General features: G+C 42.4%; 2 protein-coding genes across 4 annotated transcripts; both read left to right on the top strand.

Moving 5' to 3' along the window:
* The first annotated feature begins 2261 nt into the window (after window positions 1-2261).
* Window positions 2262-29960, top strand: FOXJ2 (forkhead box J2). 3 transcript variants are annotated; one of them, XM_010717328.3, is made up of 12 exons: window positions 2263-2595; window positions 3298-3413; window positions 19562-19914; window positions 20422-20496; window positions 21161-21229; window positions 21549-21689; window positions 22143-22341; window positions 24201-24521; window positions 24900-25001; window positions 25473-25673; window positions 26814-26912; window positions 27472-29960. In XM_010717328.3, the coding sequence occupies exons 3-12, from the start codon at window positions 19582-19584 to the stop codon at window positions 27558-27560; spliced, it is 1629 nt and encodes a 542-aa protein (XP_010715630.1). In that variant the 5' UTR covers window positions 2263-2595; window positions 3298-3413; window positions 19562-19581; the 3' UTR covers window positions 27561-29960. The 3 variants fall into 3 exon arrangements, with proteins under 3 accessions (XP_019473290.1, XP_010715630.1, XP_010715613.1); XM_010717311.3 differs by having other exon boundaries at window positions 2263-3071; XM_019617745.2 differs by having other exon boundaries at window positions 2262-3413; window positions 22146-22341.
* Window positions 29961-39244: 9284 nt separating this feature from the next.
* On the top strand, window positions 39245-46963 carry NECAP1 (NECAP endocytosis associated 1). Its single transcript, XM_003202607.4, has 8 exons — window positions 39245-39510; window positions 41716-41816; window positions 41968-42072; window positions 42455-42536; window positions 43230-43338; window positions 43422-43608; window positions 44640-44733; window positions 44851-46963. The coding sequence occupies exons 1-8, from the start codon at window positions 39413-39415 to the stop codon at window positions 44897-44899; spliced, it is 825 nt and encodes a 274-aa protein (XP_003202655.1). The 5' UTR covers window positions 39245-39412; the 3' UTR covers window positions 44900-46963.
* The last annotated feature ends 14389 nt before the right edge of the window (window positions 46964-61352 follow it).

The raw sequence follows: 61352 nt of genomic DNA, 5'->3' as shown, positions 1-61352 counted from the left end.
TTTTTTTCAATCTTGAAATCTATTTCCAAATTCCTGTATCAAAACAGAAAGCATGGCTGCATATTTTTCTCTGTTCACAGGTCTGTGTTTAGCCAGTGTATCAAAATGCAGAATATTATTTGCCATAATTTGAGATGGCACTGTACTATGCTCTCTTGGTGCCCTGGTTTCAGCTCAGACAGCATCAATACCACACTGATGATTGGTTTGTTGCTGAACAATAGGTGCATGCCTGGGGCGGGGTAGGGCTGCTGCCGTGATTGTGAGGAGCTGGGGGTGGCTCCAGGACGGGCTGTGCCTGGCTGCAGGTTGGACATGCCTGTCCTAAGGGCAGGCAGAAAGCAAAAGGTGTAGGAGCTCAGGTGCCAGAGCTGACGTGGGACTGGGGAAAACAAAACAAAACAAAACAAAATAAAACAAAACAAAAGAATGGGACAGGGCTCTGCTGTGGCCTGTGGAGGTGAGAGGGAAGACAAGGGTATTGGCCATGGTAATGAATGGGAAGACTATAAAGTGATCTGTAATGAGAGGGTAATATGGGTAAAGGGACAAGAAATCCTCCTTGATGGAGATAGATAATACCATTGGGAAATGAGCTACTGCCTGCTCATGCACTGCTGGCATAAAAGTAAAACAAAGAGAATGAGAGGTTGTGTGTTAATTCCCGTGAGTGTTAATTCATTCTGAAATAAAGGCATGGGAGTTTGGCATAGATTTTGGCCTGTTGATAGAATGCAAGGAGTTTCTAGCAGATACAAGAATAAACTAAGCCCTGCAAAAGCATTAAATCTCAAAACAGTCCCTCTATCATTGTAGACATCATTCTCATATTACATTCATGAAAGATAAAATTTACTCAGAAAATGCAGTTTTTCCCCTACTCTTGTTTAATGTCTCCATGCCTTATAGCAGTGTCAGTGTTCAGAAAAATGCAAGTAAAAAACTAGCTATGGAAAGAAGAGATTATAAAATACGGTGAATCTTACATGTACAGTAGGGAACCTGAGGCTGCTACATGTTTCTACATTTCAGATGTCTGTGTGGTAGTGGTCTACCTACATCACTGGCCTTAGATTAAGGGGGATCCCACACAATGGCTGTTCTTTCTCCCACATGCATTTTGAAATATTTGCTCTACTATATAATTTACTTCACTGGAAAGTCTCCTTTAATTTTCTAAAATAATGGATAGTTGTCTTAGTCTGTGTCTCCAAAATGAGCTTTGCAACGTACCAACACAAAACTCACAATTTTAGCCAGGTAGGTGAAAATGAGACAACATTGTATGTTATTCACAGGGTTTTATGTATGTTTTTAACATGTTGGAGGGGCAGCAACAAGACTTTTAAAAGGGTTTTGGATGCCTCTTAAAATTCAAGGATATTAATGTGGTAGATTATTGATAAATACATAGTGTGAGGGAAGATTATTAAAAATGAAGAATGGAATTTTCAGGGGAGTAGGAGCAGACTTGGTGTCTGGGCGGGAGCATGACAGTTATTACATGACTGGGGGGTATAATGACATTTCTGCCAAAAAGATCATGGGGAGCAGCCCACCCAAGACAGCAGGTCATCTGCCAGAGGTGTGGGGGCTGTGAAGGCAAGTGACTGGAAGCAGCATCAGGTGGGTGGGATGAGTCCGTGTCCTAAAGCTGGAGCAGATGAATACTGTCTGGGTGAGTGACAGTTACGAAGGGGCCTCAACAGCTGTCCCAGTAGGCTGGGAGATGCAACAAGAAGCTTCCTGTCAGTCCCCTAAGGGCCAAGGATCAACGACCTGCAGGTAGCTCTGGGGCAAAGCAAGGCCCCGGGGTGGAACGGCAACGGTGGAGTAGGCCGAGGCTTGGGTTGCCAGCGGGGGTCTCCGTCCTCTGGACCACCAGGCTCCTCGAGATAAACTACGCACCCAGTTCGCTCCGGATACCGAGTGTGAGCTCGCACACAGCCCCAGCCCGGCGCCTCCTTAACCCGGGTAGGCGGGGGTGGCAGCGGCCGAGGGGAGCTCAGGGAGGCGGAGCGGAGGCCGGGGAGGAGTCGGGGCCTGCAGTGGAGCCGCAGCCCGGAGCAGCAGCTGCGGGAGCGCTGGGGCCTGGAGAGACTCAGCACCATTCGGCTGGGGCCCCCCAGAGCCCGGGGAGCCCTCTGGAGAAGAAGCTGAGGCGCAGCAGAAGGCGGCGGAGGCGACTTCTCTGTTTCGCGAGCTGCTGTGGCGTCCCGTGGTAGTCGGGCCCAGGCAAGAGGAGCTGGGGCCTGGGGGGAAGCCAGGGACGGCCTCCGGGCAGCCGGGGTGGGGGAACACCCCCGTAGCCTGCTGGGGTGGGGGAGACACTGCCTGCCTGCTCCATCCGCAGCCGGGAGGGAAGCACTTGGTTGGGCAGCCCTGCTCGCAGCCGGAGCACCCGGCGGGCCCTTGTCGAGGGCGGACCCGCCGGCCTCATCCACGTTAACTAGCTAAGGGGAACTCAGCACTGGCCCCCAACCCCGCTAACTAGCTGAGAGTGGGCAAAGGGCACAGCACCAAATCCTGATAGAGAAGAAAATCTACTCTTCCACGAGGTGGAAGAAAACCTCCTGGAGATCCTTTGATACCTATGTAAGTGAGAGGGATCCTCATTTCCCCAGTTTCTGAGGGTTGTGAGGATAACCCTGACTACCTACTCCCCTTGCTACGTAGCTGCTAGGTGAGGGAATTCTTTCCTCAAGCGAGGAGCCAGCCCTTAACAAACTCTTCCCTAGACCAGATGGTAAACAGGGAGCCTTGACAGAAGAAATCTCATATGCTCAAGAGAAGCAGTTTCCAAAATAGAAATAAGTAGGAGCTCCAGATAATTACCTAGTAATTTTAATTATTTACATCTGGTCAGTAGACAGCAGAGAAAGTAAAACAAGGGAGAGAAAGCACAGCCAGGTTAGGATACTTTTCTTCCCTTTTCCAGTTGCTGTCTGCCACTGTTTTTATACAGTTTTTACTGTTACTATCCACAGAACTGACAGTTCTTTCAGAGAAGGAGATCTGCCCACCCTTAAGGACAAGGTGTGTCTACAGGAAAAAAAAAGAGAGACTTCCAGGTATGGAGATTGTTTAAGATCAATATCCCCAACTTGGCAGTCAGTGAGGAAAAGACAAGGCTTTCTCCTAAGGGAGACAGTAGTTAGCTGCCAGAAGTGAGAGAGGATTTCCATCCAGGGATAAAAACAGCAGTTTCAGGGGAGTGAAGATTCCAAGCAGATTGTTTTAATACTCAAGATTCTGATTTCGTTCACAATCCCCTTGCTCTCAAAATATTTCTTGAAGAAGCTCTTGGAAGACTCTCTGAGGATGGCTCTCAGAGAAGAAGTGTGAAAAGCAGCACCCCCAGAAACCAGCACTGAAGATAATCTGCCTCCCTCCTGAAAAATCTTCCAGACAGAGTGAGTGACTGCACTGTATCTCCTCCTATTCCTATAGGTTCTTCTCTTTTGTCTGTTATCCTTATTTCCAACATCTCTTTTCTCACTGTATCTGCTTTTCTTTTAATCTTTTTTTCTTTCTCTCCTTTTGTTTCTGAACCTCTCTCAAGCTTTTTTGTGTGCATCTTTCTCTCATTTGGCAATCTTTTACACCATATGGAATTGACCTGATTCTTTCATTGTTTAGTTTTCTTTGATACCTTAACTCTAATCAATTGTAAGAAAGCTTTGTCCTCTCCCTTATACTTTTTGCAATGCTGTATTCATTCATCCTAAGCTTAGCCTTTAATCATCACTGGCATGGAATTATTTTCTGCCATTTAGGCATCTTTGAGAAGGATAATATTGTCCAAAAAAAAAAAAAGCATTCTGGAGACACAAATAGTGAGTTGAGTGAGTTGTAGTGCTAGTGTTCAAGGAGGCACCCATGGGGTTGGAGTGTCAGTTCTTCATTTGTGCACTACTGTGTGAATAACTGTGGGAATGAAGTGATTATGGGCTGCATACTGTACTGTGCTTGGAAGCTGAACATACAGATATCAGAGCTAGTGCTTTGGGATGCATGTCCTATTGTACCTAGAGATTGTAGGATGAATTCTAGTAGAGCACCCTTGAGAGTGCTGTTGTGTTTGGGGTACTGTACTGTTGTGTTAGGGATCTAGGAATAAAGGTAGTGGAACCTTTTCTGAAAGCAAAAATAAGCCATTCTGTAGTCTTCCTATGTGTTTTATGCTGTGTTCAGGAGCTTGGAATGTGAATGGTAATGCTGATGCTGTGATGAGCCAACCTAGTTGCTTTCTGTAGATGAGACATCCAGTCTCAAATGAGTATTCTGATACTAAAGTGATTTCCTAAGAAAAAAACAAGTTTAAAATAGAATTTATCTCAAATGAAATCATAGCAGATTCCTGTGGGAGAAGAATCAAGTCTAAGGGTATCTCACCTGAGATATTTATGTTTGTGTTCTGCAGTGAGGAAATCCAAGATCAAAGGGCACTTGACCAGGACAGGAACCTTTTCAGAATCTATTTGGGATCACCGTGGTTAACAGGGAGTCCATGAAGAAAGAACTTGGTGTAATTTATCAGTAAGATCAAACTGAAAATGCCTCCAGGTTCATCCAAAGTGATTCCCAATTTATGCTAAAAATTTTGACAGTTATCCTTAGCTTGAGAAGATGCCCCTTTCTAAAGGAAGACTGAATCAAGAAGCGTATGTATGTTTTGTGGATTTTGTTAGATGCTCTCCTACCTGTTGTCTTGTAGTTATGCAATCAACCTGTTTTGAGTACAGTGTTATCTAGTGCAAGGAAAGAGATAATTAAGGCATTTTGGCCTTTGTACGTTGGAGGGGGTAACAGACTTTTCATACTGTGGAGGTTAATTTACCTTGCTCTACACCCATGATCACAGTAATGACTTGACGTTTTTCAATTGCTTTTGGCTCTGATGGGTGCCAGAGCACTTTACAGAATGTATATATGCCAACCTTATGAAAATTTGCTCTCTCAGTGATTTATTTTTTTTCTTGTATATAAAATGCTTTTTTTTCCCCTCTTGATTATGATGTTAAAGATTTAAGATTTTTTACATTTTCTGTCAGAGCTTTAAGTATTCATGACAGACATCCAGGGTTGAAAGTCATGTGCATTAGTGTAATTGTTTGATATTTGTTTATTAATTGCTGACAGGGCATTCAGTGCTGACTTAGATAGATAAACTTAAGACAATCTCCACTCTGAAAATTTCATAGTCTAAAACACAACTGTACTAAAGTCAAGATATACTGATACATTCAAAGAAGGGCATGATTTTTAGAGAGCATAGATTTTCAGTGACAATATTGGTACATGTATCAAATGTTTATCATTGCCTAAATGTAGCTTCTTCTAAGATGGAATACTGCAGCCTTTCTGCATCATTTATTTTTTTACAAAAGTATATAAAAATGATGAATATTGTGTACTGAAGTAAAAGTGTAAAGTGCTGTACAGATGCATTTGATTGAAAGTGCTTTGTCTTTGAGAGTTTACATTAAGAATATTAAACTCAAACATCTAAAATTAGACTTCTAAAGCCAATGTTTAGATACCTAAGTTAATAGCAAATTCTCACGAGTAAGTGATTCAGCAGAAGCAATGAAGATATCAGTATTTAGGTACAGAGACTCATAGATGTGTGTATGGATTTGTACATATAAATTTGGTCATTCATGTTTCCAGAAGTTGACTTTATAGATGAAGCAGTATAGTTCTGCCCTGTGTGCGCTCTATTTTTGAGAACTGACTGCATGTCAGGCCCTAAGGTAAAAATTAAATAAGAAAATCTGGAGATTATGGGGAAAGGATTACATTACTGAAGGATTAGAAACTTGTATTAATATTCAAATATGTATTTTGTAAGTTCCTTGGATTTTATCTTGAAATATATAGGCAAATGCATAGGGTCAGATGAGGAGTCAGAGAACTTCAAATGAAGCAGAATAAACAGCTCAAGGGGTTTTGATATTGCTTTCCCATCCAGTATGTGATTTTGACAAATGCAGTACATATATTTTTTTTCCAATAAAAATAGAGCTGAATGCTGCTTGTGTCTCTGGAGAAGTTTTTTCTGAATCTAGAGGTACTGGTATCTTTGCATCCTCCCCTGAATGTCAGCTGACCTTTATGTAGTGGGAGATTCAGTCTGCGTCACAGTTGGATCTTTGGCCCTTCAAGTGTCAGAAGGGAAATATGATTAACTGCAACTGTGATATGGACAGTTGTCCCTCAAGAGCAAGGCTGAGGTGATTAACTCATTTTACACATTTGTCAGACAGGAACTGCATCTCTGTCATTAGCAACCAAAAGATGAAATGCTTTTGGACTCATTTTTCCATTTGCTTTTCCCAGTCTCGGAAATGTAACCAATGATGTTCAGAATTCTGTGTTTTGTAGTACTCAATTTGCAGAAACCATTGCTGTATGATGCATCAGAATTGAAGCTTAAAAAAAAGTGTTTCTAGCACTTCTAATCTGGAAGACAACTTTAAAAATGAGAGTAGTGTCCAGCTTAATGGACAGCCTAAAATGTCTGAACTCCAGCTGTGTTAACTCTGAAACCTAAAGAAAAGCACTTAAACCACTATGTTGCTGGCTTCTCTTGTTATTTCAGCAGCAATATCCAGTTGATGTGTCCTACAAGGATGATAAGTGCTTGGTAGTTGGAGTCAATATTGCAAATTCTGCTGTTGATATGTCCCCCTTCCTTCTAAAGGATATATGATGAACATAAAAATCTTTTGTGTGCTTCTTCTCTGTCCTTAGTTTTTCATATTTCAGCACAGCCTGTGTTATTGAGAGAAGGCAAAGAATGCTGCCATGTGTCTTCACAGTTAATGAATTGGAAAATGTTCAGTTTACATTTGAAAAGAAACATGGAACATTGAAACATTCTTAGTATTCCTGAAGACCTTGCAACAGACTTCAGGACCCATTTACTGTGGTGGCCTGTAGTGTTTTACCAAGATTTGTTTTATCCTTCTGTCTTTGACCTGTCTTGTCCCCTACCCCATCCCAAAATGAATGCTAGAGTTAGTATCTTAAAGTTAGAAGGTGTATGGATTCTGCAAGCTGCTGACCATTGTGAGCCCTTTCCCAAATCCTATCGCTGGCTTCTTTTCATCATACCATAGTCAGATTCTTCTTCACCTTTAAGGTTCATCCTTCCTACTTCTTTAATCTCATTTCCTCCTACACCCTACTTTTCCTCCCAGTTCTCTCTGTACTGCTCTTTGCATCTTATTTTCCTTACTGTCCCTTTGTCATTCCCTCCTGTGGTTCCGTAAACCTAAAATGCAATTACCTCTTTATAAAGCAAGCATTTCTAAAATGCTTTATTGTCAGCAGTTCTTTCTTTACCTATTTCATAGGCCTTATTTCCACACCTGCATTTTGACCTGGTTGGCTTTCATTAGATAAAATACTTGTGGACACAAAACACTGTGGGTGGTTGGTTGGTTTTTGTTTATTTATTTGTTTGTCATCAGTTAAGTCAAGAAGCCTGCTTTTATACAAATATAAAAGGAGTTTTCTTCTTCTGAAGATATACAGGACATCTATGCAGAAGAATGACTCTTTGTAAACAGACTTCTTCATTCTTCCACTTTACCTTCTCCACTCCGCTTCCTCAAGAATAACTAGATTTTAGCTGATTAGAATGGAAAAACCCTTGCATTTACAATCTCTGGTTGCTCATAGCATATCAGGATCTTGATTTTGAACTAAGGTATAATGGAAACTGAGTAATGAAGGAGAGATGAGGAGTGAGAGCTTTTATACCTGGAGGAAGAAGTATTTGCTTTTTTTTTTTTTTTAATATTACCAATTCATTATTTTTTATGCTCCTTACTGTGTAAAGGCTGTGAGTGATAATAGTGGAAATATGTAATAACTGTTTAAAGTTCAGATTTGAACAACTGGGAAAGATTCTGAACTTTTTGTGGTGACAAAGGAGTGAAGTTTCAGAATTCTCATTCCCTCTTCCTAGTAGGGAAAAAAACAACCCTTCTCTCTATCAGTAACTTGCAGAGAAAATGAACAAGACTGTTAAAAGCAATTTCAGAACTACTTATTTTATCTTCACTTGAAAATGGGACAGATTTGAATGTAGAGAACTGGTCTGGAAGACCTGCATTCTTTGCATGGTTCTGCTGCTCCTGGGCTGACCTTGGGCTGTGCTCTTCTCCTTGCAAGACTTATTTATATAAGAATTGGGTATTGATCCTTTTTAAGGGTTCCGAAGTATTAGAAACACTTCATAAATCTGGGTGTTATTATCAGTGGTGTTCTTTCTTAATTACAGTGTGAAATCGAACTCAAAGATTCTGTATGCTGCTTCTCTTGGCATTAAGCAGTGAAAGCATGATGCCTCAACTCATTTTTGTTTCATGGACGGACCCAAAACGCCAAAACTAAAGGGTTGACAAATCCTGTATGTAGCCCAGATCTGTTTTTAAAGTTGACTTCAGTATAGGTATCCTGACTCTCTTAAAGTGTCTCCTAAGATCTCTAATTACCTTTTCTTGGCCAGGTCTCAGGGTCTCTATTTCATCTTCATCCTTCTTGGCTTCCCTGCTGTTTTTGACACTTGATCATGCCCAGTCTTGAAATCTTGTCCTCCCTTGACTTTTGTGTCTGTATTCTACTAGTTTCCCTGTAACTATTCTAGTCATTCATTCAGTTATTTCTGCGCTAGGCCATTTACCTTACTCCATTTTTTTTCCTGTAATTTAGACATAGAAACCTACCTCTGGTATGCTCTCCTTGCTTTTCTTCCTGCCAGTGATATTAAATTATATATCTCAGTATACCACCTTAATGTTGGTGTTATTAAGCTGCAGGGCTAACAGTCATTCTTTATTGATGTGCTTTTTTTAAATGGGAATATGAACAAAGTTTTCATTTATAAATGCATGTTGCATTCATCTGAGCTGGGTTTTTGTGGCTGAAGGTTTACTGCTGCATGTGATTCTTATAGGCAGCTAAAATTGAAGTCCTTGCGTTCAAACAAGGTGCTTCCATGAGGCTGGGGGAAATACCTTCTCTTAAGTATTGTTTATCTACAATTTACTTCTGTTTTTCCAAGGGGAAATTACATTCTAGGTATGTGCTCTTAAATTTGAGTTATTCCAGAAACAATAACCAATACCTTCCTCAGTGTAGGGCTATTTGTTCTATCAATATTCTTAAATGCCAAATATTTATCTTGCCTATCTAAAATATTGTATAGTGGTTCTGAAGATGGAGGGATTCAGTAGAGATTCTGCTGTGGTGATGTATTTTCTTTATGCTTCAATGTACTTGGTTTGATTTTTGCTTCAAATGTGTTATTTTGGGGATGTTATAATGGGATATTGGGTTTAAAATTAGAATTTGTGGTGGTCTTATTATAAATAATGTAGCTTTCGGCTCAGAAGTGTTTCAGACATGCCAGCATTCTTAGTATCATCTGCTGTTTCTTTTGACAGGCATTACATATCCCCTACTCTCACTTGCACAGCAGCATAAATAAGGACTCTAATCTTAACTTTGAACTCATTTTCACATTGAGGTTTCTCTGAATTTCTACTGAATGTTTATATAACAAATGACAAAAATCTTTTTATTAGTTCATCTTAGTGCCCTGGGAGATTTTAATTCTAGCTATACTTGATCCTAGCCTTGCATGCATGTAAAGACTGTCTTCCTTGACATTAGAATACTTTGAATGTTGGCCATAATGCCATCTATTAATAAGTTTAAACATGTAGATCGACTTTTGTAAACCAGATTTATGCAGAACTAGTACACAGAGCTTTTGGAATTGGATCTTGATGCACTTCTGGCATGGGAGTTTTGGAGACTTTATAGTCCCCGCAAATCTTGCTTCAATTCCACCAAGACTACATAAACAGTCAGAGCTCTTCACTCACTAAATTCAAAATTCAAAATTATTTCTTACTCATGCACCTTTCATAAGGTGAAGGGAAATGTGCTGTTATGATATTTATGTCATTAGAATCTGTTACGTAAATAAACTTGTTTTTATTTTTCTTCTCTCCTCCTGAACTTAGCATGAACCTCATTTTGTTGAGATTTGTTTGTTAAAGGAAAACCATATCTGTAAAACAATATGATTATAACAGAACAATTAGTTCAATGATATGTAATAAGCAATAAAGGAACAGAAAAATTTTGTCTCTCTTTAACTCTGAGATTTTAGTACCATCTTAGTGTAATATTATATTTTTTAGCAAATTTCCTGCTCAGAATACCGTTACTCTATTATGTTCTTCTACGTGAAATAGCATTAAATATTCAAAGCATTTGATCTTGCACGCTAAATATTTTTGCGTAAGAGTGTAGAGTCAGATGACTAAAATTATGACAATGGTATGCTCTGCTGTGTATTTAGATGACATCTTCCTTTGGTTGAAGTATTTAAGTATATTTTTTTCATTTGATTCATGACCACTGTGAACTGTGTATGCTGTATTAGCATCTCTCCAATCCATTAATTTATTGAGAATAAATTATTAGTATATTAGTTTAACTCTTCTGTTAGTGTGGGGTTTTGTTTGTTTGTTTGTTCCTGCTAGTTGTTCTGCTTCCAAAGAGGGGAAACGTAGTTTTAGGGTATGATGTTACCTCTTTGCCCTAGGATACACTTTTCCTCCTTTCATATGACACTGCAGACAGAAATGTACTTTGAAACTGCAATATTTCTCCTTTTTTGTGTGTGTGCATGCTCATACAACAAGCCCTATTAGTCCTTTCATGTTAAGTAGCCTCTCTCTCCCTTTTTGGATTTGATTCTAGAAACATTCCTGAAAACTTTTCACAAAATAGCAATAGCAATTTCAGACTATACAGATAATCAGATAAGCTTTATCTTTTTGTTTCACGTAAGGGGAAAACAATCCCTTAGTGAAGAGGCTTACTTAGAAAAGGTGGGATTTTTTAGTGTTTTGTTCCTGCCTGCTTAGTCTATATCTCCTTATTTTTGAGGAGAAGCTCGTCTTGAGATAGAAGGTTTTTCTTCATGCAGGAATTTGCAGCATTGGTGGTTCTTGCCTTTTTGTGTTAGAGTACAGGTTTCTTGCATTTGTAATTTGCATGAGTACTTCAAAATTATCTTTTCCCATCAAAGTAGAAAAACTGTCTATTTTCCCATGCATTTTTGTGTGTTGTGTGTTTTCTTAATTTCTGAGGCAGTTTACTTTAATGGACATCCTTCTCACTGTTCTGTTTCATAAAAGTTGAACTCAGCTGCTTCTTTTTTGCCTGTTTGTTTATTTGTTCAGTACACCAGAAGCTCTCATTATATTATCTCTGATTATACTAGAGGGATATTTTCATTTAGATCACTGGATCTGTCCTTTAGACACCTAAATAGAAGAGACCTTATTTTTACAGGTGTTCTGCAGCAATATGTCTCACTACTTAGTAGTCTGTTCTGCTATCTTCATTCTCAAGATTTACGTTCAGAAATTTAAGTCGTCTTTGAATGTTTTGACAGTAGTGTTTCATTGGGTTAGAATAGCAGGAAGAAGAAAAAAACATCGAAAATAAATATAGGGAAATAAATTTACAAGTCTGCTATAGAAAGTGAATGTTCTGTAGCTTGTGTACAATGCAGTTTCACTTGTTTTACTCTCCTACTTCAGTTGTAATTGATTCTGAATGGACAGCCTTTAAGTCCTGTCTTAGTGAATATTTTTGGTTGTAAATGTTTATGGACTGCATTTAGTATGAACCTTAGAGTGCTGTTCCTTGCTTTCTTAGATCTTTTTCAGTCCTGATATATAAGTAATGGTAATACTGGCTAAGAGCTGACTGTTCAAGCACTCATGAAACAGCAAAGTAGACAAAGTACAGATTTTTTTTCAGTCCAGCAGCAGGTGTAGCACAATATGATAGACAAAAAGGTGGCTTACATTCTCAGTGGGAGGTTTAATTTAGTGCTAGCAAATATTCAAAATAAGGCAGTAGTAAAGTATTACTAATCCCAAGGAAATTAGTAGTTATGAACAGGTAGTCAGTGCTAGGATTTTCTTTAATATACTTTTGTTATAAATCAGACAGATTCTTGTGTATTTAACTGTAGATTTGAATTTGGTACTTGGATGACATTTTTGCATCTCTGATCTGTCTTAAATTGGGACTGTACTGGAATCAGTACTTGAGAAATGAAGACTCTGTAGTCAATTCCCAGCTGTTGATGATGGTTATAACTGCCAACCTTATTGAAGATTTTTAAAATCAGCCAATGCATAAACAGATACCATTTACTTCTATACATGTAAAGTGGGAGATGATGAATTCTGGTCTTTAACTTCCTTTTTACTTGAAGTTAATTCTGGCTTGCTAATTGGATAGGTTTGCTTGTTTGTTTAAACACCCTTGGTTCCAGTTCAGTGTGTTTGTTGTTAGTCATAAGTTTGTTTTCTTTAAGTACCATCATAAAAAAAAAAAGAGAGAGTTTGAAAGAAGAATTGCTATGCAATAAATTGTGAATTTGGTGGAATCATCAGATGCTGTAGTTTGGCTGCGACATTGTTATATTGATCCATTAAGTATTGTCCAGCTGGTATACTGCCTGGTTAGGTGAATGAGATACGTTGCAGAAATTATAGTAGGTATTACTGTAAGTGTTCTTTTAAAAAATTGTGTGGCAAATTACACCAAATTATTTTTGTAATTATTATGTTCTGGAATTGCCTTCCATGAAGATTTGGCTTTTGAATATTACATGTCCTGTACTCTAGGGACATATATTTATTAATCCAGTAACACAATCAAGTTTAAACTTGGAAAAACAGTCTTACTCTAGTTTGAAAATTTTCATGGATTGCTGTTGGATCCAAGTCTTTGCTTTCTGTTCTGAAAAACTGTCTAGCACAGACATGTCCAAACTGTGGCCTGTGTGTTGCATGCAGCCTGGCACAGCTTGCAGTGCAGCCTGCTCTGTGGTATCATGGCTGCTGCTCTGTCCTGCTGAGTGGCCCTGCTCATCTCTGGGCATGCACCTATTGCTCAGCAACAGCCAATCTGTCAGTGTGCTATTGATGCTGTCGAGCTGAAACCAGGGCACCAAGAGAGCATAGTACAGTGCCATCTCAAATTATGGCAAATGATATTCTGCATTTTGATACATTGGCTAAACACAGACCTGTGAACAGAGAAAAATATGTAGCCATGCCTTCTGTTTTGATACAGGAATTTGGAAATAGATTTCAAGATTGCAAAAAAAAAAATCGGGTTTTTTTTTGTATACTTGCAACACTACTTTCATTCAACATAAATACATTTTTCAAATGGAATGTATAGAGTTGCCATCAGATATTCAACTCAGAAATCTGATTGTGTCTTTTTACCAGAATCTTATAAGAGCTTCACAGTCATACTTTATCCATGTCATCGCATTTGGCAGTATGCACATTTGTGAGCAACTGCTGTCAAGGATGAAGCATAAGAAAAGTAAAACTTGGTTTAAAAAATCTCTAATGAGCACTTTGAGAACTCACAGAGTTCCAAAGACCACTGCCATAAAACGGGGCTGATGCTTTGGTTTCACAAAAACAAGGTCAAATATCCCACTAGCTTTGTTTTTGTTCCTTTTTTTTTATTTTTTACCATTTTAATAAAAATATTAAACGTTGAAATGTTTTGTTGCATATAACATTAACTATAGTATACATCTTATTATATATTTTATGAGAACTGCTCCAAAAGTGATGCCTTCTGTTTTCTTATGTACGTCTATGATGTCAGAAGAACTTTTAAATTGTTATTTAAGCTTTGAAGATTTTATTTTCTTGTCAAAGACTTTTATAAACCAGGGAATTAAAAAATTCAGATTCTTAGTATGGATATAATAGGACCCAGTTTTTAACCTGACTGCCTCCTTGACAGAGGTGTTCTACACTAATACAGAAATGCATGTATATTTGTCAGTTAATGTGCTGCCTATCAACCATAAGTTTTACTGCATATCCAGTCATTCCAAATGTTCTACTGACTTAGTCTGGGCAAATCTGAAGCTTTATGGAAACTCATTGTTTCATTTGTTTCTTAAAATTCTGTTGTTTTTTTAAATTCTCTTCTTTCAAATTAGTATTTCAGTCTGTTGAAGACTTTTATAACTTCATCTTTTTAATATCTGTGCTTGTCTTAAAAGTAACATAAATGTTGGGGAGGTTGACCATTAAACTTGTGCTAGTAATACAAATCAGTAGTAAAATGGCTTCAACTGGTGTTTCATAATAGTTCAATATGCATGTGATAAGATGATTTGTTCTGTAATTCCCCTGTGGAAATTTAATTTTATGAGGCATGCTTAAAAATTTAGCATTCGGCTGATATTAGTTTATTTTAATTTTCTTCAGAGTTCATCAGAATAATACTTCTTGGTGAAGACTGTACAAGTAAAATTATCATGCAAGTTTAGCTGTGTTTCAGTTAGATTTATAGATCAGTGATATTTTTCCGTGGCCCCAGAATCTGTATAAAAATATATTGTTGCTTTACCCTTGTATAGTTTGGGAAGGAGTAATTACACTGCATTTATTTATTTATTAATATTTGAGAGTAGCATTTTTTGGTTGAGGTGATCTTTATTCAGGAGAGATTCAGATTGGATATTAAGAAAAGGCTCCTCACCGAGAGGAGTCAGACACTGGAACAGGCTCCCCAGCAAAGTGATCACAGCACTGAGTCTGTCAGAGTCTGTCAGAGACACAGAATACAGAATGTCTTTTGTTGGAAGGGACCTGAAGGACGAACCAATTCTACCACCGGCTCTCCATTGTCACCGTCAGGATTGTCATCCACTGGATCAGGCTGTCCAGGGCTCCATCCAACCTGACCTTGAATGTGTCCAGGAACAAGAGTATCTACTTCTCTGAGCTGTCTGTTCCAGAGCCTTACTACCCTCTGAGTAAATACTTTTTCCTAACATCTAACCTAAAACTTTCCTCTTTTAGTTTAAAGCCATTCCTATTTGTCCTCTCACTAGCAAACCATATGAAAAATAGGTCTTCCTTCTGCTTATCAGCCCCTTTAAGTACTGGAAGGCCATAGTAAGGTCTATGTGGAGCTTTCTCCAAGCTAAGCTAGCCGAACTCTAACGTTTTTTCATGGGAGAGGTACTTCAGCCCTGTCCTATTTATCGTCCTCTTCTGGGCCTCCTCCACAGCTCCCCACCTTTCTTGTGCTGACGGCCCCAGGCCTTAAGAGGGCAGATTAGAGGGAAACAATCTCCTTTGCCCTGATGGCTACCCTACTTTTGGTGCAACCCAGATAGATACAGTTGGCCTTCCAAGCTGCAAGTGCATGCTGCTGGTTCATGTACAGCTTTTTGCCCACCAGGACCCTCAAGTCCTTTTCCACAGGGCTGCTTTCAGTGAGTTCTCCAGGTCTGTGTACATATTTGTGATTGTTGTGACCAAAGTGTAACACTTTGCACTTGCCCTTGGTGAGCTTCATTTGATTCTTATATGTTCCCTTTTAAGTCTGTTCAGGTCCTTCTGAATAGCATCCTTTCCTTCTGTTGGATCAACTGTACCATTATTATCATCAGCAAATTTATAGAGGGTACACTCAATCTCACTGTCCAGGTGATTGATAAAGATGTTGAAGAGCACTGGTCCTAAGACTTAGTCCTGGGGGACACCACTTGTGACCAGCTTCCATGTGGACATAGATCTGTTGACTGCAGCACTCTGGCTGTGACATTCCAACCAGTTCTTTATCCACTTAATAGTCCTGCCATTAAATGCATCTCTCTCCAATTAAGAGATAAAGATGTGGTGTGGGACCATGTCAGAGGCCTTGTGCAGGTCCTGATAGACAACATAAGTTGCCCTTCCTTTGTGCACTGGAGCTGTCACTCCACCATAGAAGACCACCAGACTAATCAGACTCAATCTACCTTTTGTGAAGCTGTGCAGTCCATCTTGGATCATCCCTCATCTCATATGTGCTTTAGTATAGCTCATTAGATCTGCTCACTGATCTTCCCAGGCACATAACAGAAATCCTTTTGCAGGCCTGATTTTCTAGTTAGGTACAGAGTTAGTAGTCATTGCTATCGACTGTGGTACTGTGGCAGATGAGTATATAGATACAGTAGTAGCAGTTGGGTTTTTCCTTTCCTTCACAGAAAGAAAAAATTTTTCCACCCGTTAAGGATACTGTAGTGTTGCAGTTTAACTTTTCAGTCCCTGCATGCACTGGAGTGTGAATTATAACATTAGCTGTGCAATTAGGATTTGTTTTCTGAGCCCAGTGCAGTGGTACAACTGCTCTTGGTGGCTGAGGGATGGATTTTGTTGATGTCATGTGATGGATTTTTAATCTCCGAAAAGTGTGATGAGCACATGCATGAAAATGAAAAGTTTAGTGCCCATGAATTTGTTGGAGTAAAATAATCCTGATCACCAGGATATGTTGGAAGCACCCATCTGGAAAGTAGTTCTGCAGAAAACAACCTGGGAATCCTGATGGATGCCAAGTTGCCCTGCCTGCTGAGAAAGCTAAAGGTATTCTTGGCTGTATTAGGCAAAGTATTGCCAGCAGGTCGTGAGAGGTGAACCTTCCTTGATTTGGGACTAGAGGTGTTCCCCAAGGGTCAGTGCTGGGTCGTCTTGTTCAATATCTTCATCGATGACTTGATGACGGGATGGTGTACTTGCCGAGGTGGACACTAATTAAACAAAGCTGGGAGGAGTGGCTCAGATGCCTGAAGGTTGTGCTGCCATTCAGCAAGACCTGGACAGACTGGAAAGTTGGGCAGCAAGAAACAAGATGAGGTTTAACAAAAGCAAGTGTAGAGTCCTACACCTAGGAAGAAATAATCGTGGGTATCAGTACAGGTTGTGGCACAATCTGCTGGAGAGGAGCTCTGTGGGGAAGGACCTGGGGGATCCTGGTGGATGACAGGCTGGCGATGAGCCAGCAGTATGCCCTGATGGTCAAGAAAGCCAATGGGATCTTGGCATGCATTAAAAGGAGTGTAGTCAGCAGGTCAAGGGAGGTGATCCTCCTCCTCTACTCTGCCCTGGTCAGGCCTCACTTGGATTATTGTGTCCAGTTCTGGGCTCCCCTATAGAAAAAAGACAGGGATCTCCTGGAGAGAGTCCAGGAGAAGGCCACAAAGATGATTACAGACCCTCCCCTGGCATCTCCCCTATGAGGAAAGGCTGAGCGAACTGGGGAGATGGCTGTAAACTGGAGCATAGGAAGTTCCGCACCAGTATGCAAAAGAACTTCTTCACAGTGAGAGTGACAGAACACTGGAACAGGCTGCCCAGGGAGGTTGTGGATTCCCCTCCTCTGGGGAAATTCAAGACCTGCCTGGATGCCTACCTGTGCAGCCTGCTGTAGGGGGCCTGCTTTGGCAGTGGTGGACTCAATGTTCTCTACAGGTCCCTTCCAGCCCCTGCAATTCTGTGATTCTGTGATTCCTTTCTTCTCAGCACTTGCGAGGCTGCACCCAGTGCTGATCCAGTTCTGCGATCCCCAGTATAAGAGGGACATGGGCATAGTGGAGAGAGTCTAAAAAAGAGGCACCCAAGATTACAAAGGGTGCCTCTTTTATGACGAGAGGCTGAGAGAGCTGGGACTGTTCAGCCTGGAGAAGAGAAGATTTGGGGAGGGTCTCTAAATGCCTGAAAGGAGAGTTCAAAGACGATAGAGCCAGGCTCTTGTCAGTGGATACTAGTGCCAGAACAAGAGGCAGTGGACACAAACTGGAGTACCTCTGAACATCAGGAAGCAATTCTGTGCTGTGTGGATAATGGAGCATTGGCACAGGTTGCCTGGAGAGGATGAGAGGTCTCCTTCTTGGAGATCTTCAGAAGCTTTCTGGGCATGATTTTGGGCACCCTGCAGTAGTTTTGGAGCAGATGGACTCAGAGCCCTGCTAACCTCAGCCATTCTATAATTCTATATGATGCATATGGTTGTATGGGAAGAATGAGGAGCTCCTGTGTCAAAATGCTGGGTCCATCCACACTGTGTTATTGACACATATCTATTTTTAGAAATAATGTCTATTTGTTACTTGCACAGATGAGTGTCTCCCTGTCTCATCTGATTTGCTCAGATGAGTGATGGGCTTGGGTGGGAGGTGTTGTGTAAAAAATCTTTCAGAAGTGGAATATGTTGATGTTAGTCTTTTCTCTCCTAGATGTATGTGTGTGGGTAATTTGTTACATGATGATGTACATAAGTGTATGCATGTGTTTAAGAATTTAACTTTTGTATGTACTAGCATGCAATGGTATAGTATAGTCTAATTTTTAAAATGATTAATTTCCAAAGTGGCAGATGTAAAACTTGCAGCCTTTTAAGACTTTGTTCTTCTATGTATGAAAAAACTAAGTGCAGAACAGTGCAGTTTTTGGCTGTGGAAACTAGCTCGGTCCAAACTTAAAGAAATAGCTCCTCGCATAATGATGCAGCCAATTGCAAATAAGAATAATGATATTTATGATACTGTGACTACTACAAAAGACAGCATACAAGCTTGTGTACTGAGTGTGCAAATGTACACATGTTTGTACTATTAAATATTTTCTCTTATAATTAAATAGAATATCCTGGGTACAAGTGCTAGTCATGTTGGACAGATGTATCTTACTTTATGAGGGAAATATGTAATATTTATGAGAGGAAAGATCATGAGACTATTTCTGTCCTGTGTGTGAGCTTGATAAGATTGTTTTTCTTGTTTCTCAGATTTGGTGAAAACAGTTTCTTGTTATATTGTGAATTAAGCAAGACTTAATAATAATGATATGTATGTTTAGGTCGAATTGGTTATAGTAGGCAAAAGTTTAATTATTACAAGCTTAATATGGTCTGCATCTACCTCAACATGGTAGTTGTAATTAGCTGTATATAGTATTATGCGTAATCTTGGTGTTTTAAATGATATACATAATCCTGGCTCTAATGAATAGTATTAATTATAATGTCGCCTGATGCAAAAAAAAAAAAAAAAAAGCAAACAAATATAACAGTTTTGGCCTTAGAGAGAAATTAATTTCTCCCAAGTTAAGATGGTCACAGTCCTGGGTTCTCCAGAAGACCTTAATTAGATCATTAGATCCATTGTTGTTTGGATATGGTGTGAAGGAATATTCCCTTTTAGCTATGAATTCCTCTTATCTGATGCAAAAAAAACTGCTGGATTATAATGCAATCTTGCTGAAGGTCTCAAGGTTATATTGCTTAGACAGTAAAGGAGGGAATGCGATACAGCCGCGGAAGATAGTTTACTTCCTTTAAATAAATCTTGGTTGTTCACCTGAGAACAGTTGAGGTGCTCTGGATAAGACTGTACAAGCAGTTATCATCAGCACTTTCCTAGCTATTATCAGCAAGTGTAGCCCTCCAGAGGATGCGGAGGTAGGTCTTTGATGATTATATTTGGCTGTTAATAGGGTATATCAAGTAGGATGATCTTCACTCAGGTGTTTTTTAATAGGAGAGGAAGTAGAAGAGGAATGCAAATGTATATTTCTGTTCTTATGGTTTATCTTGGTTGTATCTCTGGAGATCCATTTCTCCTTCTGTCTCCTCACAGATATAGCTGCTTCCAGTATCATGGCCTCTGACTTGGAAAGCAGCCTCACTTCCATAGATTGGCTCCCACAGCTTACTTTAAGAGCTACTATTGAAAAATTAGGAGGCTCGTCACAAGCAGGACCTCCAGGGGCTGCCCGAAAGTGTCCTCCAGGCTCACCGACAGATCCCAATGCTACTCTTAGTAAGGATGAGGCTGCAGTGCATCAAGATGGCAAGCCACGTTACAGCTATGCCACTCTAATCACATATGCAATCAACTCATCCCCTGCCAAGAAGATGACACTTAGTGAGATTTACCGTTGGATCTGTGACAACTTTCCCTACTACAAAAATGCTGGTATTGGTTGGAAGGTAAGGACTTCAATAGCTAAAGTGCTCTTTCTGTCTAATAAGTTGACTTTATTTTCTTATTTTTGTGCCAAATATGCTCACTGAGCAAAATAAAAAGAAACACATGTGAAAATAAGATGTCCAGAGAAGAAATGAACTGAGATGGAAGTCCCATTTTCTTTGAGATTTTTGTTGTATGTAAGAGGAAGCCCTGTAAGTAAGACCCTGGGGAAAAAAAAACAGCAAGACAAAAATCATCACCCACAAAACCCACCTCACTATCAACCTCTGCATGACACTGGTAGTATTTTTGTAGTACCTTTCTATATATGTAGATGGTTTGGCTGCTGTTACTCAGCCTGATAAATTCCTCTGATTTCCTCAGCTTCTGTTCTGCCCTACTGTGAGTATATATAGTGCCTTTGAGTATGCACTACCCTTCTGTTTTCTTTACCCATTCCTGAACGTACATAGAAAGCTGTACATTTTTGTTATAGCACTTACCTTTATCTCTCAATCTCTCTTCAGAACTCAATTCGTCATAACCTCTCTCTGAATAAGTGCTTTCGGAAAGTGCCTCGACCAAGGGATGATCCGGGGAAGGTAAGAAATCTAGGTGCTTCTGGCCAAACCATTTAAAACTGCGTGAAATGAGCAAGAATTGCCCTTTCTAACTGATTGTAGGAATTTGAAACCTGAAGTGTAGGCAGAAAGGGAAGCAGTAGTAAACACAGTGAAGATTCCTTTAGCTCTCCCTTCTCTGACTGAAACAAATCTCTCTGTGTGAAATGTGTTTACATCGTGTGTACATCATGTGATGTCTCCTATCATGGTGGACCTCCTTTGGTTCCATTCTTATATGTTAATGTCTTTCTTCCACAAGAAAGACCCAAGTGGGCACAGTACTCAAAGTGGAGTCTCACAAGTATGCAAAAGGGGGTCCTTGTAGTTCTTTTTGCCCAGTCTGAATACTGGGTTGGTCCAATAAAAATTACATACTGTGAGGAGACAATGAAGGGGAATTTACAGGCCCCAAAGTGTTGATCCACCTTGGATCAAGTCATCTTTTGCTCTTGGAGTGATGGAAATGGATAGCATCATAGTTCAATACAACACAATGCAATCTCTTCCAATTCTTGGTTATCTGATATTCAGTGTGGTTCTGTTATTTAGTTGGTGCTGCTCAGTAAATCAGTAACCCGCTGCTGTAGAAAGCTCTCTGATTTAATAATACAGTCGTTCATTCACCAGTGGGTCTTTTTTCCAGGGCTCTTACTGGACAATAGATACGTGTCCAGATATATCTCGCAAGAGGCGGCATCCTCCTGATGATGACGTGAGTGTTACTGTTTCCTGACAGCATGGAGCAGTAGTGCGAGTTCCATTCTTGTTCAAAGGAGTTCTTCCAGCACTCCTGGGGCAGCAGCATATATAGATGAGGAGGATTAATGTGTATGTTGTGCTTATTGGCCATTGTTACTGCTGTTCATTAGCAAAATTAATTAAAATTCATTGTCTTGTCTCTTCAGTGACTAAGGCCTAGTCCTCCTGTTTTCTAAGCCATGAACTACAGTAGGGGAACTGACTTCTCATCTGCAGTTTCACTTCTCCATCTGTTATTTCATTTGGGCTCTTACTCTCTTCCCCATCCACAGATACCACAAGACTCCCCAGAGCAAGAGGCAAGTAAGAGCCCCCGAGGGGCTGTTCCAGTCAGCACAGAAGCCTCTTTGCCACCTGAGGCTACCCCTCAGCTGTCACTCCAGAGCACTGCCCCCATTGCCAACTACAGTCAGGTGAGCAGTGGAGAACAGAAGCCTTAAGAAGTGTGAAAGAAGGAGAAGGAAAGAGCGAGGGGTGCTTGAATGGAAAAGTGGAGTGGTGAGAAAAGAGGGAATAGTGAAAAATGGTGAGGCAGAGGAGAAAAAATTAAAAAGGGAAGAAGTTAAAATTGATCAGACAGAAGATAGTGGAGGAAGTGATATTTAAGAAAGGGCTGGATGGGGATAAGGGTAAAAACATAATGGTATCAGAGAGCTGAAGAATATGCTGAAACCAATATGCTGCAGGGTGAGGGTGATGGTTCAAGGGAAATAGCTTTTGTGGAAGGCCTGCTTACTGCAAGATGAGCTAAGTGATATGAGATAGCAGTATATGTTCTACCTGTATGTAGTTTCTGGGCCCTGTCAGAAGTTTAAAAATCTAGTATAAAATAAAGGCCTAATTTCTATCATCTGTGGTCCCTTTAGCAGTCTGCAGGGCCTGTGGATGTTGCCTCTACTGTAGCAGGAGGACAGGGCCGTGAAGGGGCCGATGTACCCCCCCCACTGTACAGTGCCAACCACGACTTCAAGTTCTCCTACTCTGAGATCAACTTTCAGGATCTTAGCTGGTCCTTCCGAAATCTCTACAAATCCATGCTGGAGAAATCATCTTCCTCTCAGCACGGTGAGTAACCATAAGGACCATGTGAAATGGGCAGATATCTGTTTACACAGTCGTGTCCACTCATCTATCCTTAGTGTGTCTCAGATCTTTCTTCTTTTAGGAGCAAAGCTTCTTTAGTGTGCTGTAATTGGTTCTGCCAGAGGCAAATAAGAAATCTGTATGTCCTTTCTTTATTGCGCCTCACTAATTCGCTCAGAATGAAAAGAATAATGATTTAAAAATACTGTATCCTAATACAAAAGCAAATATTTAAATGGTGGAAGCATAGAAAAATGAAGACCTTGAAGAATAGCTTGTCTGAAAAGTATTGACAATCTGTCAGGCTAGAAACTGTAAGAGGAGGAGGATTTTTTCATGTAGGCAGTGGAATTTCCCCAAAAGGAAAATGAGAAGTCATCATTGCGAAGATCCCTTAAAAGCAGAATTGTACAAAGTGTTGGAGAATTGAACTTTGAGGGGGAGAGGAAGCCTATAACTTCATTCATAGCTGACATTTCTGTTACTTAGGAAGCAGCTACCAGGAGGCATAACTGCTGTAGGGATGAGATCTGTGTTTCCACAGAAAGGACTTCTGGAGAGTTTCCAATTTTTGTCTTCATCTTTAAATATTCTCCTAAATACTAGTCTGGTGTAGAAAGGAATATGTGATTAGATGAGACTTTTACCTATGCTCTCAGCCAGCGTATAATGCAGGCAGAGTTTGTTACTCTAGGAGGAGCCTCCTGATTTTGTAACTTCAGTGAAATTATAACAAGCTTTCATCAAGTGGCGCTTGATATTAGTAGTAGGAATCTGTTGTGTGAGGTGCTGTAGAATAAGAAGGCTACACAAATGCAGAGAAGAACCTTGACTCACTCTGTGCCTCTGTCTCTAAAAATTAAGCAACGATCTGCTTTTCTACAGCTTTAAGAACATCTAGGAAAACTTGCAATTTTTGATGAAATTGTGTTGGTAACTTTGAGTCTGGATATTGGCCTTTTGGAGTCAGAATAATATTGACCCTTTTGCTCCATTGCAGTTAGTAGGTCTAAGGGTTGATTTTGGCTCTAGTGAAAAACTCAGGCTTGCTTTTACAGAAGGTCAGCTGATGATGGTTAGCTGAGGTTACTAGCAAGTAATGCCTTTCACTGCAATTTTTCTTAGAATTTCCATAACATAAGGAGAAAATAAACCAGGGAAGCAGATGTAAGAGGTATGCAGAGCTCCTGATATGGGGAAGAATGGAGAACATATGATGTTCTTGCATTTGGGGAATACCTGTAATGGAAGAGAATAGAAATAATAACACCTAAAAAGTCAGGAAGAATTAAAGTAGTAAAGGAGCCCTGATATGTGTGCTATGCTCTGTGTATAGAAGCAGTAGGAAGCATGGCCACTAATGATCTGTGTGAGAAAAATTGTGAAGGTTTCAGATGAAACTGCTTGTAAGATAGACTATGAAGGGAGCTTTTGGAAACAACAAATCAGATTTATCAACCTCCATATTCTAAATGTTTTGTTGCTTAAGTCTGCTTACTAGTCATTTCTAGGGAAACAACATGTGCATGAAATTTCCAGAAATCATGCATTACTTGCTAGATATAGATGAAGTCCATGGAGGCATAGAAGTATTTAAACATTTAACACTAAGGAGTTAAATTCTGCTGGGACTTTGTAGAACCTTTTGTTGTTGATAGAACCTGGAACACATTAAGAGCTTAACTGTGCAGGAGCTAATTATTGGCAGCCTCTAGAGGGCACTTCAGAAGCTTCTTAAATAACACTGCTCATCCTCAGCGTGACATTAGAGATGGTTAATTTAAGTAGAGGTCTGATCCAGGCAGCTCTTAAAGTTTCCTCCTCTCTCTTTCGTCCCACAGGTTTCTCTTCTCTCCTTGGTGACATGCAGCCCTCCAACCACAACTACTACATGTACCAGCAGCAACAGCAGGGCCCCTCAGCAGTGGGTGCTGCTCCACCACTCCACACTCCAACTCCAGAGGGTTGCCCATCCCAAGGGGGAAAGCAGCAGGGTGGTGAAAGTTATGGCCCTCCACCAGTGATGTCCATGCACCCTCCCCAAATGCAGCATGGAGGCTACCACCAGCATCAGCATCACCCACACTCCCACCCACAGCAGCAGCCACATCAGCACCAGCAGCAGCAGCAGTCACAGGCTTCAGTCAACAATGCTGGCTTTGGTGAGTCAGGGCTGATGAACAGCTGGGAGAAATGGAGCAGTGGGGATCCTCAGACAGAAATTCCACAAGTGAGATTCCCTTAAGAATTGCCTACATATTGAGCAGAAAAGGATGATAGCCAGTTATGATTGAAATCTGAGAAGGAAGTTGCCTTCTTATTAGGGATATGGTCATACTAAGTTTGAGATTCTGTTTAGAGATGCAGGATAAGTTCAGGAGCCAAATGAAAAGGGAGGCACTACCCTTGATATTCCAAGGGCAAAAAGATTTTTATCTACTACAGAATTAATATCTTTGAAATGGCCAGTTATATTGTATTAAGGGATGGAGGAAAAGGGTGTTCTGTATTGGAATAACATTTCTTCCATTTCATTACAGCATTTCCCCCTGATTGGTGCTCCAGCATTGATTCCCTGAAGGAGAGCTTCAAGATGGTAAACCGGCTGAACTGGTCTAGCATTGAGCACTCCCAATTCTCAGGTTAGTATTGGCCTAGGGCTGAGGTCTAGTGACTCAGTGACTAGGGACTGTAGTATCTAGGATTTGGGAGTGCAGCTCTTGGGGTTTTTTGTTTTTTGTTTTTTTTTTTTCCAACTAAACTTTGGCAAGTCTCATTTTCTCATTGACTCAGCTGTTCCTTGCAACCTAGTTCATGGATCCTGTTAAAGACCGTAAAGCACTTGAACACTGTAGGGATTCAGGGCAAGAGGAATTAATTTATAAAAGTATGTCAGAAGGTGAATGAGGATTTTTCCCTTCTGCTTCTCCTTTTTTTTACCCAAGTCAGTTAGTATCTTAAAAAAGAAGCTCTCCATTATTTCAGTGACTGATCATAAATAATGAAGTTGAGTTTGCGGGGAGAAAGTGAGACTTAGGAGCAGAAGACAAAAAATTTAACAGGAGTGACTGCAGTTTAGTTGCTGCCTTTGACACTGTCCTTATCCTTTGCAGAGTTGATGGAGAGTCTGCGCCAGGCCGAGCGGAAGAACTGGACACTGGATCAACACCATATTGCCAATCTCTGTGACTCTCTTAATCACTTCCTTACCCAGACTGGTCAGCTCCCTCATCTGGTTGGCCCTCAGCAGCCCCCTCGAATCTCTGATTCTTGTGCTCTGAACAGTGGCAAACAGGAGCAATCCATGAATCAAGGTAATTTGCAGGGAAACTAAAATGCCACGTTAATGAAGGACCAATTCTCTACATACCCTAAACTTCTTGCTACCTTGTAGTTAGTGTAGCACCAAGCAGCTCTATCAGAAGCTGTTTATCCAAGCTGTATTCAGTTCCTTGGTTTGTTCAGCCTAGAGAAGAGGAGGCTGAGGCGAGATGTCATCATGGCCATGCTTCCTCATAAGAGGGAGTGGAGGGGCTGGTGCTGATCTCTTCTCTCTGTTGACCAGCGATAGGACATAAGGAATCAGCCTGAAGCCGTGACAGGGCAGAGTCAGTTTTGTTGTCAAGAAAAAGCTCTTCACTGAAAAGGTGATCAGGCACTGGAACAGGATCTCCAGGGAAGTGGTCATGGCACTGAGTTTGCTGGAGTTTAAGGAGACAATGCTTCCAGTCATATGGTCTGATTTTTAGGTGGTTCTGTGTGGAGCCAGGAGTTACTCTCAGTTATCCTTGTGGGTCCCTTCCAACTCAGGATATTCAATGATTCTATGAAATCAGTCTCCCCTATCTGTAAAAAATTATTAGGATGTTCTGTGTCTGTGGCCTACATGTGCCATTATGTGATGCATATTACCAAAAAGCATCTTCTCCAGAAAGAATTGCATTTAAATGGTTAACCTGTAAAAGGAAAAGGGAAGAAATGGGTTTTGGTACAAAATTAACAGTAAAGAATGGCAAGGTAGAAAGCTTGCTGTTCTAGGTGGCAGTAGCTGTAAAGGAGAAAGCTTTTGTGCCTATATTGGAGAAAGACATACTAGACAAGGAATAGAAGAACATGCTCCAAGGAGAGTGCAGCGATGACCTTGGTGCAACTGTGATGGTGCGTGTCATCTAGTATTTTTACTAAATGACTTTATTGTAAACAGTGAGAAATAAATAGTGAACCATTTTCTGGCATTTCTAGATGAAAAGTTTATTTTAAAATAATAAGTGAAACTCCTGCAGGTGCCAAGAACAAGAACCTTGACCAAGCTATAGCTTTTGGTTAGGACCAAACAACTGAATATCTCAGTATTCTGTGTGTTTGAGTGAGTTGCTCTGTGGCTGAGATGCATTCCAATCCGGGCTAGGTCAGCTGACCAGACCATTAACAATTAGTTTCATTTCATTTCACAGTGAACTCCTATGGTCAGCCCCAGCCTCCCCATCTCTTCTCCGGTCCATCTCCGATGTATCAGATTTCTACCCAGGACTCTCCAGGATATAATCGCCCAGGTAAGAAGTGATAGTAAGGCATATTATATCTCTGAACATTTAAGAACTGGTTCTCAAGCCCTCTCCATTTCTTCCAAAACACTCACTAATCCAATGAAGCGTTCAGGGTAGAGAAAGTGCTTGGACTGCCAAGGACTCTTCATTAGGGCTGTGGCATACCTCTAATAGATTTTAGAATTTCAGTGACCTGATTTCTTTCACTTCACATAAATGGCTTTCTAGCCCACCATCGTGGTTGGACAAAGGCAAAATTACATTAGAAGCTTCTGTTGCTAAAGTTCCTTTGTATTTTACCAGCAATCAGCTGTGAGAAAAGTTAAGGAAGCTGAGGCTTTAACCTCAGTAGAAGCTGCTCTGGAGAATTTCATAGCACACTACCAACAGACAGGGAGAAATTCATGCCAGTACTGTTATTGCGTATACTGTTGAAACAGAGGAGTCCACAGTGCCCTTAATGCTTTCTTTTGACCAAATGCCCACTGTGAAAAAGTATGACATTTTTTCTTCTAACTGTTCTTTTTCTTTTTTTTTTTTTTTTTTTAACTGTTTTTTTACTCAGCTCATCATCTGGTCCCTCGGCCTTCAGGGCCTCCTCCAGGCACCAATGAGGAAATCCCTGACGATTTCGACTGGGACTTGATCACCTAGCGAGTTACAGACTTAAGAGCCCGTCCTTTGTGAAGGACGTGGGATGGGAGGGAGACATGGGGTGAATAGTGCCACACCACTGTCTCCAGCCTTCCTATCTTGCCTGTATATAGATATATATTCTCTATCTCCGCCAGAGAAGCCACCGCAAGATGCTGCCGAAGATAATCTTTCATTGCGTCCTGTTTTATCTTTTTTCTTCTTTTGTTTATTATTATTGTTGTTGTTGTTATTATTATTATTATCAATAATTGAGCACAGCCCTTCCCCTCCTCTGGTGGCCTCGGATGCATCAGATCAAACCTTGTTGTGTGGTGTCCTGTATAGGGCAGAAAGATAGGTCCTTGCTGCCACAAAAAGACCTCAGAAGGCTGAATCCTTGTGTGCATCTTTCTCTGCCTCTGTCATTTTGCATTTAGCAATCTCTTTTTCCCTTCAAAGCGGACAGTAAATCTGTTGTATTGGATACTGAGTGAGAGTCTAGTAGACCCTGGGAGTCTGTAGTTATGTTATTTCTTAAATGTTGTAAAGGTCAGGAGGCTAAAGGGACACTGTGGAGGGGTGATTTCAGCTCAGTTTCACACCAGCAGGAAAAGTAGGAAAAGAAATAGAGACCCCAAGTGCAAATAGGATAATCTCTTAGGTTGGGAGATAAGCTGAACTGGGGAGGGAAAACCTGAGTTTGGAGAAAGGGGGATGTAGAAAAATGATGTTTCAGCAGAGATACTGGTTTCAGAATGCAGTGCCTCTTGGTGAGGATGAAGAGTGATTTTGAGAGGATCCTGACTGCTCTGCCTTCTGCAGTCTCCAAGGAAGTGAAGCCTACATACTCATCAGGTAAAAAAAAGTAGTTGAGGGTGTTGTGATCCGGCAAATTCTGTTTCCCAGAGCTTTTAATTTCACCCCTGCCCCTTCAAGCCTTTCTTCAAAGTATGCAGTGAGGCTCTTACTTGCATATGCAAACTTAAAAGTTTTCTTACACCGTCAGTATTTGCTCAATTGTTACATAGCCCTCTGACCCTTGTACCTTTTTGGAGACTGTCTTTGTCTGTGGCAATGGGAGCCTTGCTGCATTGGTGTAAATTCTCAGTCAGTGGTCCCCACTTTGTGATTGGGTTAATGGTGGAAAGAGGAAGCTACTGCTCAGAATGGAGGTGAATCAGGAGACTTCTGGTCAAGGAGCTCAGACCCTCTGGTTGAGTAAGTGAGAGCCTCTTAGAAGTGATTTTTGTAAGAGATGCATTAGAAGAGAGGATGAAGTAGAGCTGAACAGCCAAAGAGTATTGTATAGAAGGAGGGGGACGGGTAGGTCAGACTCCTTCAGTTCAGCTGAGGAAGATGATGGAATAGAATGTAAATCCCAGTTTATGGTTTCTGTCAGCAAATTAGGAAAGCAAAACAGATGCAGGAGTTAGTATTGAAATTCCTCCTCCTCTAAGCTCTGTCCTGAGTTACCTTTTTTTTTCCTGATATGGTTGTTCTGTCAAACCTCTTGTTTCACTTTAGTATTTTGTAAAGCCTACTCCAGCCCTTATTCCCTGTTTATCAGTGAAAGGAACAAGACAGAAATAAAATGTCATGGTGGCTTTGATGTACCTGGGGAAGAGGAGGTAAAAATGTCTGCTCTGACTGAAGGAAAATGGGGAACTAAAATTGCTTTTTAAATTTGCTGTAGGGATAAATCAATTGGGTCTTTGTCAGGGAAGTGGACAGTCTCATTGTATTGGGGGGGGCGGTGGGATGTTCTTTTTTTTTGTTCTTTTTTTTTTAATGTGTGTATTAAGGGGGAGTTCATCAGTGAGCATCTCCAAGAGAAATGAGGAGTCCCATAGCCAACTTCAGCATGGAATTAGCTGTTATCTATGCTGCTTCAGGATGGTAATGATACAACTTGGAAGCGTGTCTGATTGGGTTCTGTGAAATGTGGCACCAGATACAGCCTATGATTGGTGCCAGTTAGTGCTTTGCAGAGCATATCGCAGAGCCAGCCCTGTGGAAATCTGAAATCACTGAAAGAAAAGAAAGATAGCTCCTTCAGCATATGAAAGTCCCCACAATTTGCATATTTATCTCATCTGAATATTGATTTGCTCCTTGTTTGCATATGTAAATACACGCCGGTCAGTGTGCAAATTAGCCTCGTTCCTCTGCCTCTGAAATACATGTGCATTGTCAATGCGTGGGAAGGCATCGGGTTGGCTATGTGGAGCTCCACACTGGTACTAGCTGCAGGGAGTGAAGGGATGCAAACGTGCCATGGAAGTTCTTGCAGGCCCTTCCACAGTGGCATTGCCCACAGTGCTTTGTGTCAAGGGTCAAGGAGAGAGGGGCGTGGTCTCACAAGTTTATTTTTGTGCATGCTTTCTTAATAAAAAGAAAAAGTGAATGTTTATGGTTTAACTCCTTTGGTGCCAGTATTGCATTTCTTTTGACTGCGTCTAACGGGTGGGCTTAATTCCTACATTCCAGTTATCTTGAAAACAAAATTTGGGTGTGGACATTATGAATTAACAGCCTCCACCTATGTGTACATCGCAAATGAGACTTTTTAGGTTGTCAGCAGAGATTCAGAAGTTCTTATGGCTGTGTTTTCTCAACACTGAAATCAGTGCATTTTGGCCAGAAAGGCTGTGAAGACTACGCCAAAACTTAGTAGCTGTTTTTCATAACATTTATTGACCTTGCTCTTTAAAACACTTTGTTAGAGTACTTAATAAACATACTTCTGTTTTTTAGGAGTAGAGAATATTCAACCTTTGGAAACATCCCTAATAAGTCTTACTGGAAGAATTTTTTTTTTCTGCTATAAAGCACATCTTTCTTCTGGAGATCAGGAAATGACTGAGCTGGAATAGACCAGTTGTCCGCCTGCCATGGGGTCATACTACAGATTATCACTTCTCAGTTCCAAGTCTTTACAAACTGGATAATCGTCCAGCAACCATCCAATTTTGTTCCATCAGTGATGGCAACTGCTCAAATTCTGGTATCAGAAATAGTGCTGCGAGCAGAAGCACGGAAGTGATCATCCCCCCTGTACTCTGCTTTGGTGAAGCTGCACCTCAGGTACTGTGTTCAGTTTTGGGTCTGTCACTACAAGAAAGACATCATGGCCCTGAAGTGTGTCCAGAGAAGGCAACAAAGCTGGCACAGGGTCTGGAGCACAGGTCTTATGAGGAGTGGCTGAGAGAACTAGGATTGTTTAGTCTGGAGAAGGCTCAGAGAGACCTTTCTGCTCTCCACAGCCACCTGAAAGGAGGTTGCGGTGAGGTGGGTGACAGCCTCTTCTCCATCATAACTAGTGATAGGACTAGAGAAAACAGCCTCAGGTTGCATCATGGGAGGTTCAGGTTAGAGATTAGGAAAAATTTATTTTCCAAAACAGTGGTCAGGCAGCCTGTCCAGGGATGTGGTGGACTCAACATCCCTGGAGGTGTTCAAGAAATGTTTAGAAGTTGTACTAGATAAGTGGACGGTTGGATTGGATGATCTTAGAGTCTTTTCCAACCCTGGCAATTCTATGATTCTATGATAAGTTTCATCACAAAGAGAATGCAACAGGCACTGTAATTATCATTTTTTGGTAACAATTGCTCACAAGCTTTTTAGGCAAGTGTGACCTGCAAGGAAAGCTATGAAATGAGTCACTGAAAAGCAGCTAGGGCCTTCAAATTCTAATATGTTTGTTCGATTTATTGTGATTTTACATGCAGAAGCAACTTTTTAAGGAGCAGTTGGAAAAAAGTCCTGCAAGAGCTGAAGCTTATTGTCTCCCCATATAGCTACTGAAGATGGTATGAGACTAGAGAATCAGGGAATGCTGTGAACATATTAATACAGATTTTACTGCAAAGCAAAAAGAAGAATGAATAAATAAGAAAATACTGTCCACACTATGTTTTCAAGAGCGTTAAAAGGGCTGCTGTGTAGTTACACAGATGAAAGAAGAACTTGAAGGAGTACCAGGGTTTTCAGGAGTGAACAATAAGAAACTGCAAGAAACTGAAGAGGAAAGCAGCATTCAGTTTATTATACCTACCCCAGTGAAGCAGTTATTTCAGTGTGTTAGGGAGCAAGAATCATCATTCCTGTCTCCAGAGTGACTGAAAAAAATAAACTCATAACATTTTAGGAACTGATTGGTTCCTCCCTCCCCCCAGTGTGCGTGTATGTGCAAAATAACCTTCCCACCATGAAGGATAGGCTTATAAAAACTCATTTTTGAAGCTTTAGAGGCAACTGGCTGGTAAAATAAGAAAACAAGAAAATCAGAATAAACTGATAACAAAACACTGTCCTGAGCCAAAGAATATCAGGAAGGTAAGGAATGATAAGCATAGATACATACTTTACTGTGAAGTTTCCTTAAGAAAAAACAAGATCACAATGCCAAATCAGATATCTTGCCTATTGGCATAACACTGAATTTAGTTCATAAATACATATTCTTACATTATACCGTTAGGTGTCAGTGTGCAATCTTTTTGTTTTGTAGCTCCTTCATCTGTTATAAGATCAGCACATTCATCTAGCCAATCCAATTTCTTACCATTCTGGCTATTTATCACTCCACATCAGCTGCTTTTCCAGCTGGAGAAAATTTAGTTCATGAAATACACGATAATACTCTGTGGAAAATCTGTTTCAATGTTCAACCACCCTCAGAATAAAAAAGTGTTTTCTTGTGTCTTTTGGACAGAATTTCCCATGCTTCAGTCTGCCCCAACTGCCTGTCACTATACACCACTGAACCTGATTCCATCTCCTTTACACACACCAATCATACTGTCATAGCCCTTTTCTGCATGAAAGGTATTCCAGTCACATAATCATCTAAGTGGTTCTTCACAAGCCTCACTCTGCTATGTCCCATATCCCTGTAGTACTGAAGAGCTCAGAACAGCATCCAGCACTTTAGATAGGGCTTCACCAATAGCGAGGAAGGGGAGGAACCTTTCCCCACACCAGCTGGCAGCACTTCTAATGTAGCTTTGAGTGCTGTTAGCCTTAATTACTATGATGGGGTAGTACTGGCTCACGTTCACCAGGACCGCAAGATCATCATTCTCCCCAAAGCTGCTTACCAGTCAGTTGGCTCTAGGAATGTATAAACATATGGGGTTATTCCTTCTCAGATGCAGGACTTTGTGCTTCCCCACCTTGAACTTCATTATGTCTGACCAATCAGCCTGTTGATGTTTCTCTGAGTTCCATAAAAACCATCTGGTATGTCAGCCAGTTTTGTATCATCTGCAAACTTGTTAAGGGTGCACTTTGCTTCATCATCCAGGTTCTTAAAAAGTTAAACAGTACCAGAAAGTGGTAGTATTCAGTAGTATTCTACTGCTGAATACTACTACTGACTTGCACCTAATTGGATTTAGCTCTTCTGATAACCACTCTCTGAGTCCAGTACTTCAATCCACCTCACTGCCCATTTATTTAGCCCATTTTCTGTCAATGTGTCTATGATTGTGTTGAAATTAACATTGATGGTAAACCTCAACTGGTCATAATCAATTGACTAAAACCTTACCGCAAGTTACAATTGACATTATTTATTTCAGATTTGTCATTATGAAACTGCAGCAGTCTACTGGTTACAAGTTACACCCATATAGTATCACAGAATCATAGAAGGGTTTGAATTGGAAAAGATCTTATATGCTGCCTTTAAGCAGCTCTGCTCTGTTCTTCTCTAAGGTTTGCCTCTCATTAACCTCTTTGACTTAAATCTAGCAATCAGGCAAGCAATATAAAACTGGCATTCTGTACGCAGGGAGGCAGAGCTTTACTTTACATTGTGGCATACATCTGCATTAAGAATCGGCTCCAAATATTCCTGCTCATTCTTGTGCGAGCTGCACAAAAGTGTTCAACACTCTCTTCCTAGGCAGGTATCTGTCTGCCCCAATGCACGGCCCATTAGGGTGGACTTTCTTCATCCATACAGCAGGGTATGGACCTCTGCTTCTTGGGCATCAAGATCCAATATAAAGTAATATGTGTCAGCCCCTCTTCAGAGAGGCAGAACTAGCTAGCAGAGATGAAAACAGAATTTTCACGTTTGCATACTTCCACTGTCAGTTTGGGTACTTAGCTCACACCAGTCATGCATTGTCATTGCTTCTATTATGTATTTACTCATATAGCTGACCACATTTTTTATTTTTAAAATGGCAAGTTACTTTTAGATCTGCCAATTAAACTAGAAGTTTGCTGTTTTGTTCTTAGTAATGTCTCAAGGAAATGTTGCATATACATAGATGGCTCCAAAAGTAATGCCTCCTACTTATTTCTGTGGAAACCACAACAGATAAAATGAGCATAGTAACTCTGCTTGATAGAGAAAATTCTCAGCTACGAGACAGTATTTGTCAACATTCTAACCACCATTAGCTATGCATTTTCATCAGCAATGAACAAGAGCCAAAATGCCATGCTCTCCAAAACCTGCACCAGAGGAGGTGACCCACTGTCACTGAAACACAGCATCTATCACCTTACTGTGCTCACATTCACTGTTAGTTTCCATAAACGTTCATCAAGCATTGATGAATGTCAATGGATGCCTTTTTTTCCACGTGAAGGAATTCAATGACACACTTTTGCTTCATATGTACTTGTATGTCGGATGCTATTTTGTTAGATTGCACCACTACTGCCATCTGTCACACGGCAACAAAATGTAACAGAATATTAGCATGAAGGTTCAACCTCTACTGCTGTAACACCAACATCCAGTTCTGACATCATGGGCCAATATAGTAAAACAGGAAGAATAACTTTCAGAGCTGCCCCTGTAAAATGTATAATATAGTTGTAGAGGAAATGCTAAGGCACAGCTTGAACAAGTAATTAAGCACCTGGTGGGAAGGCAGGGCCAACCCAGGGGAGCTCAGGTGTATTGCACCTGAGTGACCATAACTGGTGGAGCCGGGAGGGGGAGGTGGAGGGAAGTATCTCTGGTTATTCCTGCATATGTGAGGTTTTCTGAAGGTATATAGTTCCTTTTCCTTTATTTCTGTGTTCATTGTTGTGTATGAGTGTATCTTTACTCACTGTAGCCTGGGATCTTGCTGTTCTGCTGTCATTTCTGTGTTTTCCATTGTTTATACTCTTCTGAAGTTTGGAACTGTATCCTTTGAAGGAGAAAAGGACTTAGGTTAACAGGATCCTTGAATTCTGGTTGGATCTAAAAATAATAGGAAAGTCAAGAAAACTGAAGTCCAACTTAGATGATCTGGGAACCTCAGATCCTCAAGAAATAAGACCAATAACTACTCAAATTAAGAAAGCCTGAGATAAACTGATGAGGTTGCCACCACAGGAGTGGCCCCCCTGCCCACACTCTCACTATGTGTGGTAGTGTGTCTGTACATGGCTGTAGAACTCATGGATTTATTACAATGATTTAAACAGAATGCAAAGGGACTGTAGTGGTTTGGCTCCTAAGACTGTAGGACATGGGAGCTGAAAGTGTGGTTCAGTGATTTCTGGACATGCATCCATCACCACATGTTCAGCCAAATTTTACTAAGATTACACATGACTATAATGCATAATGATGAGAATCATTCTCTAATTCAATGGATAGTGGCTACATGTCGAATCACGTGGCCTAAATAAAGCAATGTCCCACTAAATACTGGTCCATGGGCTTTGATGGAGGAACTTCAAAATCATATTAGAGGACTTGGAATGAAGAAGGTGATTTATGATGCCACTTTTGAGAGACTGGACCTGGCTAAGTTTTCAGCAGGAATGAAAGACCTCATCCTAGAACAGGCACCTCCTCACCAGTATGGCCTACTGGTGCCTGTATTTAAGCCCTTTCGTGACCTCAGAGGCCATTATCCAGCGAACATTCCAGTTGGTGGCTGATCTAGAGGAAATGGAGCACGTATAGATCAGGCACAGTGTCTGGACAATGGGAGGGCAGAGGTCCTCCCTGTAACTAAAACTAGGAGACCTGCCCTGCAGACATTTTGATAGGGGCCCATACAGGTATCCTAGAAACAGATGTGCAATATTTAATCCAGGCTGGTATTCAACTTTCAAAAACTGATTTCCAGTCAATCATGCCCTCCTCTGGCTATGGAATCAGCTGGAGGAAAATCAAAAATTTCAAAACACCCCCTAAAAAGCAGGGGTAAGAATAATTGAATGAGTACCAATGAGAATATGGAAAAGAAGAAGAGGCCTTCAAGCAAGCAAAACTAGCTTTTAAATAGGCCCTGGCACTGGGTATATTCTGTCGTACCCTTCGAGTCAAACTAGATCTCCATGTGACTCAGAATAGGTTCAGCTGAAGCCTATGGCAGTTCCAGAATTCCATTTGAACCCCAGTTGGATTCTGGTTTCAGGACTGGCATGGAGAAATGAGGTAAAGTATGATTGAAAAACTGGCCACCTACTCTGCATTACAGGCAGTACAGCCAGTAACCCAAACAGCTGAAGTTATAGTTAAGATGACCTTACCAACTCAGGGTTGAGTGACAGATCTGACCCACCTTCCTAAGACAGGAGTGGCCCAAGCACAGACAGTGGCACAATGGGTTGTCTATCTCAGCTGGAGGAGAAGTCTGTCTTCATCACTGTTGAAAGAAGAGCTGCAGAAGATACTAGGCCTGCTGATGTACCACAGTGATGAACCAGAAGAGACAGTGGTTGCTCCACCAGCGAAGTGTCTCCTTCAAGAAGGGAAATATCCCACTCCTGAAGATGTCTGGTATACAGATGGGTTTAGAAAGGATAATCCAAGCAAGTACAGAGCAGTAGCATACCATCCCTCCAAACAATCTGATTTGAACTGGGAAATAATCAGAATAGCCAATGGACAGAACTGTGAGGTGTGTGGACAGTTATAACCAAGGAACCTGGTGATGGTGTCCTGAATATCTGCACAGATAGTTGGGTAGTGTACTGGGGACTCACTCTTTGGATTGCACAGTGGGCCACCATGAATGGATTATTCATACCTGACAGATATGGGGTAGAGATATGTGGTTAGACATATGGACCATACATGTCTACCACGTTTCTGGTCACCAACCTTCATGGTTACAAGGAAACAATGAAGCTGACATATAGGCTTGAGTCTGATGGACTGAAAATTCACCCTCTGAGAACATCGCCTGCTGGTTACAACAAAAGATGCAGCATGCAGGACAAAGGACAATGTGGGCAGCTGCTAAAGCAAGGGGGCTGCCCATACAACTCTCTAATGTTGTCCAGTTATGCTGAGACTACAGTGCTTGCTCTAGGGTGAGACAGATTGTTGCCCAAAACAACAGCCCATCTTGCTAGAGGACACAGTCCTCTCTAATGGTGGCAGGTCGATTACACTGGGCCCCTTCCTTGGTCTGAGAGGGTGAGATATGCCCCAATCTGCACTGACACAGCAAGCAGGCTAATGCAGGCCTATTCAGTGCCACGAGCAAACCAGGCATATACCATCAGGGCTCTCACCAAGTTTATGGCTGCCTAGGGGACACCTCAAGTCATCGAAAGTGACCAAGGGACTCATTTAACTGGTGCAATGGTACTATGCTGGGCAGAAGAAAAAAACATCGACTGGAGATTCCACCTGCCATATAATCCAACAGGGGCAGGCCTTATTGAATGCTATAACAGCAGTCTTAAGGCTGCCTTGAAGACAGACTCTCAGTCCCTGCAGAAGTGGACAAAGAGGCTCTATGAAACTCTGCGGGACATGAATGAAATGCCTAAAGATGGCAGACACAGTGCCTGGAAGATACTGCAGATGACACGAGGCCTCCCTGCTTAGGATTCAAATTATGGGCACCAATAACCAGGTAAGACCCCAAATTGGCGATGAAAATAATCTTCTCCCTGCCTCTGAAAACTTAGAACCAGGTACCCATGGAACAGAATGGCCTTGAAAGTGCAAGAATGACCAAAGTGGTGTGGCCTATTTGCTACCTTAAGGGAGACTGGTGGTGGTTGAGGGATTTCTAATCCCCCCAGCAATGTGTACATGGCTTGCAGACACTGGGTCAACATTCTGGTTTTCATCACTATGGGGACCTTAATCATGTCCCTCTGACAAATCAGGATTCCCCCTTTGGTATCTATTATAGCTATGCAGTCTTAGATATTGGGACAAAGGGGATTGTACGTATGGGCAGGACATTCCCCAGCACAAGCCTAAGTGTTGACCTTGGACAGGAACATGGCCTCTATCTTGCTGTGATGGGCAGTTGTACAAGCATTGCTTTGTACTGGATTACCATAAAGGAAAGGATTTACCTTTAATCTGATCAATTATTGGTTCATGATATGGAGGGGTGGAGTGTAAAGGAAATACTAAGTGACAGCTTGAACCAGTGATTGAGCACCTGGTAAGAAAGCAGGGCCAACCCAGGGAGCTCAGGTGCAGGCAATGTACCTTCTTGACCAAAAGGGATGGAGCCAGGATCCACCTCCTACTCAGAACTCATTAAAGGGTTGGCAGTGGAGGTATCTTATCTGGAGATCCCTCTATACTTGAGGCTTTCTGGAGGTAAGCAGCTTTTTTCTCTGTGCATACTGCTATTGTGTTTGAGCAAATCCTTGCTTGCTGTGGTGTGTAGGATCTTGCTGCTCTGCTGTGTTTTGGAAATTATCTGGAAAGCATTGTTGTGCTTTCCGTCATGTTACAATAGTTAACGTATGTAAGTAACAAAACATTTTAATGTTTAATATTTTTATTAAGATGGTTAGAAAAAAGAGAGGAACAAAACCATAGAACTAGCAGGACCTTAGACCTGTTTTTGTGAACTAAAGCATCAATTTGGTTTGATGGCAGTGGCTGTAATTCTCAGTGCTCAGAGTATTTTTTACGAAGTTTTTCTCATTTTGTTCTTAATCCTTGACAGTAGGATATATGTCTACAGAAGTGTGTACTCCTGAAAGTGATGGCATGAATAAGGCATGACTGTGAAGCAAAGGATATTTTTCTTATAACAGTCTGAAGAGCAATAATCAGAGTTAAATATCTGATTGCAACTCTATACATTCAATTTGAAAAATGTGTTTATGTCAAATGGAGTTGCAAATATACCAAAGAAATATATATATTTTTTGTAATCTTGAAACCTATTCTCACATTCCTTTTATCAAAACAAAGCATGGCTGCATATTTTCTTGCTGTTCATGGGGCTCTGTTTAGTTAATGTATCAAAATGCAGAAAGCTATTTATCATAGCTTGAGTTGGCTCTGCACTGCATCCTTCTGGTGTCCTGGTTTCAGCTTAAACAGTGTTAACAGTAGGCTGATGGTTTAGTTTTTCCTGAGTGATGGGTGTAGGTCTGGGGCTTTCCCAGGCACACCGTGCAGGAAGCCCGTCCACTCCTCCTGACAACCTGGCAACCTCTGCTCCCGGAGCCAACAGATATGGCCCTGCAGCAGCCCACGAGTCCTTACCAGCACCCAGCGCCGCTCTTCCGAATCCCGACTACTTTCTGCGCCAGTCCGGAACCTGAGCTAACCGGAAGAAACTTGAATTCCGTAGAGCGCCCGCAAGACTTCATCAGCCCGCACCAAACATGGCCACGTCAAGCTCTGCGGAGGGGGGGGGGGTAGGGGGAGTGACGGCATTGCCAAGACCCAAGATGGCGCCGGCTCCTATTGTATTGTCAGAACCGATTCCAAGATGGCCACCCCCTGCGGAGCGTTTTGCTGCCAGGATCCAAGATGCCTTCCCCCACGCCTTCGGCGTGGCCTGATTCCATTAAGGCCTCACCAGCGCCCTCCAGACGGTGTCTGACCTCATCAAAGATGGCTGTTGGAAGTTCCCCGTTTTATTAGGCTCTTATCCCTCACTGGAGTGCTGGGGTCCGCCTCTGAGATGGCGGCGGCTGAGCTGGAGTACGAGTCTGTCCTTTGCGTGAAGCCTGATGTCAGTGTGTACCGCATCCCGCCACGAACCTCGAACCGCGGATACAGGTCAGAGGGCGCCGGCGACCGGGGCCGAGCTGCGCCTAGCGGGCCAACGCTAGGCACGGGGCTGTGCGCGGCTCCAAGAGTCGCCCCGTGACTGATCTGGCCCAGTCCTTATTGCCCGCTCGCTGGGCTGGCGAGAGAACGAGAGGAGGCATTTTTGCCCAGGGCCAGTGATCGCATCAAGGTGGCGGCGTCTAGGCTGCAGGGTGCAGCTACAGGCAATGCCGCGGCCGGTGTGGGAGCAAGGTGGGTGGTCGGGACGGAGCCGGTGCTTAGTGCCCCACTGGAAGCAGGGTGCAGCAGCTGTCGTTACTGTTCGCCTACTAACCGAGATCGTATTGCAGCATCAGGCCTATCGGATTTCATAATCGCTTAGACGGGGCAGAGAAGAGGGGGAAGCAATAAGCAGATCTGCGGAGTAAAAAGCCATTTTTATGCATGTGCTTGTGGTCATACAATAACTGCTGTCCTGGTAATAGATGTGCATCCTTCCCCACCCCCCTCCTCTTGTTGTCTCTGCAAAGCTGGCACAGCTAATGCAGCATGTGGCTCTAGTGTTCACATAACTGATCAGCTGGCATGATCCCTTCTGTGTGAATAAGCAGGGACTTGGGAAGCAGGTTTCCATAGGCACTAGTGCCTGCTGAGCTGCTCTCTTGTTGCAAGCAGATCAGAAGTACTTTCTGCGGCCATAACACTTCTAGTTCTGCTGACTTCAGCTACAGATGACATACTAAATACTTCTGATAGATTTTTAATCACCTCGTGTGCTGCCTGTGCCTTAGCCCAGGATCAATCCCTTCATTCAGGATCCTTGCAATGAAAAGGGACATGCACAGCTAAATCAGGTTGCCCAGGGCCTGATCCAGCCTTGTCTTGAGAGTCTTCGGGAGCAGGGCATCTACCAAGTCTCTAGATAGCATAGTTCCAGGGCCTCACCAATCTCATTGTGAGAGACTTTTTCCTTATATTCAGCCTAAATCTATCCTCTTTGAGCTTGAAGCCACTTCCCCTTGTTCTGTCACCACAGACTCTGCTAAAGAGTCTGTCCCCTTCTTTTCTGTAGCTCTCCTTTAGATATTGAAAGGCTGCTATCAGGTCACCTCTGAGTCTTGTCCAGACTGAAGAGCCCCAGCTCTCTCAGCTTGTCCTCATAGGAGAGGTGTTCCATCCTTTGGATCACTTTTGTGGCCCTCTTCTGGACAGACTCCAGCAGGTCTGTCTCTCTTGTACTAAGGACTCCACATCTGGATGCGGTACTCCAGGTGAGGCTTCCCAAGTGCAGAGTAGAGGGGACAGGATCACCTTCTTTGACCTGCTGGCCATGCTTCTTTTGATGAAGCCCAGGGTACAGCTGGCTTTCTGAGCTGCAAGGGCACATTGCTGGCTAATGTCCAGCTTGCCATTCACCAGTACTCCCAGGTAATTTTGGCAGTGCTGTGCTCAATCCTTTTATCCCCAATTTGTATTGGTAGTGAGAGTTGCCTCACCTCAGGTGCAGGGTCTTGCACTTAGCTTCATTGAACCTCATGAGGTTCTCCTGGGTCCACTGCTCTATCTAGGTCCTTCTTGATGGGATAATCAAATGTTGAACTTTACCTGTTGGCTCTGGCAGTATCAGGGAGGAAGTCAGAAGTTCATGGTTCTTGAAACATGTTCGTTTGTAAACTCCTGTAGGTTGGCCTCTTTTTGTGTGTTTTATTGTTTTCTTCCTTTTTCACAGCAGTCTATTTGATGGGCTGATCAAGATGGTTGCATGTATGATATTTGCCTGATACATGTAACCTAGAAGCCTCTAGATTCAGAGATACTTGATACTATTTTACAACGATGGGGTAAAATAGTGGATTGGCTTTTCTTTATGCTAGCTCTTCCTAGAAAATACTCATAAATTGTTTCTTAGTCCTTTTTGGATTTACTGTTCCAAGTGAGTTTTTGGGCTTCGGTCTTCCCTCTTCTGTAAGCTTATAAAGGTAGAGGCGAGCTGATGTTCCTTAGTTGTTGTCTATTTTCCTTTATGTGGAGGAAGGACAGACCAATCTGAGTGATATTTGTAGATTGGCAGCAGTAGAGGAGAGCTGAGATCTGGTGTGGTGTTTGAAGAGAGAAGACAGCCTTGTGTTGAAGGTTTGGGAACAGAGACTTTAGCTGAGCTGGTTGGCCTGAAGGGTTGAGATATAGTCAATGAACAGCTGCTTTTCTTTTCAGAGCATCTGACTGGAAACTGGACCATCCGGACTGGACAGGGAGACTTCGTGTCACTTCCAAAGGCAAAACTGCATATGTGAAACTAGAGGATAAGGTCTCAGGTAAGGGGAGTAAGGTGGCTTGCTGAAATTGTAACTGTGGTTGCTAATTATCAGCCTGTGCTCCTAAGCCTGCTCATAGCTGTGTGTGACAGTCCTGGACATGCTTTAGAAAAACGGTTGCTTTCCTCAGTACTTAATTCTTTATTTGTAGGGGAGCTTTTTGCCCAGGCTCCCATAGACCAATATCCTGGCATCGCTGTGGAGACTGTGACGGATTCCAGCCGTTATTTTGTGATTCGGATTCAGGATGGGACTGGTGAGTTGAGTTGTGTATGCCAAGTGCCAGGGTGGAGGACACTCAACCCGATGAAGCTGTGTATATGTGTGGTGGATTGAGATAGTGATGGGAATACTGAAGAGGCTGGGTAGGATGTCTGGAAGGGTGGGAAGGAAAGGTTGCTGAGAGGGGTTCTCTGTGTTGCACAGAGTCCAGGGGCTGGGGACGAACATTCGGCTTCTGAGAGTATCACATGGCATGAAGAGAGTATCCTGTAAGCTAGGAACAGTGAAATTCTGTGAGATGCTGATTTCAGTGGTAGATCAGTTGGAAGGAGGTAGCACAGAATGGTTTTTTGGAGTGAATGAACACAGGCCCATTCACAAGGCACCTCCAATGATTCCTTCTGTCTCCTTGATAGGACGAAGTGCTTTTATAGGCATTGGTTTCACAGATCGTGGCGATGCCTTTGACTTCAATGTGTCTTTGCAGGATCACTTCAAGTGAGTTGTGCTTTTCTGAAATGCTGTTTTTCCTCTGGCCCCTGGAATGTATTGGGTGGTGGTGCTCATTCACATAGCAGAGGTTTCCTTGGGAAGGTCATGAAGCCCTGCTCTGGCACGATTAGGAATGCTTGAATGTATTGCCAACTGTCATGTAAGCTGGGAGTCCTTCAGGGTCCAATCTGTAAGCCATACATTTAGCTTGTAAAGGACTTTTATGGTCATCTAGCTCCAACCCTCCTGCTGTAGGGGGGGGCACTTCCCACTAGACCAGGTTGCTTAAAGCCCCATCCAACCTGGCCTTGAATGCCTCCAGGGAGGGAGCACCACAACCTCTCTGGGCAGCCTGTTGCAGTGTCTCACTATATCCACAGTAAGAAATTTCTTCCTAACATCTAATCTGAATCTACCCTTTTCTTCATCCTGTTGCTACATGCCCTTCTTTCCTACGTGTCCTCCTCAGCTTTCCTGCTGGCCCCTGAGTCTTATTCTTAAATCCTATGACACTACAGATAGTCTCTTGGGTTTGTGGTGTTTTGAGCTTTTTGTTGTACTACACTGGGAGTAGTGAGGTAGTTGGTTTGAAAAGGCAAGATAGTTATTTGTCAGGTTGTGGAAAAGAATCATGCTGTTGTGGGTTTTTTTTTTTTAAACTCTGCTCCTATTTGCCACAGTCTCCTATTGTCTTTTTAGGTGGGTGAAGCAGGAAACTGAGATCTCCAAGGAGACCCTGGAAGCTGACACACGTCCTAAATTGGATTTAGGGTTCAAGGAAGGGCAGACCATCAAACTAAACATTGGGGTAAGGAGCTCAGTTGACCCTGTCTCTTTTTCTGGATATTCCAGTGGATAATCTTTCTCACTTGTCCTTTCATTTTTATATAGAACATGACAACAAAGAAAGGAGGAGCAGCCAAGCCTCGTGTGTCTGGATCAGGGGGCCTAAGTCTGCTGCCACCCCCGCCAGGAGGCAAAATTGCAGTCCCTTCAATTCCTCCTGCTTCTTCCACGACTATTGCCAACCATATCTCACCACCACCCATGCTGAAATCCAGTAACATGAGCAGTGCAGGTAAATGTTAGCATAGAGCAAACAATCTACCAAACATTAGCAGGTACATAGAGAAGATAGAGGGAAGTGGCATTCAAGTTCATTGTAACATCAACAGAGCAGTTTAAAAAGAACTGTGAAACATGATGTACCTTGAAGTCTTTTCTGTCTTTGACCTGAGGATCTCTGTGTTTGTTTAATAATGCTCATCCTTTGAATAACACTGTAGCTGTTCTCCTTGCAAAAGGAGAAAACAAATGATGTGGCCAAAATGACCTGGGCAGATAGGTATGGAATTTAATTACTTGGATTCTTCTGAACTTATATGTGCTTTAGAGACACTGGCAGAGCTGTGCAGATTGTTCAGAAAAGGACTGCTCAGTTGCTTGCTTTCCGTAGGGACATACATATAGCCCACAGTTGTTGAAAGGTGTAGGTAAAGCACTTCTTGAGAGGCTTTAAATAGGAAAGAAGCTAGCTTTTAGTATGAAGACCAGAAGGTGCAAAATGTAGTGAGATTGGGCTGTAACAAAGAGGTTGCTGAGTCTTCTGGATGCTGAATTAAATGCATGAACACAGGATGAATGCTAATGATATTGCACTGTTTCTGAATTCACAGACATAAAGACCTGAGTGAGAAGAAGCCACAAGCTTCTGAATAGGGCTAGGCTGCAGCGTGTGATTTATACTGATAGCAGCTGTCATGGTTGCTGTGCTTGTGCTGAAACCTTAGGTTTCCTTGGAGGGGACAATATGTTGTAAAGCTGCCAGCTGATGTGCTTGATAGACCTAATGGTTCTTGAAGATAAAATAACCCTATAGCAGGAACTGGAGCCTCAGTGCATGTTTGACAAAAAGGGCTGTTGTTAAAACAGACTAGGCCCTTAGAAGTTGTCACTTTCTTCTTCTGAAGAGTTGGAGTCCATTCAAAGATTCTGTGCCACTGCATCCAGTAGTTTGTATAACGTGACAGTTTAAATGCCTGTATGTTATTTTTGGTTTTTTCTACTACCTTGACAGATTTCAGATTTTTTCCTCCTCTTCTGTCATAGATATTCTGTTAGACTTAGATGCTCCTGCATGTGCATCCAAGACACCAACATCAACTACCACAGATATCTGGGGTGACTTCAACACTGCATCCAGGTAAACTGATAAAGGGGACTGCACACAGGAAGGGTGATATTCTAATATGTGCTGAAGGAGCAGTGAGTTAAAAGGCTTTGTTGGGGTACACCTTTGACTGTCCTTTCTTTCTTTCAGTGGTGTTCCTAATCAGGCTCCTCAGCAGTCCAACTGGGTCCAGTTCTGAATGGTTAAAGCAGTGGAATGGAATAAAAGTGATGACCAAGAGTCTAGAGGCACAAATAGAGTCACAGAGGGCACAAACCTCTCCAATCTGCAATCAAAAACAAGTCAGGACAATTACTTTTTTTTTTTAAGCCAGATCTTTACTTCAGTCAAAACTAAATATTTTTGATTCCCACAGTGAAACCCACTGAACCTGAAGAGAATATCCTGACTCCTCACAAGGTGAGCAAAGGGAAGAGAGCCTCATCTCTTCTACTCACTTGGCTGTTGCATGGTACATCCTAGCTCTTCTCTATTTTTCCACATAAGAAAAGCAAGAATCCTGAGGAAAGTGCATACAGGAAGAATGTGGGTAGATGTGTGAGTTCTTCCTCCTTTAAATTTTTGGTTGCAGACTGCTTTCTACATCCACTTTCAATAGCAACTTGAGTTGCTGTGGCTTGGCCTTCAGAGCTGAAAGCTGCAATTTTGAATGGACGCTGTAAGCTATCATGTTTCTCCTGAGTCTTAACACAAAATGCCATTTGATTAATCCTGTCTGTGGTGAGGAGTGAATCTTGCTGTGCATGCAGTGCACTTCCTTTCTTTGGTGCATTTCTTGATAGTACTGGATGTTCCTGTGCTCCTATGGGAGTAATTGTGCAAGCCCTTGAGTAGACTTGCTGCCCCTATGATTTAGCTGCAGCTGGAAACCCCATCATGAGGCTCCTTGCTTAGCTTGCAGATTCTCTGGAGGAATTTCTCACTTTCTCTTCTTCCTTTTCCCCTCTTCCTTCAGGAAAGAAGAAAAACTCATTGTAAGTGAGCTGCTTAAATGGAAACAGCTTTGGGGGGAAAAAAAGCCTGGTTTTGTAATTAGGTAGTTACTTGCACTAGATGTCAACTTAGTTATCCCACTGCTTAGCATTTTCCTGTGACACTCTGCTGAGCCCTTACCTTTATTATGAGCATTACTTATTACAGTGAGAAGTTAACAACAGGTATTGCCTATTCAGGCCACAGTAAGGACCATGGTGGGATAGGAGGTTAACTTCTGGTGAAGGGACAGTCACACATGCTTTCAGCTCGTATCATTTGGGCAAGAAATGTATGGTAGGCCTGATCTTGATCTGTGACAGCCAAGTTATTCCATCTGGGTTCCTTGGTGATTTTCTTCAAAGAAAAGTTTCTGATGGCCCTTTGTACACTACTTCACCTTCAGCAGCTATGGATGTGATCTGGGGTGTAAGTCTGCTGATAAACTTAGGAAAGCCTGCTGGCAGGCTGAAAATCTCCCAAGCTCCCCCATGCTGTTGAGCCAAAACACTAGCCAGGATGATGGTCACAATGACTAGAACACTAGCACTTTAGCACTTCACTAGAAGGCTTCTTCCTATTTTCAGCAACAAACCAGCTCAACGTCAACACTTTAGTAACTGGGATATGCAACTAAATAGTGCCCTTTGGAATTAAGATTGCCTGGTGAGGATGTTAAAATAGAGAGTAGTTAGTTGTATGTACCTTGCATTTGCAAAGCTCTGAGGTCTGTTTTATCCTTTTACTACATTGAGGGCATTTTGGGGGCTACGTTTCACTGAGACCATCACTTGGAAGTAAAACTATTTTTGAAAATAGCTCTGCACTTCTTGTGGTAGTGGGGACAAGACTGCTCTTATATGTATTTTAAGCATTCATTCAGTCCTGATGACCTGACTCTCTTGGTGTCCCCCTGTTTCTCCCTTCCTTCCCCCCCCAAGTCATTTCTGAAGTCTTAAGCTCCTTGCCTGCTCAGAATCTGTGGGTGGCTATAATATGTTAGCTAAGCCATGGACTTCATTGGTTGGCTTCCCCCTCCATAGCATTGGCAGGTCCTGTCATTTCAACTACATATAAGTTCTCCAAACCAAGGACATTCACAGCACCAGTTAAAACTAATTAGGAGCCTCTTCCATGTTGTCTTAGTATTCTGGAGATAATATATGATGTATTTGAAAAAATAAAAAGGCAAAAATTAAAGATATGTATATTAAGCATAAAATGTATTGGTGAAATCATAATTAAACAAGTAACCTTGGGGAAAAGAGTATCATGAGTCTAAGTTGTCAGATTGTTGTTTTGGAAGCACTGCAGAGTGAAGATTTTTGTCTCTAACAAGATCCCACTAGTCTACTTGTTCTTCTGCAAACACATTACTACCTACAAAATGGGCAAGAGCACTCTAGAAATAAATCAAGTTCAGCCTCTGGGCAAAGAAGTATGAGCGTGGAAGAAGGATGTAACCATGACCTATGGCTGTTTGAAGTGGTGATGGGGAGGGGGGAAAGCAATGTGGAAAACGGACTTGACTAAAGGGATATTTGTTTCTTGATAAGAAAGTGGATAAAACTAGCAAATGAGAGAACTTCTAATTGTCTTGCCAACTAATATTTCAGGCATTAGAAGTTTTACATCCTGCAGGTGTTTGTCAGAATTAATTTCTGTGGTGGTTGTGAATGGGAAGCAGTCTTTGCTGACTGCAGAGATGAGCTGAGTGGGCCTTTTGTCAGGAGAAGGCAAAGATAGTGCTCTAAAAGGAAAGCAAACTGGGAACTTTGTCAGCACTGTAGGCAGGGGCAGTGGCTTCTCCAAAAAAGGAAAGTCCTGTGGAACCTAAATGGTAAGGTAGAACAGGTCAGGATGAGGATTCAGATCAATAAGGTACATTGCCAGGTGTAGTTGTGGCTGTATTATAGGTCAGATAGGGATCAAGGGTGAGAGCTTTAGCTTAGATATAGCTTGTGGGCGAAGGAGGAGTAGGGTGTTTGTATGGTAACTGTTGAGTCATGGCCTGAACCACTGATTGAGCACCTGGGGAAAGGACCCAGTCAGCTGTGGGAGCACAGGTGAAAACAGTTCACCTGTGTAATTGGAAGGGATGGAACCTGACTCCACCTGTCTTAGACTTCATTTAAGGGCTGACTGCCATTGTGGAAGGATCTCTGGTTGGAGATCCCTCCCTTGTGGAGACTTTCCCTCTGAGTGTAGATCTCCAGAGACAGGTGAGCACCTCTTCTTTCTCTTTATAATACCATCCCTGTTCATGTGGCCATAGCTGATATTGCCTCCTTAATGGACATGTTGAGTGGGGAGATAAATCTAGGAGACAGTGGTAGGTTTTTGATAAATGCGTTTTTCAGTATTCTAGTTGCTGAAGAATTGCAAGGCCAGTTTGCATTTATGTGGGGAGGCAGGCAGTGGATCTTCCAGGTCCTGCCACAGGGGTATGTGCATTCACCAATGTATTGCCATAACCTAGTGGCATATGAATCACAGAATTGTAGGGGTTGGAAGGGACCTCCAGAGATCATCGAGACCAACCCCCCTGCCAAAGCAGGTTCCCTACACCAGATCGCACAGGTAGGCGTCCAGGTGAGACTTGAATATCTCCAGAGAAGGAGACTCCACAACCTCCCTGGGCAGCCTGTTCCAGTGCTCCGTCACCCTCACCGTGAAGAAGTTCTTACGCACATTCGTGTGAAACTTCCTGTGCTGCAGCTTATGTCCGTTTCCCCTCGTCCTGTCTCTATGTACCACTGAAAAGAGACTGGCCTGGCAAGTTAGGAAAAACCTAATAATGTTAACTTGTGTCATTATATTGGTGATCTGTTGACATTTGACTCACTGGAGGCAGTAGGACTTGTGGTAGATTCGTTGGCTACCTATCTACAAGAAAGAAGGCGGGCTACGAATCCTCAGAAGGTGCAAGGTCTGAGCCTAGGGATAGTTTGGTCAGGAAAGACCAAAGTACTACCTAGTGCTGTAATAAATAAGGTTGAAGCATTCCTAGTCTCTGCAAAACCAAAGCAGATGCAGGAGTGCTGAAGTATATTGCGATATTGGTGTTTGTTTATACCATACTTAGTGTAGCTGCTGAGACTATTATACAAACTCATTTAAAAAAAAAAAAAAAAGGGGCAACTGTGAGACTAGGGGAGAACAGAACATAAGGCTTTCTAACAGGCAAAACTGGCTGTTAAACAAGTCTAGGCATTGGGTGTATTTAACTCTACCCTCCCAGCTGAACTGAATGTTCATGTCACCCAGGAGGGGTTTGGCAGGGGCCTATGGCAATGCCAGGGTTCTGTTTGCGCCCCCAATGGATTCTGGTTCAGGTCTGGCATGGAGCAGAAGAAAGATACATTATGATTGAAAAACAGTTACTGGCTGCTTACTCTGCATTATAGGTGGTAGAGCCAATAACCCAAACAGCTGAGATCATAGTAAAGACCACCCTGCCAATTCAAGGGTGGGAGAAAGATCTGACCCACCTTCCTAAGAGAAGAGTGGCCCAAGCACAGTAATGGCATGAGGGATAGCCAGAGTCTGTCTTCATCAGTGAAAGAAGAGTTTCAAAAGATCTTAGGCCCAGTGATGTATTGCAGTGATTTGCCAAAAGAGACATTGGTTGCTCCACCAGAGAAGAGTTTCAAGAGGGGAAATATCCCATTCTTGAAGATGCCTGGTACACGGATTGGTCCAGCAAGAGCAATCTGAGTAGATGAAGAGCAGTAGCATACCATCCATCAACTGAAACAATCTGCTTCGAAGAGAGATGGTCAGAGTAGCCAATGGGCGGAACTGTGAGGTGTGTGGATGGTCATAACCGAAGAACCTGGTGATGGTATCCTGAACATCTGCACAGATATAACTGTTGAGTCATGGCCTGAACCACTGATTGAGCACCTGGGAAAAGGGCCCAGTCAGCCCTGAGAGCACAGGTGAAGGCAATTCACCTGTGTAATTGGAAGGGGTGGAGCCTGGTTCCACCTCTTAGACCTTATTTAAGGTCTGCCACTGTGGAAGAATCCCTGGGGATCCCTCCCTTGTGGAGTTTTTCCTCTGACTAGATCTTCAGAGATGGGTGAGCACCTTTTCTTTCCCTTTGTAATACCATCCCATCTGTGTTAGTCCCTTTGCTGTTATACTCCTCTGTATCGCCCTTCCACTGTGTTAATCTTTTTGATTGTAACACGTGTTGCTGAGCTGTCTCCAAGCTGGACATGTGTGTTCTTTGTGCTGGACTTCAGTCCAGGCTGCTAGTTTCCCAGAAGACATAATAAGTGCATGGTGCTGCATCTTTGCTGGGGCAATCTCAGACATGGGCATAGATAGGGAGAACTCATTTAGAGCAGCTATGTGAAAAAAGACATGGGGCTTCTGGTGGATTAAAAACGTTAATGCAAGTCAGCAGAGTGTGCTTGCAAACTGGAAGGCTAACCATAGCTAACCATAGGCTGGGCTAGATCAAAAGAGTGACCAGCAGGGAGAGGTGGGGGGTGATTGTTTCCCTCTGTCCTCATCAAGCACTATTTAGAGTACTGCATCCAAATTTGGGGCCCCCAGTGCAAGAAAGATGGAATTTGTTGAAGTGTGTTCAGAAGAGGGCCATGAAGATGATCAGAGAGCTAAAGCCAGCTATACTATGAAGACAGGCTAAGGGAGCTGGGCCTCTGTCTCAATCCAATTTATGGGAGGTAGAGGAGGTTCTTTGATATGTGTATGCCTGATGTGAGATTAAGAAACGATTCAAATGTTGGTCTGACCAGTTTATTACAAATCCTCAAGTCGTTCAGGGAGATGGAAAAGGGAAGAACAACGATTAAAAATATAAGAAATAGAAGCAAGGAGTCTTTGTAGGAAACAAGAGGGAGATTGGACCACCATGGGTCCAATGTGGTTCATAGTTCAGTTGTTGACCTTCAGCAGTGGTGGGTTGTCAGGCATTGTTTTGTTGATGATGACAGTGACCATGGCAATAACTTCCAATGGCAGTACAAACTTATTTATAAGACCAGAATGGTTGAGTCAGCTCTTTTTGGAGTAACAACTTCTGGCTTTTGAATCTCACAGGAACTCCTTTAGTTCCCATCTCCCTGGCCTTGCCAGTGGATAAGAGGGAGTATGGAGGCATCAACTTGAATCTTGCCTTCACAGGATACAATGGTATCATCTCCCAATCTCCCATAGCAAGCTGGTCGCATGCCAGATCTTCCGACAGTAAATAGTCCTGAGCACTCCCTTCTAAAGGCAAACAGTTCCAAAGACATGCTTTCAAATGTAAAATTGTCCACATGGTAATGTTGATTGCCACACCCACCTCTCACCTTCTAGATAAGTCAGTCTTATCACAAGAAATATCTCAGGAAGCAAGCTTTGAACCAAAAAACAAAGAAGGGTTCTCACAGCCTCTTCAGCCTGGAGTAGAGAGAAGGCTCTAGGAAAGCCCTACTGTAGCCTTTCTGTGTTTAAAGGGAGCCTATAAACAAGATGGAGACTGGCATTTTACACAGGTAGTGATAGGATAAGGGGAAGCAATTTTAAATCTCCCCTCTTCTAGTTTAGGTTAGATGTTAGGAAGAAGTTCTTTACTAAAAGGGTGGTAAGGCACTGAAACAGATTGCCTAGAGAAGTTGTGGCTGCCCCATTCCTGAAAGTTTTCAAGGCCAGATTGGATGGGGCTCTGGCCAGCCTGATCTAGGGGGTAGCAACTCTACCTGTGGCAGGGTGGTTGTAATTGGATGGTCGTTAAGGTCCCTTCAAACCCTATGCATTTATGAGTTTAGGAATGTATGCTTGGGGCCATGACATTTTTGTAGTTGTAGCCTGGTCAAGACTACTTGCAGCTATCTCTTTTTGCACAGCTGCATTTGCTCAGTGTTTGCCAGACAACAAAATTCTAGTAGTTCTGAAAGTATCACAGAAATGTGGTCTGGGTAAAGGTGAGAAGTCTTACCTTAATCTGAGTGTTTGATTCCCACTAATGCCCTAGAAAAATATTCTTACTTTCTTTAGATCTAGAAGCGAAGTTGTTGTTATTTTTTGATGAATATGGTGAATTTACTGGGTAGGTTCCTGGCAGGCAGAAAATGAAGGGTCATGTCTTGTCTTGTGGTAAAGCTTGAATAACTTTCTAGTAGTTACTTTAAGCAAAAAGAGTTGACCAGTTTCTTTGGATTAAGAAAAGTTTCAGGTGAGGTTTATTTATGGGAGGTGCTGGGTTATATTATTCCTTGTGCAGCACAGGTAACTGGAAAACAGTTCATGAGGAAGAGACCTTTGGCCTCTCTGGAGCTCTTCACATCCTCATGTCCTTCTTCGCAGTGGGGCCTACTAGTGGTAGTGTGTTGCATTGTAGCATAGCTCTATGTTCAACATAAATCCTCCCTTCCCTTCTGAATTCACTAGGAACAGAACAGTCTTCCACTTCCCCTGGGTCTACAGGACAGAAAAGTTATCTGTGACAGTCTAGAGAAAAGAATGCTGGGGGAATGCCTTACAGCTTAACATCATAGAATCACCAAGGTTGGAAAAGACCTCAAGATATCCAGTCCAACCATCCACGTACCACCAGTATTTTCCTGCTAAACCGTATCCCTTAGTATAACATTTAAATGTTATACTACATTAATTATACTACACTTCCCTGTTATACTAAACTAACAGGGAAGATATTTTTCTTGATATCCACCCTGAACCTCCCATGGTCCAACTTGAAACCCTTCTCTCTATTTCTACTGCTAGTTGTACTGGAGAAGAGGCTGATCCCCACCCTGCCCCAACCTCATTTCAGGTAGCTGTAGAGAGCTATAAGGTCTCCCTGAGCCTCCTCCAGACTAGACAATCCCAGTTCCCTCAGCCATTCCTCATAAGACTTGTGCCCCAGACCCTGTGCCAGCTTTGTTGCCCTTCTCTGGGCGTACTCCAGGGCCTTCGCTGGTGGGGTGGATGTGGGGGAGAACAGTGGATGTAGTCTACTTTGATTTTTAGCAAGGTATTTGATACTGTTTCCCACAACATCCTTATAGCACAGCTGAGGAGGTGCGCGATAGATGAGTGGATAGTAAGCAGAGTTCAGAGGGTTGTGAGTGGCAGTGCAGAGTCCAGTTAGAGGCCTGTATTCTAGCAGCAGAAGCCTTCTGGAGCCTTCTCTTTTCCGAGTTAAACAAGCTCAGTTCTATCAACCTTTCTTCATAGGAGAGGTGCTCCAGCCCTCTGATCCTCTTAGTGGTCCTCCTTTGGACCTGCTCCAAGAGCTCCACATCCTTCTTGTACTGGGGGCCTCAGGGTTGGACACAGTACTCCAGATGGGGCCTCACAAGAGCTGAGTAGAGGAGGACAGTCTCCTCCCTTTCCCTGCTGGCCACCTCTTTTTTAAGGCAGCCCAGAACATAGTTGGCCTTCTAGGCTCATGTCTAGCTTCTCATCCACCAATTCTGCGTTCTGTGATTTAAAGACCCCACTCACAGCTGCTCAGTAACTATTCCTACTACAGCTACACTATATATATTGCAAGCATGGACTTCAAGCTATAATAGAATTTTCTTGCTGTGTATAGACTCCAGAAGAAACGGAGATGAAGACACGTGCATTAGAAGACATGAAACAAAAGCAAACAGAACACACAGACATATATACAAAATAAAAATAAGTATGAGCTTTATTGATGGAGGAACAGAATCTGAACCTGAAGTGATCCATCCTCTTAAAACAGCATAAAACTGCTGAGCTCTGGAAGGGTGCTAACATGTTTTAATGAATGATAGAATCACCAGAGTTGGAAAAGACCTCTGAGATCATCCAGTCTAATCATCCACCTACCACCCATATTTTCCCACTAAACTATGTTCCTTAGTACCACATCTAAATATTTCTTGAACACCTTCAGAGACGGTGTCTCTAGGCCTATGAAATATATTGGGTACTGTCTTGCTCTGATTTATAGGAGGGAGATGAGGTTCTTTTAATATTATATACCTGGCATGAGATTAAGAAACAATGGTTCAGATGTTGGTCTGACCAGTTTATTACAAATCTTAATTAGGAAGATGGGGAAAGGGAGGACGGACACTATTATGAATTAGGGTAATGGGGAAGGGAAGAGGGACGATAGAAAAGAAGAAGCAAGGAGTCTCTATAGGAAGCAAGAGGGAGATAGTCACCACCCTGGATCCAGCGTGGTTCATAGTTCAGTCACTGATCTTCAGCACTGGTGGGTTGTCGGGCATTGTTGTTCTGTTGATGACGACGATGGCAACGACGGCGACGATGATGGCCCCTTTTCAATGCTTTCAAAGTGGTCGAGTCAGCTCTCCTTGGAGTGGCAGCTTCTGGCTCTGGGATCTCAGCAGAAACTCCTTTGTTCCCACCTTCCGGGCCTTGCCAGCAGATAAGAGGGAGCAGGGATGCCAATCTGCATCCTGTTTTTCACAGGACACGATGGTATCATTCCCCAATTTTCCCATACTAAGCTGGAGCTATTTAATCACAGGCCAGATCTTCCACCAGTAAACACTCCTGAGCACTCTCTTCCGGAGGCAAGCAGCTTTCAAATGTTCCCAAAGTGATATCGATTGTCACACAGTAGCACCCCTTATTTGGCTCCTCAACAAATCAATCAGAGTCTTATCACAAGAAATACCCCAGGAAGCAAGCTTTGAGCCAAAAAACAAAGAAGGATTCTCACAGGTACTTGTTACGTTATCTGAACACTAGATTCTCAGTCTAGAGACAGTTTTAGATCACTTCCAATGTGTGCACCAATAGAAGGAGATGATAGACCCTTCTACTAGGATAAGGAGCACACTTGTATACATTAAGATTTAGTTTAGAAAGTGATACAGAAAGAAGTGGCTCACCCTTTCCAAAGGCTCATGGAGTCTTGAGGAGGACACAGTTTCCAAATAGACATGCCATTCCCTAGCTGCTAAGTCTTACATGAAAGTGAGGAGGTGTGGACCAGGTCACTCAGGTGCACTGCTTGCTCCCTTGGTTAGCCACACCCTCTCACCTGGTGCTCAATCATTGGTTCAGACTGTGAACTAGCAAATCCAATACACAAGGTAATAGTTATGTTCATGCTAATAGTCGAGAAAATCACATTGTAGGATGTAGTAGTTATTGAAAGTAAGCTTAATTTTCAAACTGCTGTTATCTATAGCTGTGTGTCCATATCCAGGCTTCAGCCCCTCTGAGCACAAGAAGATCAATCAGCAGTCTGTGATTGAAGCAGACTGAAGAGACATTCACTGAATAAGTTTGTTGTTTATATCTTGCAGCCTTTTTACTGAGCCTTGTGCTTTCAGAATGTAGGGGAGTGCAGTGCTCCCTGTTTCTTCTAGCCTGTCTGCAAGCATGCCTGGATTGTTAGCAAGTGAGACTAGGGAATGCATGTTCAGTTTAACCTGTAACAATGTGATACCACCTGCTGCTGAACCTCTTACTGCAGGGCTTCTGGTAGTCCTTGGTCCTGTCCGTCTTCTCCAGGGACCAGCTGGGATCCAGGCAGTTGGGAGGGGTGGAATGTTGGCAAGCAGCTAAGATCTGGCTAGCACTGAAGAAGCGCTCTCTGTAAGGAAATCATGGCTGGTATCTGTAATTGAGAACATGGTGATTCTTGGGTTGGCTGCCTGTGGCGATTTCCACTGGGCAAGGGATGCTGGTGTCTGAAGGAAGCATGCCAGGGAGTGTGGTTTAGGGACTGGACCTCGGTGTAGAACAAGCCATAAAACAGAACTGCAGTAATGGAAGGTGTCCTCAGCAACATCTTGAACCTGCCCTCATTCCCACAGCCATCATAACTTAACCATTCAAACACTTTCATGAACAATATAAAACTATCTCTGGTCAAGTTTACAGAAGCGTGGTTTAAACATTTTTATTACATCTCTCTTGACAGTTAGGCCATTATATCTTCCAAATACAGAAATTTTCTGCTCTCCTGATGACCTGTGCACCTTATTACTTTTGTGCAGAGATAGTGTAATGTAGGTACAATCAATGGGTGTACAATTGTACAATCAATAGGTGTACAATCAATAGGTATACAGAGGTTAGACTTAGTAAGATTATGACAGTGGAAAAATAATCAAAATCAATGGAAATGCTCACCAGTGTCATAGGCTTAGCAGTAAACACCACAAGGAGTGATCTCCAGAAAAAGATCTTACTGAGTGGCAGTCAGCACTTAAATGGGATCTTGGTGAGGTGGAGCCAGGCTCCACCCCGTCCGGTAGCACAGGTGAATTGTCTTCACCTGTGCTGCTGTGGCTGACTCATTGCTTGTCTCAGGTGGTCAATCAGATGTTCAGGCTGTGAACAGTTCCCATACAGTAGGTCATGGAAAGGAGATATCCCAGGGCAAGCACATACCTCCTCATGTGTTCTGCCAGTGTATACATTGCATGTATATGTCTTGTCTTTTAAGTTTGACCCTTAGGAACTGTTTGTTTGTTTGTTTTTTTGTCCTGAAGTGACATCTAAGCAATGTCCATGGTGCATGGTGTTATGAAAACTTCTTTCAGAAATATATGGAGACTCTAAATCAGTAGTGCTACAAAAACAGTTTCTTTGGTTAGTTAGAAGGACAAGGAATTGACTTCTATGGAGCAGTAGTGAAAAACTAGAAGAGGGATAGGAGAGCATTTCCTTTGAAGAACATAAAATATGGGGCTAGAGATTAGGCATGTAAAACTACATGTCTGGCCCATAGTTAGGGGCTGATGTTATTAATATCTAAGCTGAAGTCAATATCATGGGTACATCTGCAAAGTATGTTTTGAAACCACTGCTGCATATTTATCTTTTTATATATACAGAAGAACATAAAAAGTCCTTAAATAATGTATTCCATACAGAATTAGTGTTTCTATACATAGTGAACCTGCCCTGAGTAGCCTTATGTAACATCAGAAGCAGCCCTGCTTCAAGAAAGGGTAGTGAGATACCTCTCACCTGAATGGTTTCACAATACAACTTTTGCACTGGCGTATGCTGAGGTGGGTCCTGTGATAGACCAGCTGAGTCAGATGAGATGTCTGACACGGAGGTTTGGTAGGCTGTGGGGTGTGTGAGAACTGACAGCAGTCTTTCAGCTCAGAAAGGACAGCAGACACACTTGTTGTGCAAGGGCCAGCATAGTGTGCTGGAGCTCCTTCCTGGTCTTAAAATGCTAAATACACAAATAAATGCAATCTGGATACAGAGTCCAAAAGACATGAGCCGCAGTGCTGCAAGCCAGCTTGAGTCAGCAAAGAGCACTTTGCTTTCTGCATCAGCCCCAGCCAGCAGCACCAGGGCCTGCAGGGATTCAGAAAAAGAAGGGAAGGGAAAGGCTTTTTCCCCGAGTCCACACTGGCTTCCATGCTGGCGGCTGGCGTATGGAGTGCTGTGTATCTGTCATCCTTCAAATGTGCCAATGCTGACTTCAGTGCCCTAACATGTAATAAGTAGGTGATGCAGGCACCTGGAGGGAAAGAAAAAGTGCTTTTCTCCATCTGAGAAAAGTGCCATCTCCATCTGTTTTGCCATCTGTGTCATGAGGAGACTCTTCCACATGGTTGAACCCTAAAGCTACAGTGCTGAGTGCCTGGCATTAAAAATTCTCCAGTGTCTTTCAATGATTGGATGTTGCGAGCTCACAGCAGTGTCATAGAGTCATAGAATCATAGAATGGCATGGGTAGAAAAGGACCATAATGATCATCTAGTTTCAACCTGCCTGCCATGGACAGCCACCAACCATTAGACCAGGCTGCCCAGAGCCGCATCCAGCCTGGCCTTGAATCCATCCAGGGATGTGGCATCCACAACCTCCTTGGGCAACCTGTTCCAGTGCTTCACCACCCTCTGAGTAAAAAACTTCCTCCTAATATTTAACCTAAACCTCCCCTGTCTCAGTTTAAAATCATTCCCTCTTGTCCTTTCACTATCCACACTTGTATATACAGCCATTCCCCCTCCTATTTATACACTTCCTTCAAGTATTGAAAGGCCACAATGAGGTCCCCCAGAGCCTTCTCTTTTCTAAGCTAACCAAACCCATTTCCCTCAACTTTTTTTCATAGGAGAGGTGCTCCAGCCCTCTGACCATCTCAGTGGTCCTACTCTGGACACGTTCCAAGAGCTCTGCATCTTTCTTGTACTGGGGGCCCCAGACCTGGATGCAGTACTCCAGATGGGGTCTCACAAGAGCTGTGTAGAAGGGAACAATCATCTCCCTCTCCCTGCTGGCCACCCCTTTTTTAATGCAGTCCTGGATATAATTGGCCTTCCGGGCTGCAAGCACACACTGCTGGCTTATGTCCAGCTTCTTGTTTGTTAGGACCCATAAGTCCTTCTCCACAGGGCTGCTCTCATGGGGTTCTTTACCCCGGGAGTCTGTATAAATACCTGGGGTTGCTCCGGCCCAAGTGCAGCACCTTGCATTTGGCCTTGTTGAATGTCTTTAGGTTCACATGGGCCCACTTCTCCAGTCCGTCTAGGTCCCTCTGGATGGCTTTCCTTCCCTCCAGTGTATCGACTGCACCACTCAGCTTGGTGTCATCTGCAAACTTGCTGAGGGTGCATTCGATGTCCATCTGGAATGGCTACACACTCAGTTCAGCTTTCGCTAGTTGTTGCCAGAGGGAATTTTTATTTCCCCATCCTGACTGGGTGTGTAAGACAGTTAGTACCAAAGCTGCTATGTCTACAGTTATTCTGTATTCTATAAGCCCTGCTGCTGGCCTGCAAAAACATAGCATGAAAGGATAGAGAAAGGAAAAGAAATAGAAGCTCCAAATGGCTTGCTTGGCCTTCCTGGCTATGGGATGCTGCTAAGATACATGGAAAGTGTCAGCACATTTATAATCTTAGTGATAAATCTTACCTTGAGGGTAAAAGCAGGGTGATGATGCAATGATGATGCAATGCCAAGGCAAGCTCTGCAGGGCCAGTGAGATTTGTGCTACTGTTCCAGTGCCACCTGGTGAGACAGTCTAACCAATGCAGCCGTTCTTCAGATCTCCCTCTCTGAAAAGGATTTACTGCATTCCTCTACTGTGGATGAAGAGCGTGTGAGGACAAGGAGGAATTTGGGCTGAGATCAGAGTGGCCCTAAGTTTATAACATGGATATGGGGAAACTTACCTGATTGCCCTCGTACTTGCTTGGTGATTGTGGTGGTTTTCCATTTTTCTACTTTCCGTTCTATGCACCCTTCCTTTTGAAAGAGGGAGATAAAGTGCATTCCATTTCACAGGTCAGAGATGTAGCCAAACTGAATTCAAGGTTGTTGAGCTCTGTGCAATTTCAGACAGCACTAACAACGAAACATAGAGAGTTATTTCTGTGGGAAGGTATTATGTGGCCACAGCTTGCTCATGTATATGCAGTGTGGTCACTCTAAGAAACTAAATTTCACACCCCTGTTTCTGAAAGAGGCCACTGAGTCTGACCAGGACTTGGATTTGGCCCAGTTTCGAATCAGATGGGCAGCTGTGGCAAGCAACTGCAATATCTGGATCTGGTCTCCCACAGCTTCTGCCCTCAAGACTTATTCTGATCCAAAAGAGGAGCAGGATGAAGATGCAGTTTTTCCATTAAAGGCATAACATAAAGCTGTGAGATAACACGTGATCATGTCATCTGTTGGCACTGGTTGGATAATTTGTTAATTTATTTCCTAACGGTAAATAAATGAAATATATCCTTTCCTTTCTGAAAAATAATCTATGGAAAGAAGTGTGTTGAAGCTTCTTGTCTATTTGAACATTCCCTACATATAGCTCTTCATGCTTTTATCCCAAAACTACGTATATCTGTTGGATTTCAGAAGGCTGTCATCATAGGTGATGTATTTCCCTTTCCCCTGCTGACTGAGTTTGAACTCCCTCAACTCAGATAGCTTTGAGACATACTTCAATTCTGCTTGAAATCCTCTCTAAAACTTGGAAGGAACTGGGGTGGGTGTGCTGAGGAATGCACAAATCATTTTGTGGAAGAATTTCTCTTTCTCATCTATTCTACTTTTCCTTCACTGTGACCTGCATGGTACTGTAACTGTAGTGTTTTAGAGAGCTGCTGGACTAGAATATCACTTTAGATGGTTCCAGTAAAGATAAAATGTGTTTCTTCTGCCTCAGACCTGACTGATGATGTGCTACTACCTGCTAGAAATTAGTGTGGCCTTCCAGTTTTACTTCTGTTTTACTCTTCCCACTGTGTACTGAAGTCTCTCTTCGTCACTTTCAACTCAGTTCTTCATTCCTGTATGCTTGAATTTCCTTTTCTCTGAGTTCTCACAGCTCCATAATCCATTTCTTTCTAGGTCTTCTAGTACCGCCTTACTGTAACGTGGTTTGCCTTCTGTACCATGGTAATCCTTCCATTAGCAAGGAATTATACGGAAAAGAACAGGCGAACGCAGCTGATCAACCCATGGCTCTAAGACTGGTGTCACAGATACAATTTTGGGTTTCTCAGTCATGGGATGCTCTATACAACACCAGGTATGCTGACACCTTAATGGGATGCACCTTTCTCAGAGGGAGGAAATAATTTTTGTTTGGAGGTTAACTGAGCTGATTGGTAGAACTTTAAATTAGATTTGCAGGGATAAAAATGCTTACTAGTGTTAAGTTTACCACTGGCAAGCCAAAATTTGAGAGACTGTATCCTAGTGAATTCCTTCAGTCTCCTCTGTGGGGACATCTTCTTTCAACTTTTAACTGATGATCAGAAAACCTTAGAATAGGACTCATGCCTACATTCAGTAAATTCTAGTAAAAAAAACTTTGAATCTCTCAACCATGGTCATGCACAGAAACGAAGACTGTAAGTTAGTGTAATTGGGATAGTACCAATGTAACTGGTTGTCCCAGTTGCAATGGCTGATACAAATCTTAGTGAGCTGTACCATGGATAGAGAGAGAGGCATGTCCTAGCACTAAAAGGGAAGAAATTAAAATATTTTTAGATGTGGTCTGGAAGGTTTTTATCTAGTAATTCTAGAAGAGAATAAAAGGTCCTTGAGGAGAGACATACAGGGAACAAAGACAAAATGTTGCATAGAGAAATTTGGAGAAGGTGCGTAAGTAATACTGGTGTGAGGGAAGTGAAGTAGGATGAACTTGAGAAAAATGCTAAGAAAGACAAAGATTCTGTAAGGAAGGGATATTGCATAACAAAGAAGGGCTAGACTGTAAGTAGCTCAGAGGATGAAGAATGAATGGGAAACCTGAGGGTTCTTTTTTGGTTCTGAATAGATTTAGAAACACTGAAGAACTTAGGTCCAGTGCACTAGAATTTCTCTAGGACAGATAAATCAGAAGTAATAGATTAAAAAAAAAAGGAACTAAAAAATAATAGTGAAGAAAAGCAAAAAGTCATCAGAGAATCACAAATAGGGGTTGGAAGGGACCTCCAGAGATCATCTACGTAGATAGATATCCAGACAGATCTTGAATGTATCCAGAGAAGGAGACTCTGCAACCCCTCTAGGAAGCCTATTCCAGTGCCGCGTCACTCAGTGAAGTCACAGTGAAGTTCTTCTTTGTATTAGTACGGAACTTCCTGTGTTCCAGTTTCTGCCCATTGTTCTGTTGTTGCTTGCCACCGAAAAGAGTCTGCCCCTATCAACTTGACTCCCATCCTTTAGATATTTACAAACAGTTATGAGAT

The sequence above is a fragment of the Meleagris gallopavo genome, chromosome 1, assembly GCF_000146605.3.
Source record: "Meleagris gallopavo isolate NT-WF06-2002-E0010 breed Aviagen turkey brand Nicholas breeding stock chromosome 1, Turkey_5.1, whole genome shotgun sequence".
NCBI lineage: Eukaryota > Metazoa > Chordata > Aves > Galliformes > Phasianidae > Meleagris > Meleagris gallopavo.
Note: the sequence above shows the minus strand (reverse complement) of the source record. Positions and strands in the feature narration are given on the sequence as shown.

Coding starts and splice junctions, on each gene's coding strand:
- FOXJ2 (XM_010717328.3), top strand. CDS start 19,582: ATGGCCTCTGACTTGGAAAGCAGCCTCACTTCCATAGATTGGCTCCCA. Junction 24,522..24,899: donor AGTCAACAATGCTGGCTTTG/GTGAGTCAGGGC, acceptor ATTTCATTACAG/CATTTCCCCCTGATTGGTGC. Junction 26,913..27,471: donor TCCAGGATATAATCGCCCAG/GTAAGAAGTGAT, acceptor TTTTTTACTCAG/CTCATCATCTGGTCCCTCGG.
- NECAP1 (XM_003202607.4), top strand. CDS start 39,413: ATGGCGGCGGCTGAGCTGGAGTACGAGTCTGTCCTTTGCGTGAAGCCT. Junction 39,511..41,715: donor ACCTCGAACCGCGGATACAG/GTCAGAGGGCGC, acceptor TTTTCTTTTCAG/AGCATCTGACTGGAAACTGG. Junction 42,073..42,454: donor TCGGATTCAGGATGGGACTG/GTGAGTTGAGTT, acceptor TCTCCTTGATAG/GACGAAGTGCTTTTATAGGC.